Raw genomic sequence first — 63,872 nt, 5'->3', positions numbered from 1 at the left:
CCCTTTGTTCTCTAGGTGGGCTCCTGATTACCGACACTTGAATTGCTGCTTCCTTTTGTTCTCTAGGTGAGCTCCTGATTACCGACACTTGAATTGCTTTCCCTTTTTTCTCCATGTGGGCTCCTGATTACTAACACTTGAATTGCTTTTCCTTTGTTCTCTAGGTGGGCTCCTGATTACCAACACTTGAATTGCTTTCCCTTTGTTCTCCAAGCGGGCTCCTGATTACCAACACTTGAATTGCTTTCCCTTTGTTCTCCAGGCGGGCTCTTGATTTTCAACACTTGAACTGCTTTCCCTTGTTCTTCAAGTAGGCTCCTGATTTCCAACGCTTGAATTGCTTTCCCTTTATTCTCCATGTGAGCTCCTGATTTCTAACACTTGAATTGCTTTCCCTTTGTTCTCCAAGTGGTCTCCTGATTTCCAACACTTGAACTGTTTTCCCTTTGTTCTCCAGGTGGGCTCCTAATTTCCAATACTTGAACTGCTTTCTATTCTTGAAGCTCGTGTTGTCTTTCCTTGTTCTCTAGGTGGGCGCCTGATTACAACAAAACAGACAAAACAAAAGAAATTTTTCTGCCCCAGTTTGATATTGGGAACATTTGTGAGTGTTAAATCGAATCTTGTTATCAAAAGAGATATAAGAACTCAAAAGCTAAATCCCATTGTCCGGGAGGGTCCTGAAAATTTCAAATTAAATCTCATCTTAAGAGTGAAAACTTTAAAGCTAAACTATGTTTCCTAAAGGTAGAACTTACACTAAATCTTGTTAACTTTGAAGGTCTTAAAATTTAACTAAAGCCCATTATCTAGGAGGCCTGAGAATTTTAAATTAAATCTCATAATCCAGGAGGGTCCGGAAAAGCCGAGAATAAACTTACCTGAGCCATACTTCCTTCCTGGAGGATCTCTACAGAACGAACAAAATTCCTTGCCCCTGAACCATGCTTTTCCTCATGGAGGGTTCCTGTAGATCGAACAAATTTTTCTTTCCCCTTCTCAAACCGCCTTTGTGCTGACAAAATTTGGGCACGACACTTGAAAAAAAATTCAAACTTCCAGGCTTTGATTTGGACACAATTTTCGTCCCTATTTCAAACAAAGAAAACTTGTGAGTTTATAAATATGATGGTTTATTTGTGGCCTTGACTTTTTGGGCGATTGCTCCTTCACTTCCCATGATAACTTTGATTTTAACTCGAAAGACCTTGCTTGTATGTGACTAACCACTTTCTCTGCCACCCTTTTCACAGAAAATACCTCTGATCCGTTCAAACCCAACATCATCTATCTGTTGTATTTTGCTCATGAATTGACTTTTACCGAACCTTTGTATTCCACATGAATTCCAAAGCACGTTGATTGTTACCAACTCAGTACGTGTATTATTTTTCCCCAACGTATGCCACTGACCTTGGCCTTAAGGTCTATTGCTCCTCCACTTGCCCTGATAACTTTGATTTCCGCTTGGAGGACCTTGCTTGTCATTGGTTAACCACTTTCTTTGTCAACCTTATCACAGAAAATACCTTTGATCTGTTCACCCAACATTCTCGATCTGTTGCATTGTTCATGAATTGAGATATACCAAACCTTTGTATTTCACATGAATCCCAAAGCATGTTAATCATTGCCAACTCAGTGTGCATGCTGTTCTTTCTTGACTTATCTCACTTTGATGGGTTAGCTAGATCCTGTTTTGTGCAATTGGAAAGTTGGTGGAAAATTTTGAAGTCATTTCTCACTTGTTCTGACCAAACAGACTCAAGAAGAGGAAGTAAACAAAACAAAAGGAACAGAGTAAAGGACAATGGAAAGAGATGATTCCTAAAAAGAAAACTAAAAGTAGAAACTTATCAGATGCGGATACCAACTCTAATGACCATGACATGTACCTTTGGATTAAGTGGCCTAATCTGTCAAGCAAGTCTGATGTTTCAACTCTTGTTATACCCCTAAACCGTGAAACGGGGCTTCAATGCTCTGATTATCCTATCTGATTCACGATCCTTATTCGACTTGTAGTGCCCGAAGGGTTTTCACCATCAAGCCTCTCTCATTTTGTTCTCTATCTCAAATCACCATTGCCTTATAGTGCCTGTGAAGGTTTTCACCAATAAGACTCTCTCATTTTATTCTTTTCTTCTTATTTTCTCTGATTTTGCAGATGACAAGGCATTTACAATGGTAAAAACATCATATACTCTTGGCATGTCTAAACTCAGCACTCTCAAAGATTATCTATGAGGTCTTTTTTGGATTGTAATGTGGCTTTTGGACAGGGTTAGAAAGAAAGAATATCATAAAGGTTCAAAATAACTAAGCCAACGGGGTTAATTTATTTACAACTTTTGGAATCCATTCTAAAAACTTTGCCCCAATTTCTAAAACAGGGGAATTTGAATCTATTTTTCCCTTTTTTTTCTTTTTGATGGAGTTACTAAGAAAGACTGCCCCACTCTCGACTTCGTGGGATTATGAAATATTTTGTTTGGTATGACCGAGCCGTAAAGTTGTCTACGTATCTTATGGTGACAAGAATCAGGTCAAACGTAGTTCACAAGACTACTTTTTGTTACTATTTTCCTTTTCTCTTTTCTTTTTCTTTTTCCTTCCTTTTTTTCTTTTTCTCTTTTTTTCTTTATCTCTATTTTTTTGAATTTTCCTTTTGGAATGAACTTTCTAAAATAAACTTATAGGGTCATGAACTTTTTTTTTAGTACGACTTCAACTTGATTCCAAAAGAGGGGAAGTCAAAGAAATCAGTACAGGTTCAAAAGGGATACCAAAGGGTATAAAGTGTTTGGATAACTGAAAAAGGGCCTCCCAATCTCTAAGAATACCAAGTATAACACACGCAACTTGAAAATGAAAATGAAGATCATGCATAGCATTTCTTTAGCAGCATCGGCATTGGTATCACTGATATGCCTTCCACTTTTTTTAGTACCTTGTCAAGTACAGAACTCTCATTGGGTGATTTCTTCTTCACGATGGATACCCTCCGTCTGTTTGGAGCAAACTCCCTTGATTTTATCTTGTAAATTGAGGTGTACTTGAACTCAAAACTGCTCACTTCAAATCATTGGGATGCACTCTCTTATAACAAATTCTTGTCCTCCCATTAACTTTCCAAACTATCTGCCCCAGTTTCACACAATTTGGGCTTTAAGTAATCTCAAAAATCCCTTTACTTACTTCCCTCAAACATCCCTATCATCTTCAAAAGTGTTTCATTGCTTCATGATTAGACTAACTTTTAAGACCAGGCTGAGAATTACACGTGCATGTCATGTCGCTAGAGTCAGCAGGAAAAGAACTATAAAAGAAAAAGAGGACAAAACAAAAAATGACTAGAAATGACATAAAATAGGAAATTGCATTAGACAGCCGATGAAAGGGTTTGAACAACAAAACAAACAAAACACATTGGGGTTATGACCCTGGAAAAACTTAAATAACACTAAAAGGGGTACTACGACTAAATGAACTAGGCAAATAAAAGGATAGAAGGGTTTGAGTCACAAGACAATATCCGGATTACAACCCTGAAATAACCCGAACAACAAAAATGACAACAAAATAAACCACCAAGATTCCTCCCCGGCTAGCCAACAAATGAGCGTCTTTCCAATTACCAATTTCGGCATCTTAGCCACTGAGCTCCACATCAATATTATCAAGACCATTACCAACTTCAATCACATTGTCTTCACCAAGTGGCTCATTAACTCCTTTGACCAAACCTTCATCATTACAAACCATCCCAACAATCTATGCAACATTGTCACGTACCTGTAGAGGATTATGTGTGACACTTGGGGTATTGCTGTCTTGGACCACAATTATTCCTTCTTGAATCATTCTTTCTACTTCCCTTTTCAAAGCACGACAATCTTCAACATTGTGCCCCTAGGCATTAGAATGGTATTCACACCTTTTAGTAGGGTCAAAGCGTCTCGCACGCGGGTCTATATAATTTAGAGGAATAGGTGTAATCATGTCGCAATGCTTTATCTCTCAAACAAGCTTGTTGTCCTATTGGTGTAAAATTATCTTTCAGCCTTTGTTCCCTTCTATACCCTTGGCTTGAATGTGGATTATAGGGCACTTGAAAATTTTACGGAGGTTGGTAAAGCTTTTGCGGTGCTCGTGCTCGCCTTTTGGAGTGACCCAGTGGTTGGACAGATGGACGGATGTTGTTCGGAGGATAATACTGGGGTGGATTATGTGGAGTTTGAGGATGTTCATAGGGTCGATATTGAGGCTGAAAGCATTTAGCATGAATACCCACTGGATCCTGTCATTGGCGGGACTCATCAACATCTTTTCCATCAATGGGAGGACTGTCCCGAGCAATTTGTTCGTTCCATCTGAGCCAAAATTTCCTAAAACTTTTTTTCATCTGAGATAGGGAGGAACGGTCTGGGACGATATCTATATTGTACTGAAAGTGTCTCACAAAATCTTGAGCCATGTCATCCCATATATGTCACTTATCGACATCTTGACGAGTATGCCATTCCAAAGCTGCCCCAGTCAGGCTCTCACTGAAATACGCCATCAACAACTCATTTTTCCCGCCAACACTTCTCATTTCATGGCAATAACCCCTCAGATGGGCTACGGTATCTCCACGTCCGTCATACAAATCAAATTTTGGCATCTTAAACCCAGCAGGCAGTTGGATGTCAGAAACATACACAAGTCATTGTAAGACATGTTAATCTGATTTCCTATCCCTTGCATGTGTCTTAAACACTGCTTTAAGATTTTCACCTTCCTGGTTATCTCATCTTGCTCCACTGTCTTAACAGACTTTTCAGTTTCACCGGGAGGCTCAAAATGAGAAGCGTGAGAGTATGGAACCGAGACCTTGAAAGTTGGTTCTGGAGCACAGTGTTGGGCATCGGGGACTTTGAACACAGTCTCGTTAGAGAATCGAGGAAAAATAGCTGGTGGAGGAGCTACAAGAGCATGAGTGGCCAAAGGAGCGGATATGAGTGATTTTGACGGGTGGAGTGTGAAAAAGGTTGTGGGGAGATATCAGCAGTATGAAGCTGGATTTGTGACAGTGGCGGAATAGTTGCAAGGTTTTCAGTGTAGTTAGTGGGGAATGAAGGTGGAGGATGCCCCATGATCCAAGACTGATACATTTTTACCATCTACTATTTCAACATTTGGACCTCCCCTTTCAACTCAGATTTTGATTCAACAATTCCCTTAGACAGATCAATGACCATGGCTACCTTGCTCTTTGACCTTGTGTTAAGAACCACAAACCAACTACCCCTCTACTCAATGAAGATAACAAAAAGGAACAAAATGAGGTCATCCCATTAGCATTAGGGCATTTAACAGCTAAAAATATCACATCGCGTGCAATGCACCTAGTAACAATTAATGGTTCTAGAATGACTTCGAGGGTCACCAGGTCATTTGGCATCATCCCAATTTGTTCCCTTCAATCTTCCCTTTTTGTTTCTTTTCTAGCATTTGCTTGCTCATTTTCCTTCTCTTTTTTTTCTTCTAATTATCACTCTTTTCTTTCCATCTCATTTCTCACATCCCATAATTTCACCCTCCTTTTTTTGTTTTTTCTTCTTCTTTTTTTTTCTCTTTTTTCTCTTCTTTTTTTCCTTTTAATAAAAAAAATAATTCAATCGAACCCTATGTAGGTTGCCTACGTATCATGACGCCGCATGAATGAGTCTTTATGTAGTTTGGGAAGATCGGGGATAAAGTAAACAAACTAACATTCTCATTTTTTTTTTTACCTTTCTTTTTACCTTAATGAATATTCTGATGAGAAATTATTAAGGAAAAATTTCTAGAAGAGAAAAATATTTTTGATTCTTTTTTTTTTAGGAAGGAAATCTAAAGAATGACCAAAGAAAAATATTTTGAATTTTCACTTGATATCCCTGAAGAAAGATTTCGAAACAAGAAAAAAGATAAAAAAATATTTTTGGATTTCAATTTGATTACATAAGGGAGAAACTCAGAAGATAAACCAAAGATAAAGTATATTATTTTTTTCCAAAGATAAAGTATATTATTTTTTTCTTCTATGTACTATCCTAAAGTTCTAATGAAAATAAAAAGATTTTTTTTCATTTTTCATTAATTTCCCAAAGAAGAACGTCAAAAGAAAATCTTTTTGGATTTTTGGAATTAATACCTTAAAGAAAACTTTTTAATGAGGTACTAAAAGAAAATTCTTTTTTTTTTTTGAAGTTTTAGTCTTAATATACTAAAGGAAATATACAAGCAATTTTTATTTTGAGTTCTAGACATTAATTTCCTAAGGAAAACCACAAAAGATTTTTTTTTGAACTTGTAGAGTTAGTATTCTAAAAAAACTTCTAACGGAAATATAAAACGCAAAATCTCTTATTCTTTTTTTTTGGATTTTTGAGTTACAACACACTTTTTCATTAAAGTAGAAAGTACAATAACAAAAGACTCGACATTACTGTACAAAACTAGAAAGTAAAAGACGACATAAAATGGAGAATAGACTCAAAACATAAAAAAAAAAAACAAAAAACAAATCTCCTTAAGCAATTCCTGAATGAGCGATCCTGACTGGATGGTCACGAGGTGTTTGTTATGCTCAAACTCCGGTAAGTAGATCCACACCTGTATGAAAAAAACTGAAACCAACACTATGTGAGACAATAACACTCCCTACTGGACACATGCAAGACATGATTGTGACTGTTTCTCTAAAATAAACTTGTGTGGCTAAAAGTGGCTAAAATGCAATATTTGGCTAAGACCCCGCGAAGCTAAGAACCTAAGACTCACTAGGAAGACCGGACTCTATGTGGGTTGCCTACGTATCATGCCCCGAAAGACGAGAATCAGGTATGCGTAGTTCGGACAGATTGGATACGAGCGAGAAATAAAAATAACAACTAATTCAAAGAAAAAAATATTTTTGTCTTTTGTTTTGAAAAATGATGAAACAAGTAAACCTTTTTGAATTTTCTTTTCCCCTTTTTTGATTTTTTGATTTTCGGAAAATGATGAAAAAGTGCAAAATCTTTTTTTTTTGAATTTTTTTTCTTAACAAAAATGTGAAAGAAAACATAACTAGGCCATACTTGCTTTATTTTTCACACTTTACCCTCTTTTTTTCTTTTTTTTTTCTTTTTCATTTGCCCTCAACTATCATTGGTCCGCCAAATAACCCTTTTACCCTTGAAGAAATGCAACATGTAGCACGTAGGATGCATCAAGATGGGCTGTTATTTTAGGTACACCTGTCCTAGACGGACCCAACCCCTGTGTTGAGTCCCCAAAGTCAAATGCACGTGATGCAACAAACGTTCTTACTAGGGATCCGGCATGAGGTTATGTTATTCTAGGTTTTAAAACCTGAGTTTATTTGTTCTAGACCTGGCTTACCCAAGCGGACAGCTCGGGCCGGGGGGGCAACGTACCGGGAATACAAAAGCTTCACCGGCTTTGCAACTTGTCCGAACCTCGTTCTAAAATGGGAATATGATTCTAACAGAAGAGAAGTCACATGAAGTGTACACTTCCCAGATGATTTAGAAGACTCAGAAAGAGGAGGGTTTTGTAACAATTTATATACAGTCCAAACAATATCAAAGCGGTAAAAAGCAACATTTAGCATATTAGGCCCAAACATGTAATAAAACCAGATAATAAATAAAGGCAAATATAACAATTATTCCAAGCTCGAATTCTTGAACCCTAAACCAGAGATTCTGGGTTCGATCCCTAGCAGAGTCGCCAGAGCTGTCACACCTCATTTTTCTACCCCCGGAAGGGTATAAGGGAATTTTTTCCAATTTAAGTGACAATCGAAACGGGATTATTCATATAAAAATCAGAGTCGCCACTTGGGATAGTTTATTGGTGTCCCAAGTCACCAGTTTAATATCTCGAATCGAGGAAGGTTGGACTCTAATTATGGTCTGCGAACGCAGAAATCCGGGTAACGAATTCTGTTAATTGGGGAGAAGGTGTTAGGCATTCCCGGGTTCCGTGGTTCTAGCACGGTCGCTCAACTATTAATATTGGCTCGACTATCTGATTTTAAAATACTTTTAAACCTATGTGCATTTTTAACTTTATCACCGCATTTATTTGTTTAAAGAATTAATTCAAGGTTATTTAAAACACATCGTAAGCCACGCAACATGAAATGCACCCGTGATTCACGACGCGTTCTATTTAACCTTATTAGAGATTAGAATCGGGTCACATGAAATGTACACCCGGGTTGGAGATTACGTATCGTGACTATGCCACGGGAATCATACCCATAGTCACGATGTTTTATTATTCGTGTCTAAAGCAACTAGCGCATTTGAATTATTTTCCTAATCTTTGAAATTATTGTAAAGGTACTGTAAGCACGTGATTTTTGCCCTATATGAGAATTACTCCCAAAAATTCAAAAATAAAATGATTTTTCTTTGGTGTGCAATTTTGTGATATTTTGAATAATTATTTGTAGTTGTCTGTGCGTGTTTATTTGCTAAATTAATAAAAAATACAAAAATATGTCGCATTTTGCATGTAGGATTTAATTCTATAATTGATAATAATTAAATTTGTTTTACAAAAATAAAAAATTTACAAAAATAGGCATCGTTTGCATTTTTAGCATTTAATGTCCAAATATACAATTTTATGCTTAATTAATACTTAATTGTGCGTTAATTGTTATTGGGAGTTAATTTGCGCTTTTATAACTTAATTTAGTTCTTAATAATAGTTTAAGTATTTTTATAATTTAGTTTTAGATAAATAAAAGAAGAAAAGAGAGCGAAAATATAAAGAAAGTCGGAATTGGGCCTCTTCTTCAATTTCAAGCAACAGGCCCAAAAAATGGCCCAATCTTCCCTACGACCCAGTCCATTTCAAACTGGGTCAACCCGGTCCATAACCCAACACCCTATTATCTTGCATTTCAAAAAAATAAAACAAAGAAAAACAAAACAAAAAAATTAAGAAAACCCTAAGAAATGCCTAAAGCATCCCCCCCCCTATTCTCTTTCTTCTTCCTCAAAACTTCAAGCTCCAATGGCTGTCATAGCCAACCATGTCTACTCACCTTCACACCCGCGCACAACCCCTCCATCGACCACCCTTCGCTAGTAGTCGAATAACCCATCGTCAACGAGCAACCATGGCTGCCCAGCTTCCCGTCGATGACCCACCCCGCTGCCTTCGGCTTCACCATCACCAAAGTCGCAGCTACTTAGTCTTCGACCATGAGCAGCCCAGGCGACCACGCGACTTTTTCTTCTTCATCTTCGTCGTCCGGCGTCAAGCTCGAGCTTGAGCTCGACGTCAATGGCTGCTTTCCTCCTCCCCGCGTAGATGCTCCATTCTTATCTTCCTCCGAGCTGCTGCTGCGCTATTACTTCGCCATCAACCTACTGACCCATCTGCTTCCGTTGCTGCCTTCATCTTTTTCACGTGAACAAACCAAACGAACCCCCAGCTGCTTCGTCGTCGCTTCTGCTGCGCGTCCACCATTTACGCGGTCAGAATGCTGTTGCGTTCTTCTTCGCCATGGTTGTTGCTGGACGTTGTTGCCTCACCCTCATCTTCTTCCTTCTGCTTCGCGTACAAAACCAAACGCACCCCCCAGCTGCTTTTGTTTTGTTCGCTGCTGCCCGCACCCTTAAGTCGGCGTTGCATCAGCTTGCTTCTTAGATTCGTTCATCGTCGTGTGGTCGAGCTTTGGTCGAAGTTCGTCGAGTCAGTGCATACACTTTTCGTTTCAGTCCGGTTAGTAGTTTTTGAATTTTATTTTTGTCCGTATTTTGTTTTGATATTTCTTGAATCTAAAATCAACAAATGTTTGTTTTGTTTATCGTTTGAATTAATTTTTACTTTGTTCATGTGTTTTGTTAAATTAATTTTCAGATTTCAAATGGAAGTTAATTAGTTGTTTTTCATGTTTGTATTATTGTTTAGATAAATATTTGTTAGTTTTAATATTTGTTAGATTCAAATTGAAATTTAATTAATTATTTCTTCAATTTATTTCATGTATTTGATATATTTTCCGGAAATTGTTAATATTGTTAAGTTCAAGTTTAAATTCATAATTGTTTCTTCTTAGTTTTTGTTTTGTCATTTGCCTAAAAGAATTTAGTTGTAATAAGGAAAGTATGTTGGTTTTAGTCATTTGAATCCGTCGTTTTTATTTTTAGATTTAATTCATGTTCATATTATGTTTGTTTGATTTTGAATCCGTTTGATTTTGAATCCGAAATGTGTATAGTTTGATTCCTTGATTACCATTTATGATTATTTCTTGAATTGTTCTCATAATCTTGTTTAAAGTTTAATATAAGAATTGTTTGTTGTAATGTTGTTAGAGTTGATTTTAAGTTCAATATGATTGAATTTAGAAATCTTCATACTTTGTTTGTTGTTGGTGTTGAATCCGAAAATAGGATTGTTTGTTGCTAAAATATTGTTCAATCAAATTTTAGTTGTTCTTGGTTGTTCAATTTGTGTTCATGTGATTTGTTGTTGAAATGTTGTTAAAATCATGTTCATGTGATATTGTTGTTATGATGTTCATCCGTGTTCATATTGTTGTTTGAACATTGTTAGAAATTGATCATATTGTCTATATTTTGGTTAAGTTTGATTAATTGATGTGTTATAGCTGATGGGTAGTTTGGTAAATTTGTAATACGTTCAGGGGTAGTTTGGTAATTTCAGTAAGGTCGGAAGGGGTAGTTTAGGAATTGTACATTTTGTAATTGTTTATTTGAAGCATGGGGGACAAAATGAAATGGGGTGGGTTGTGATATGATTATTTAATATAAAGGGGGGACAAGATTTAATTTAAAGGGGAATCTTGCATTATTTTAAATGAAGCATGGGGGACAAAATGAAATGGGGTGGTGTGATATGTTTATTTAATGTAATGGGGATGAGTGGAAAGATAATGGGTTGGGTAGAGAAAGGGGTTGATTTTAATTGATTAAAGGGTGGGGATTATATATAGAGAGGTCTGAAAAATCAGAAGGGGAGACAGAGAAAAAAAAAAAGAGATTAAAAAAAAAAGAGCTGAACATTTATTCTGAAAAAAACATTGAAACTCTCAAGAAAAGAAAAACATACAAAGAAAAAAAAAAGTTGAAAATTAGAAGAGAAAGTAGTACACACCTGATAAATATTCTGGTATACAGGTGTAGAAATTAAGGGTTGAAGATTAACTAGCCTTTCAAAAATCTGAAAATTTCCCTTGGTTTCTGTCCATTATTTTCGGCATTCCTGGATTTTATTTTGAATTTTTCAAAGCTGTCACTGGGATTTTCGTTGACTGGTTATTGCTGGTTATTGTTGCTGTTGCTGTGTTACGTATTACGTTGCTGACTTTCTTCTTCTTATATTGACAATATCAGGTACACAACTGTAATTTTGGCATTTTGTAAGCTGAAATGAAGAATGAAGTGTTAAATTTTTAATTTAGTTTAATTTAATTTTTGTATTGTATTTAGGTTATTCATGTATTATTATTCTGTAAATCACTGTCATTGGCATAACTAGGCATATTATAGCGACATATTAAATAACGCCTTAACCAGATTATTAGGAAATATATTTAAGCCTGATTATTAATTAAAACTGTTTAATAAAAAAAATAGAAGAAATAACGTAAAAATGGCGTTATTGAATCAGTTTGGCAAAAATTAACTAAATTCCTTATTCATAAGGTTTTTCGTCAACGATAAGTTAATCGGAATCATGTAGTCAATTTCAGTTAAAACATGAATTAGTTTGCGAACAAGTATTAGGACATGATGTGAATTAAAACAAAGTTAGTTAAGGTTAAATTGTTTAAATTTTTTAGAAATATGGTTTAGTAATCAAGTTTTTTTTTCTTTCTTTTTCTTTCTTTCAATTTTCAGTATTTGTAAATAATTAGTTTCAATAAGCTTAAGTCTTACTAACAATTTGAATTTTAATCCAACTATAGGATAATTTTTTTATTTTATTTTTTATTTTATTTTTCGACAATTCCATGTTGTATTTATGATTATAATTTTATTACTTTCTGTTAATATTTGTTTTTCTCTTCTATTTAATATGTTATTTTCAAGAATGTAGATATTGATTTTATATTTATAGATAAACTTGGTAATAATAAAAAGGTAGTCATTAAGGGATATTCTTAAAATAAGGAAGGATTTCGCTAAAAATAAATAGATGTAAATAATACAAATTTACAGGATTCTCCAATCTCATTTATTTATTTAATTATTTAAAAAAAATTACTTAGAATTTGGGATGGATTGTTTAGTGAATTTCACTTCCTTCCCCAAAGATAATGACGCGCTAGACTCTTTAGGCGCGATTTAATTAATTTTACCTTCTTAAACTCGGATGCGCATTTCATGCGACCCAAATCTAAATCCTAAAACATCAAATAAAATATGTTTCGGATTGTGGGTGCATTTCATGTGACACAGTCCAAAGATATGTTTTAAGCGATGTTCACATTCCTAAAAAATAATGATAATAAAGCGGTAAAAGATAAAAATTGCACATGGTTCATAATTGTATTAAAAATCAGATAAATAAGCCGAATATAACAGTTGAGCGACCGTGCTAGAACCACGGAACTCGGGAATGCCTAACACCTTCTCCCGGGTTAACAGAATTCCTTATCCGGATTTTTGGTACGCAGACTGTAATATAGAGTCATTCTTTTCCTCGATTCGGGATTAAAATTGGTGACTTGGGACACCCTAAATCTCCCAAGTGACGACTCTGAAATAATTAAATCAATCCCGTTTCGACTGTCCTTTAATTGAAAAAAACTCCTTGTACCCTCGCGGAGGCGGAAAAAGGAGGTGTGACAGCTCTGGCGACTCCGCTGGGGATAAAAAACCCAGAACCAGTGGTTCAGGGTTAGAAATTCGAGCTCATATAAATTGTTATATTTGGTTTTATCTGATTTTTACATGTTTGAGCCTAATGTGCTAAATGCTGCTTTTACCGCTTTGATATTACGTGAACTGTGTATAAACTGTGCCGAAACCCATCTCCTCTCTGAGTCTTCTAAATCATGAAGAAGGGTGTACTTCGTACGACTTCTTTTCTGTATAGTGTAAAATCCCAATTTAGAACGAGGTTCGGACAAGTTGCTAAGCCGGTGAAGCTTCTGTATTCCCGGTACGCTACCCCCCCTCGGCTCGAGCTGTCCGCTCGGGTAAGCCAGGTCTAGAACAAACACCCAGGTTCTGAACCTAGTATAACAAAGCCACATGCCGGATCCCTAGTAGGAACGTTTGTTTGCATCACGTGCATCTGACTTTGGAGGCTCAACACAGGGGTTGGGTCTGTCTAGGACAGGTGCACCAAAAATGAAAATGACCATCCTGATGCATCTTATTTGTTTTATGTGCATTTATTTGCTCGGTCTTGCATGTTGACCAGCTTCTGAGTCTCGGGAGTGTAAAAAATAAAATAAAATAAAAATAGCAAGTGGAAAGTTAGATGATTAATTTAGAAAAATCAGTGTCCAAGTACTGTCAAAATGTTGCCGAAATTTTTTTAACATATATATTTTTACTTTAAGAATTGTTTGTTTGCCTAGAAAGCAGAAAGTGTGTAGGAATAAGTCTTTTATTTTAATTTGCTTTATTTTCAAAAAAAAAAAAGAAAAAAAAAATGAAAAAGGAAAATAGTTTTTTTTGCTATAAAAGAAAAAGGAAAAAATTTGTTTGTTTTCAAAAATTAGTTAGTTTATAGCCTGAACTACGCGGGTCTGATTCTCACCGGATGTGAGATCAGAGGCAAACCTCTTTGGTTTCGGCTCACCGTATTCAAAAAAAAATCCAAAAATATTTAACATTACTCACTTCTTTAGAAAGTTTTTCTTTTAGACCTCAATTTTTTTTAAAAAAAAAATATATTTCCTTTTAATCTCAAAATCCCAATTTGTTTAAAAGATATTCAAAATAAAATTCAAAAATATTTTTTTCTGTAGTATTTCTTTCATAAATTCAGAATATTAGTTCAAAAATATTTCCTTTCTCCTTAAAAGTTTTTTTCAAAAAAAAAAATAATAATTAAAATCCAAAAAATATTTCTTTAGAATATAGATAGTTTTTAAGTCAAATAAAAGTTTTTCCTTCTTTAATCACTATAATAAATGTGCAGGATGAGCACAAGTCAAAATGAATCATTCTCAGTGTGTAGCGAGGTCCCTTTGCAACTCCACATGTGGTGGAATGATATGGGAAAGGATAGTATAAAGATAGTGGAAAGAGTTTTGGGAGGTTTTGTCGATCTGTTGAATATCAAGCCAAGGACAGATATCATCGAGGCTCTAATACCGTTCTGGGACCCAACACGCAACGTGTTTCGTTTTGCTGACTTTGAACTTTCACCTACACTAGAGGAAGTCGCCGGATATGCGGGGTTGAATGGGAAACTAAGAGGGCAGTATTTACTTTCACCAAGACCAGTATCTCCGCACGCGTTCTTGGATTTGCTAAGCATTAGTCGGAAGGTGCAGAATGATGATTTGTCGAAGGGATGTTGTACTCTCCAATTCTTGTATCAACGGTACGGAATTCCTCAGGGTTTGGAAGAACCAAACCTCGGATTAATTCACACTGGGAACAGAATCAAGTGGGAAGCAAGACGTACTTTGGCATTTATCACAGCATTTCTGGGAGTTGTGGTCTGTCCCCGCAAAGATAAAAAAATAGAGATAGGCCTTGTAGGGATGGCCGATGTTGCAATCAAAAGAACCGACAGTACTGTGGTTCCTTTGATTTTGTCCGAAATCTACCGAGCTTTAACTATATGCCGAGAAGGAGGCAAGTTCTTTCAGGGATGCAATCTGTTACTCCAGCTGTGGATGCAAGAACACCTCCATCACCGAGTGGGATACATGAACCACGGGTTGACTGAGAGAAACTGCATTAGCGGCTTTGAGAAACGAATGACAGGCGTCATATTTCCCGAAGGCGTCGAAGCATGGCTTGCACAATTGAGGTCAACAACAGCCGACCAAGTTGAATGGGCATTTGGGTGGTTGAATGATACTGAGGTAATATACATGGCGGCCGAGGAATGTCATGTTCTTTTGATGGGACTTCGTAGCATCCAGCCATATGCTCCTCATCGGGTACTGCGCCAACTAGGAAGATTTCAGGTAATTCCCACTGATGAGGATCTAAGCAAGCACGCCATTGAGTTGAGTCCAGGAGTCGTGTTCCCCGAAGGAAAAATTAGAAAGCTGTGGCACGAATGTAGATTCCTTGAACCCAAGACTATGGTTCGAGAGCTGGCTAAGGGTGAGGTAGACCCAAAATACGATGTTTGGTTCGGGAAAAGGTTCCAGATTCGTCAGAGGCCTGCCAAAAGAGCTCACGTCCAACAATTTACGGATGATTCGCAGGAACAGTGGGGCTGGTTAGTGAGAGAGGAAGGCTACCGGGTTGAAATCGGGAAGCTGAAGCGACAAATTGAAAGGCTTATGTTTGAAAACAACGTTCAAGTAGCCTCAGAGCAGGGTGAGAAGAACAAATTAGCCAAAGAAAACCAGGCACTGAAAGCCCGAATTCGCCAAGTCGGTAAGAGTGATAGCGACCGACAGAAACGTCGCTCTGATGAAAGGTTGATAGCGGAATTGAGAAATCAAGTCAGCCAAAGCCGAGAAGACTTGGAGAGATCCCAGGCTTGTATAACAAGAATGCGGGTCAGGTGGGCCACAGTTACAACATCACGGAGAGAGCACCTATGGCAAGTAAAAAGGGACTACGAAATGAGTGTTGCGACATTGAGAGAGATAAACTCCATTCTCAATAATCGGGTCCTCAAACAAGCCCAGGATGCTAGAACAGATAGAGAACGCTGCTATGAGTCGATAGCCCGGATGGAAGAACAAATGGAGAGGTTCCAAGAGCAGCTCATTGACAATACTCGAATATTGGGACTAAAGAATCAACGGATAGAACAGCTGTGCATAGAGAGGGATAGAATCAGGGGTAGGATCAATGATATAGGGCGCTATATCACCACGAAGTGCCTAACATGTGAAGAGATGCCTCGTGATATCCTTTTTGCCTCAGTCATGGGTTATGTCCATCAGATCATGGAGGAACTAAAAAGCTTGCAAAGAAGCCTGGCCCCCAAGCCCGCGGAAAGGCCGAATGATGCCTCGCGGGCACCAAAATTCAAAGCTTTAATGTATCCCTAGTTCAATCTTGCACTTGTTTGTTTTTTTCGAGTCTGTTGTCTACCCATATGTTTTTTTTTCTTCAAACATTCTCAAATATATATATATATATATATATATATATATATATATATATATATATATATATATATATATATATATATATATATATATATAAAGTCTGTATTTTTGTTTTTTTGTGATGGCTTGTAATAGCATTATCTTGAGTAATAAAAAAAAAAATTGGTCTTATGGCACGAACTACGCTTGGTCTGATTCGTGTGGGGTCACGATACGTAGGCAATCTCTATAGGATTCGACCGTAATTAAAAAAAAAGAAAAAAAAAGGAAGAATATATATTTGTCAGAGCAAAAATAAGTCGGGATGATGCATGCGGTCAGAGCAAAAGCATGTTAGAAATGATTAACTGCCTAGGAGCATTGCATCCCCCTAACGTGCAATTACAATATCTGTTAAGACTTTAACACTGACAAGTTTGTTGTTTTTCCAATCAATATCAGTTAGTTGTTAGAGCGTACTGGCACTGTACCATTATCAAACAAGATCAAAAGGTCCTATACCAGAAAGCATGACTGGGTCAGACAACAACGTTAAGTCAGAAAAAACGGCCAATCAGATGCTGAAGGAAGCCCTGGAGAAAATGGAAAAAATGAGGCTAGAAATGAATGAAATGCAGATAGCCTTAGCTAGAGCCCAGAAGGGGCAAGAACTACCCGTTACTCCTACCCTCCAACCAGTACACACGCCGGAATACCCCTCTCCCGGTCCTTCAACAAGTTTCCCAAGCCATCACTATTATCAGGGAAGAGAGGCTTATGATTCCCAAGCTCCACCACCCACTCAAAACCCTCCTCCACCAAATGTTCCCGTCTTTGTGGCACCTCCCCCAGCCCCATTGCACAGATCATCTAGTGAGCCACTGTTTCAGGCTCACGATACACAATATTACCCCCCTGAACTCACATTCAAAGCACCCGAGCCACATACCTATAATCCCCACTTTGAGGTCCCGGCGGAGATTGAAAAGCCGGCTAAGAGCCCAGAGCAGGACGAGGTGATGCGGAAATTTAAAAGCCTGGAGCAATCCTTCAGGAACATACACGGGTTAGGTAACCAGGTCAGCGTGGCTTACAAGGATCTATGCCCTTTCCCTGACGTTCAATTACCAGCAGGGTTCAAGATGCCCAAGTTCGATTTATACGAAGGGCATGGTGATCCTATGGCACATCTACGGGGTTTTTGTAGCAAAATGAGGGGAGCAGGGGGCAAAGATGAGCTATTAATAGCTTACTTTGGCCAGAGTTTGAGCGGGTCGGCATTAGAGTGGTATACAAGACAAGATCCGAGCAGGTGGTACACCTGGGATGACTTGGCACAGGCTTTCGCAGGACATTTCCAATACAACCTTGAGATAGTCCCAGACCGTCTCACATTGCTAAAGCTCGAGAAGAAACCCGGAGAGAGCTTCCGGGAATTTGGGTTCCGATGGAGAGAACAGGCAGCCAGAGTTGATCCCCCAATGAGAGAAGGAGAAATGGTGGATTACTTCTTACAAACTCTCGAGCCAACTTACTTTGGTCACTTGGTGACGTCAGTTGGCAAATCATTTAATGAAGTGGTGAAAATGGGAGGTATGATAGAAGAGGGACTTAAGTCCAATAAGATCCTGAGTTATTCGGCAATTAAGGCAACAACTCAGGCCATTCAGAGCGGCACGGGAGGTGCGCTAGGGAAGAAAAGGAGAGAGGAGGTCACGACATTAGAGGCCGACAATTGGTCCAGATCTAGAGGTCCTTCCCCTCATTACCAACCCAGACCCCATCGTCTAAACTACCCACACATTCCAAATTACCCTCCACAACCCTACTACCAACCACAAGAACAACATTTCACCGTCCATCAAGCCCAGACATACACCCAACCTCCGGTTCGCCCACAATGGCGCGCGCCGGTTCCCCACAATACATACCCACCTCCACATAACACATACCCACCACCACAAAACACCTATCCACCACCAAGAGCCTACAGGAACCCTCCAGGGATGGGTTTCAGGGGAAATCCGGCCGCCAGAAATGAAAGATTGCAGAGGCAAAGAACTTTTACTGAGTTGGGGGAAACTTATATTGCCTTGTTCCACAAATTGAGGCAGTTGGGTTTATTAAATCCTGTTGAGCCTAGATTACCAAATCCCTTACCCCAAAATATGGATCACTCGGTAAGATGTGAATATTGTTCGGGAGCTCCCGGACATGATACCGAGAAATGTTGGAGGCTGAAACATGCAATACAAGATCTTATTGATACCAACAAGATCGAGGTACAGGCACCGGAGGCACCCAACATTAACCAGAACCCATTGCCAAAGCACCCTGAAGCCCACATGATCGAACTTGTGCACGAAGGAGGGGAGCCGAAGAAACCCTCACAGACAGTGATGATGATCCGTGCCACTCCGAAAGAAAAATCGATCAATGAGGAAGCAGGGGTACAGTTGAAGGGGGAAGATGTCAAGCCAGTGGTGATATTGGGGAAGAATCCATCTGCCGCTACAAGGAAACCAGAACCAGCCAAGTTGGTAATAACGGGAGCATCATCTGCACCCGTGGTTGTTGTGAAGGGGGTCTGCAGGGAACCGGTCATCATAAAACCAGTAGTCCAAACACCAGTGATTGATAGCAAGGCTGTGCCTTGGAAGTATGAGAAGGCAGTGGTGATGTACAAGGGACAACAAGTGGAGGAGAATAGTTGTGAGGCGCAGGGACTGACTCGATCAGGACGGTGTTTTGCTCCGGCGGAGTTGAGAAGACCCAATCCAGCTGCAACAAAGAAACCTGTGTCAGAAGAAGAAGCTGAGGATTTCTTAAAGAAGATGAAAGTGCAGGATTACTCCGTGGTCGAACAGTTGAAGAAAACACCGGCCCAGATCTCACTGCTATCATTATTAATCCATTCGGATGAACATCGTCGGGCCCTAATGAAGATACTGAATGAAGCTCATGTGCCCAATGAGATTTCTGTAAATCACCTGGAAACAATTGCCAACAAAATTTTCGAGGTGAACAGGGTAACATTTTCAGATGATGATCTGCCAGTGGAGGGCACGGAGCATAATAAAGCTCTCTACCTAACTGTCAAATGTGAAGATTCGGCAGTTACTCGGGCATTGGTGGATAACGGCTCAAGTGCCAATATTTGTCCATTATCCACCCTGAACCAATTGAAGATCGACCACGGAAGAATCCACAAGAATAGCATTTGCGTCCGAGGATTTGACGGAAATGGAACAGCCACCGTGGGGGATATTGTACTTGAGTTGACCATCGGTCCAGTCCAGTTTACCATGGAATTCCAGGTATTAGATGCTACGGTATCTTATAACCTTCTGTTGGGACGACCGTGGATCCATGCAGCCAAAGCAGTGCCATCCACCTTGCATCAGATGGTCAAGTTCGAGTGGGATAGACAAGAGGTCGTGTTGCACGGCGAGGACACTGCGTGCACCGTAGGAGGCGCCATTGTACCCTTCATAGAGACCAATGATGACAAAGGTCCCTGGGTCTACCAGATTTTTGATGCAGTGTCGGCAAACAAGATCCCCGAGGGTGAAATCATTCAGCATCCTAGGATAGCTTCCGCAACGGTTATGATGGTTTCAGAAATGCTGGGTAATGGGTTTATGCCAGGAAAAGGCTTGGGAGCTGAACTTCAGGGAATTGTTCAACCTGTTTCCTTGCCCAAGAATTTGGAGACCTTTGGGTTGGGGTTCAAACCGACTGTGGCAGATGTAAAACGAGCGCGGAAAATGAAGAAGAAAGTTTGGTTTCTTCCCAAACCTGTGCCATGTCTCTCAAGATCTTTTGTTAGAGCAAGCGCCAAGGGGTCACCGGTCCCGAAAGTTCTCGGGCCATTGATTGGGATTGACGGGGATCTGAATCAGAGCTTCGAAAGATTGTTCACTGATGTCAATATGGTAGAAGTCGGAGAGGGTTCCAGCGGAACAGACATACAGTTTATGGGGCCTAAGGCCAAAACCAACAATTGGACGGTTACTCCTCTTCCTACTCGGGGAGAGTCCTGGTAGTAGGCTTTGATTTTTGCTTTCTTATTTTTCGGATTATTCAGGGTGTAATCCAAATCTTATTTTGTCTTGTAAAAGTGTGAACCCTGTTACCCCGCATTTTAATAAAATTCTTTTCTTGTCTCATTTTAATTTTGTTTTATTCTTTTCTCTTTCTGAACAGTTCTCTTTTTACTGGTTCTAATGACATGGCATGCACGACGGATCTTCGACCTAGTCTAATAAATCAATCTGACTCTGATTTAATGATACAAGAGATCGATTATGACGATGAGTCTGAATATGATGAGGATAAAGCCTTCGAAGAAATAAACCGAGAACTATGCCAATTTGAAGAGAAACCCAAGCCTAATCTGAATGACACCGAGGCTGTAAATCTAGGGGATGCGGATAATGTCCGAGAAACCAAAATCAGCATCCACATTGAGCCTGGCATCAGGGAAGAATTAATCAAAGCACTCATTGAGTTTAAAGATATTTTTGCATGGTCATATGACGACATGCCGGGTTTAAGCACCAAGCTAGTGGTTCACAAATTGCCCATTGACCCGGCATGCCTTCCCGTCAAGCAGAAACTGAGGAAGTTCAAGACAGATATGAGTGTGAAGATTAAAGAAGAAGTAACCAAGCAGCTGCAAGCAAAGGTTATTCGGGTCTCTCGATATCCTGATTGGTTGGCTAATGTGGTGCCAGTACCAAAGAAAGATGGGAAGATCAGGGTATGCGTCGACTACCGTAATCTGAACAGGGCAAGCCCAAAGGATAACTTTCCATTGCCCAATATCCATATCTTGATCGACAATTGCGCCGGGCGAGAAATCGGCTCCTTTGTGGATTGCTACGCTGGGTATCATCAGATTTTGATGGATGAAGAAGATGCAGAGAAAACAGCTTTCATTACGCCATGGGGGACTTATTGTTATCGGGTAATGCCATTCGGTTTGAAGAACGCTGGGGCAACATACATGAGAGCAATGACTACTGTGTTCCATGATATGATACACAAAGAGATCGAAGTGTACGTAGATGATGTGATCATCAAATCCAAGCGTCAGGAAGACCACGTAGCAGACCTTAGGAAGTTTTTCCAAAGACTTCGAAGGTACGACATTAAGCTCAACCCAGCCAAATGTGCATTTGGTGTTCCATCTGGAAAGCTGTTAGGATTTATCGTCAGTCGGCGAGGCATTGAGTTGGATCCGTCAAAGATCAAATCCATCCAGGAATTGCCGCCACCGAGGAACAAAACAGAAGTAATGAGTCTGTTGGGAAGGTTGAACTATATCAGCAGATTCATCGCTCAGCTCACAACAACTTGTGAACCCATCTTTCGATTGCTGAGGAAAGATGCCGCGATAGAATGGACGGCAGAATGTCAGGAGGCATTTGACCAGATCAAAGGTTATTTATCCAATCCACCTGTATTGGTTCCACCTGAGTCGGGGAGGCCATTAATCCTTTATCTAACGGTCCTGGATCATTCGTTTGGTTGCGTGTTGGGTCAACACGACATCACAGGAAGAAAAGAGCAAGCCATCTATTATCTCAGCAAGAAGTTTACAGTCTATGAGAATAAGTACACTCAACTTGAGAAGACATGTTGTGCTCTAACTTGGGTAGCACAGAAGTTTAAGCATTATCTGTCGTCACATACTACATACCTTATTTCACGTCTGGATCCATTAAAGTATATTTTCCAGAAGCCTATGCCCACAGGAAGATTGGCAAAATGGCAGATATTACTCACAGAGTTCGACATTGTCTATGTGACGAGGACGGCCATGAAAGCCCAAGCATTGGCCGATCACTTGGCTGAGAATCCTATTGATGAAGAATACGAGCCTTTGAGGACGTATTTTCCAGATGAAGAAGTGATACATATAGAGGAGTTAGAACTGAATGAGGAACCAGGGTGGAAGCTTTTCTTTGACGGGGCTGCTAATGCAAAAGGAGTTGGAGTAGGAGCAGTACTTATTTCAGAAACAGGACATCACTATCCTGTTACAGCTCAGCTACGTTTCTATTGTACCAACAACATGGCTGAATATGAGGCATGTATTTTGGGCCTACGATTGGCTGCAGACATGGATGTTCAGGACGTCTTGGTCTTGGGAGACTCGGACCTCCTAGTACATCAGATCCAGGGTGAATGGGAAACACGGGATTTGAAGCTTATACCATATCGACAATGTTTGCACGATCTGAGCAAGCGATTTCGATCAGTGGAGTTCAGACACATCCCGAGAGTTCACAATGAGGTTGCCGATGCTTTGGCCACTTTAGCATCGATGTTGCACCATCCAGACAAAATCCATGTTGACCCATTGTATATTCAGGTTCGTGATCAGCATGCCTACTGCAACATAATAGAAGAAGAAATGGATGGCGAGCCATGGTTTTATGATATCAAGGAATACCTCAGGATGGGGATATACCCGGAGCAGGCAACCGGAGATCAAAAGAGAGCCATTCGACGACTGGCAAATGGATTTTTCCTCAGTGGAGGAATGTTGTACAAAAGAACCCCAGATCTGGGATTGCTGAGATGTATTGATGCAGGTCAAGCCACGATAGTGATGACAGAGGTACATGCTGGAGTCTGTGGGGCCCATATGAGCGGATATGTGTTGGCAAAGAAGATTCTGCGAGCGGGATATTATTGGCTCACTATGGAGCATGATTGTATCAGTTTCGTACGAAAATGCCATCAGTGTCAGATACACGGAGATCTGATTCATTCTCCACCAACGGAATTGCACACAATGTCCGCACCATGGCCATTTGTAGCATGGGGCATGGATGTCATTGGGCCTATCGAGCCGGCAGCTTCGAACGGTCACAGGTTCATTCTGGTAGCCATCGATTATTTCACTAAGTGGGTTGAAGCCAAAACTTTCAAGTCTGTAACCAAGAAGGCAGTGGTGGATTTCGTCCATTCCCATATCATTTGTAGATTTGGGATCCCAAAAATAATAATCACGGACAATGGTGCTAATCTTAACAGCAACTTGATGAGAGAAGTATGTGAACAGTTTAAGATTACACACCGTAATTCCACCCCGTATCGGCCCAAGGCGAATGGAGCAGTTGAGGCAGCCAACAAAAATATAAAGAAGATATTGAGGAAAATGATTGAAGGATCCAGACAATGGCATGAAAAGCTACCATTTGCGTTGTTAGGATACCGCACTACTGTTCGTACTTCAATAGGTGCGACTCCTTATTTGTTGGTATACGGAACCGAAGCAGTAATACCAGCAGAAGTTGAAATTCCTTCCCTTCGAATTATCGCTGAGGCCGGGATTGACGATGATGAATGGGTCAAAGCCCGACTAGAGCAGCTGAGTTTAATGGATGAAAAAAGATTGGCAGCAGTATGTCATGGCCAGTTGTATCAAAAGAGAATGGCAAGAGCATACAATAAGAAGGTGCGCCCCAGAAAATTTGAAGTAGGGCAACAAGTATTGAAACGGATCCTCCCACATCAGATTGAGGCAAAAGGCAAGTTCGCCCCGAATTGGCAAGGGCCGTATATTGTGACCAGAGTATTATCCAATGGCGCTTTACGTCTGACAGATGTTGAAGGAAGATGCGTCGACATGGCTATCAATTCTGATGCAGTCAAAAGATATTATGTGTAATTTCTTTTGTTGTTTATTTGTTTGTTTGTACTTAGTGCTTATCGGATAATGAAATGACGGAGGCAATTCTTTCTTCTATCCAAACACTTTTAACCTTTGCTTTACCCCTTTGAGCCATACTTATCTTTTTATACCCCTCTCTTGGAATCATTAATGAAAAATGTATGGAAAAAAAAAACTTTTTGAAGGTCGCAAGAAAACAAAGGAGTCAGTGAACTACGTTTGACCTAATTCCTCAAAGAGGATACGTAGGCGCCTCACGGCTCGGTCATAAGGTAACAAAAAAAAATCAAAAGAAAAATCCCCAAGTAAGAAAACTGGGGCAGAAATTATGTTTCTAAATTTTGAAAAAAAAAGAGTTTGATTCCAAGAGTTGTAATACTTTACCCATCAAAGTTATTTTGAATTTTATATCCTTTTCTTCTAAAACCTATATTGATATCCAAAAAAAAGACCTCCCAATCAGTGTCCGAGAGGTGTTAAGATAGGCAAATGAAAACCAAGAATAAAACGTCGGTCCCTGACTGAATGAGGATCATGAATTGAAAGAATTGATAGCCAAAAGAATTCCCGGCAGAGAAAAATCTTATCGGCAACACTCCAATCCCAAGCTGAGAAAATAAGATGAGAGAGTCTTATCGGCGAAAACCTTCACAGGCGCCATAAGGCGACGTAAGCTGAGAAATACAAAATGAGAGAGTCTTATCGGTGAAAACCTTCACAGGCACCATAAGGCGACGGGAGTTGTGAGAAATGAGAGAGCCTTGTTAGTGAAAACCCCGCGAAGGGCACTATAAGGCGACAAGATAGATTGACGGAAAAGATCCGTATTTTGCGAAGAATTGGGCACCTATTTATCCCCGACAAGTGAAGACATCAGAAAGTTTGATCGACACAAATAGACTGGGTTGATTAATCCGGAATGCACAACATGATCATTAGAATCGGTTGTATCACCCAGATAAGTTCATTTTTTTCCATCATTTGTTCAGAAAGATTTTCTCATTTTTCTATCTTTTCATTTCTTTGTTTAAAAGAATTTTTCTAGAAATTTATGTTTTAAGAAAGGTCTTTCAGAGCTTACTACCAGTTGCCAAAATGGTACAACATAAAAGGTGAAAAGGGCAATCCAGAGACAAGGCAATAAGACAAAAGACGTTGATTGCCAGGCCGAATAATACTGTCCTAAAATGGCAAGGAAAGTACGGGGAAGAGCCGGAAAAAAAACGAACAAGCAGAAAAACGATCCCCAAGACGATCCCCAACATGGCTTACATGTTGAGGAAATTGTAAGCCAAGTTCCAAGACGATCCCCAGAGTACTCCGACCGAATATCGACCAAGCTCCGAGGTGGTCGGACAACACAGAAGTGGAAGGGAAGAAAGGAAAATCCATCTTCGGCAAAATAACCTCCAGAAATTTTTGAGATACAAAATGGTGAAGGGATAAATGGAAAAACCATCCCCAGCAGAATGTTATCCCCAGCAAATAACATCATCCCCAACAAGTTTTGAGAACGCCGAACAGGAATAAGGGAAAGGGAACAATCATCCCCATCAGGAGTGACATGACCACTCGCCATATTTCAAAAAAAAAAAAAAACTAACTAAATTTTCTTTGATTTGAACAGGAAAATAAAGTGTTGATGATGGCCTAAAGATATGCCATAAGAAAGATCGCCAGAATTGGGGCAGAAAATTTTCTACCACAAGTGGAAATTTTCTCGGAGAATCGAGGAAACAAATTCAAATTATTCTTTACCAATTAGGCGCCCACCAGTATAATGCGGGAATGCATTTATGTTTTCATTTCATGTTCTAGGTCGCCCACCAGTATAATGCGGGCATGCATTTATCTTTTCATTTCATGTTCTAGGTCGCCCACCAGTATAATGCGGGTACGCATTTATGTTTTTATGTTCTAGGTCGCCCACCAGTATAATGCGGGCATGCATTTATCTTTTCATTTCATGTTCTAGGTCGCCCACCAGTATAATGCGGGTACGCATTTATGTTTTTATGTTCTAGGTCGCCCATCAGTATAATGCGGGCATGCATTTATCTTTTCATTTCATGTTCTAGGTCGCCCACCAGTATAATGCGGGTATGCATTTATGTTTTCATTTCATGTTCTAGGTCGCCCACCAGTATAATGCGGGAATACATTTCTGTCTTTTCATTTAAGTTCTAGGTCACCCACCAGTATAATGCGGGTATACATTTATGTTTTCATTTCATGTTCTAGGTCGCCCACCAGTATAATGCGGGTATGCATTTATGTTTTTATGTTCTAGGTCGCCCACCAGTATAATGCGGGTATGAATTTCTCTTTTCATTTCATGTTCTAGGTCGCCCACCAGTATAATGCGGGTATACATTTATGTTTTCATTTTAAGTTCTAGGTCGCCCACCAGTATAATGCGGGTATGCATTTATGTTTTTATGTTCTAGGTCGCCCACCAGTATAATGCGGGTATACATTTCAGTTTTCCATTTCTAGGTCGCCCACCAGTATAATGCGGGAATACATTTCAGTTCTAGGTCGCCCACCAGTAAAATGCGGGAATACATTTAAGTTCTAGGTCGCCCACCAGTATAATGCGGGAATACTTTTAAGTTCTAGGTCGCCCACCAGTAAAATGCGGGAATACATTTAAGTTCTAGGTCGCCCACCAGTATAATGCGGGAATACATTTCAGTTCTAGGTCGCCCACCAGTATAATGAGGGAATACATTTTGTCTGTTTCATTTCATGTTCTAGGTCGCCCACCAGTATAATGCGGGAATACATTTCTGTCTTTTCATTTCTGTTCTAGGTCGCCCACCAGTATAATGCGGGCATACATTTCAGTTTTTCATTTCCAGGTCGCCCACCAGTATAATGCGGGTATACATTTTCATTTCATGTCCAGGCGCCCACCTGTATAACGAGAGGAATACTTTTCAGTCTTATACTGCAGATTTTGAAGTCAGTAACCCCACCGGAAGGCAGAAGGTTACAACAAGAATCCCCAGCAGGAAACAATAAAAATCCCAACACCGGAAGGCAGAAGGTGGCAACAAGAAGTCCCAGCGCAAATTCAAGCGCATGAGTCAAAAGAAAGAAAAGACGCGTCTTGATGAATCTGATGAAGATAATTGTGTCCCAAGAGGAACAGCCAAAAAGCTTAATGAAGAAAGCCATGTCCCCAGCGGACCGAACAAAATGACGAAAACTGGTATTAAAAAAAAAAAAACCAAGGGCTAGAAGTCTTGGTAAAAAGGCACCAGAGGAAACACAAACCGACAAAAAGCAAGACAACCGGAGCAAGGGGGAAAACAGATAAGATTCTGTAATTTCTAGCTTAGTCTAGCTTCTTATTTTTTTAAGCATGGTGTAATAAGGAGGTCAGCAAACAGTAAAAGTAGCATGCAACAGCAGTAACATTGCAGTCCCATGGTAGTCCCAGCTACCAAGACTTCCCGAACTACATTGACCTGATTCCTGTTTAGCCCAGGATATGTAGGAAACCTTTGAAGCAAAGGTTCGGTCAAATCTTTTTCAAAAAATGCTTCAACAGAGTACTCGGATGGGCAAAAATCGCTCGCTTTATCTTTGCACGAAAACCCTTCGTGTCTCCGGGCAAAGAGGGGCAGCTGTAAGCACGTGATTTTTGCCCTATATGAGAATTACTCCCAAAAATTCAAAAATAAAATGATTTTTCTTTGGTGTGCAATTTTGTGATATTTTGAATAATTATTTGTAGTTGTCTGTGCGTGTTTATTTGCTAAATTAATAAAAAATACAAAAATATGTCGCATTTTGCATGTAGGATTTAATTCTATAATTGATAATAATTAAATTTGTTTTACAAAAATTAAAAAATTACAAAAATAGGCATCGTTTGCATTTTTAGCATTTAATGTCCAAATATACAATTTTATGCTTAATTAATACTTAATTGTGCGTTAATTGTTATTGGGAGTTAATTTGCGCTTTTATAACTTAATTTAGTTCTTAATAATAGTTTAAGTATTTTTATAATTTAGTTTTAGATAAATAAAAGAAGAAAAGAGAGCGAAAATATAAAGAAAGTCGGAATTGGGCCTCTTCTTCAATTTCAAGCAACAGGCCCAAAAAATGGCCCAATCTTCCCTACGACCCAGTCCATTTCAAACTGGGTCAACCCGGTCCATAACCCAACACCCTATTATCTTGCATTTCAAAAAAATAAAACAAAGAAAAACAAAACAAAAAATTAAGAAAACCCTAAGAAATGCCTAAAGCATCCGCCCCCCCCCTATTCTCTTTCTTCTTCCTCAAAACTTCAAGCTCCAATGGCTGCCATAGCCAACCATGGCTACTCACCTTCACACCCGTGCACAACCCCTCCATCGACCACCCTTCGCTAGTAGTCGAACAACCCATCGTCAACGAGCAACCATGGTTGCCCAGCTTCCCGTCGATGACCCACCCCGCTGCCTTCGGCTTCACCATCACCAAAGTCGCAGCTACTTAGTCTTCGACCATGAGCAGCCCAGGCGACCACGCGACTGTTTCTGCTTCATCTTCGTCGTCCGGCGTCAAGCTCGAGCTTGAGCTCGACGTCAATTGCTGCTTTCCTCCTCCCCGCGTAGATGCTCCATTCTTATCTTCCTCCGAGCTGCTGCTGCGCTATTGCTTCGCCATCAACCTACTGACCCATCTGCTTCCGTTGTTGCCTTCATCTTTTTCACGCGAACAAACCAAACGAACCCCCAGCTGCTTCGTCGTCGCTTCTGCTGCGCGTCCACCATTTACGCGGCCAGAATGCTGTTGCGTTCTTCTTCGCCATGGTTGTTGCTGGACGTTGTTGCCTCACCCTCATCTTCTTCCTTCTGCTTCGCGTACAAAACCAAACGCACCCCCCAGCTGCTTTTGTTTTGTTCGCTGCTGCCCGCACCCTTAAGTCGGCGTTGCATTAGCTTGCTTCTTAGATTCGTTCATCGTCGTGTGGTCGAGCTTTGGTCGAAGTTCGTCGACTCAGTGCATACACTCTTCGTTTCAGTCCGGTTAGTAGTTTTTGAATTTTATTTTTGTCCGTATTTTGTTTTGATATTTCTTGAATCTAAAATCAACAAATGTTTGTTTTGTTTATCGTTTGAATTAATTTTTACTTTGTTCATGTGTTTTGTTAAATTAATTTTCAGATTTCAAATGGAAGTTAATTAGTTGTTTTTCATGTTTATTTCATGTTTGTATTATTGTTTAGATAAATATTTGTTAGTTTTAATATTTGTTAGATTCAAATTGAAATTTAATTAATTGTTTCTTCAATTTATTTCATGTATTTGATATATTTTCCGGAAATTGTTAATATTGTTAAGTTCAAGTTTAAATTCATAATTGTTTCTTCTTAGTTTTTGTTTTGTCATTTGCCTAAAAGAATTTAGTTGTAATAAGGAAAGTATGTTGGTTTTAGTCATTTGAATCCGTCGTTTTTATTTTTAGATTTAATTCATGTTCATATTATGTTTGTTTGATTTTGAATCCGTTTGATTTTGAATCCGAAATGTGTATAGTTTGATTCCTTGATTACCATTTATGATTATTTCTTGAATTGTTCTCATAATCTTGTTTAAAGTTTAATATAAGAATTGTTTGTTGTAATGTTGTTAGAGTTGATTTTAAGTTCAATATGATTGAATTTAGAAATCTTCATACTTTGTTTGTTGTTGGTGTTGAATCCGAAAATAGGATTGTTTGTTGCTAAAATATTGTTCAATCAAATTTTAGTTGTTCTTGGTTGTTCAATTTGTGTTCATGTGATTTGTTGTTGAAATGTTGTTAAAATCATGTTCATGTGATATTGTTGTTATGATGTTCATCCGTGTTCATATTGTTGTTTGAACATTGTTAGAAATTGATCATATTGTCTATATTTTGGTTAAGTTTGATTAATTGATGTGTTATAGCTGATGGGTAGTTTGGTAAATTTGTAATACGTTCAGGGGTAGTTTGGTAATTTCAGTAAGGTCGGAAGGGGTAGTTTAGGAATTGTACATTTTGTAATTGTTTATTTGAAGCATGGGGGACAAAATGAAATGGGGTGGGTTGTGATATGATTATTTAATATAAAGGGGGGACAAGATTTAATTTAAAGGGGAATCTTGCATTATTTTAAATGAAGCATGGGGGACAAAATATAATGGGGTGGTGTGATATGTTTATTTAATGTAATGGGGATGAGTGGAAAGATAATGGGTTGGGTAGAGAAAAAGTATTGATTTAATTGATTAAAAGGTTTATGGGATGTGTTATATATATGTGAAGTCTTGAACACAAATAGGAAGAAGAAAAAAAAAGAGAGATTAAAAAAAAAAGAGCTGAACATTTATTCCGAAAAAAACATTGAAACTCTCAAGAAAAGAAAAACATACAAAGAAAAAATAAAAAAAAGTTGAAAATTAGAAGAGAAAGTAGTACACACCTGATAAATATTCTGGTATACAGGTGTAGAAATTAAGGGTTGAAGATTAACTAGCCTTTCAAAAATCTGAAAATTTCCCTTGGTTTCTGTCCATTATTTTCGGCATTCCTGGATTTTATTTTGAATTTTTCAAAGCTGTCACTGGGATTTTCGTTGACTGGTTATTGCTGGTTATTGTTGCTGTTGCTGTGTTACGTATTACGTTGCTGACTTTCTTCTTCTTATATTGACAATATCAGGTACACAACTGTAATTTTGGCATTTTGTAAGCTGAAATGAAGAATGGAGTGTTAAATTTTTAATTTAGTTTAATTTAATTTTTTGTATTGTATTTAGGTTATTCATGTATTATTATTCTGTAAATCACTGTCATTGGCATAACTAGGCATATTATAGCGACATATTAAATAACGCCTTAACCAGATTATTAGGAAATATATTTAAGCCTGATTATTAATTAAAACTGTTTAAATAAAAAAAATAGAAGAAATAACGTAAAAATGGCGTTATTGAATCAGTTTGGCAAAAATTAACTAAATTCCTTATTCATAAGGTTTTTCGTCAACGATAAGTTAATCGGAATCATGTAGTCAATTTCAGTTAAAACATGAATTAGTTTGCGAACAAGTATTAGGACATGATGTGAATTAAAACAAAGTTAGTTAAGGTTAAATTGTTTAAATTTTTTAGAAATATGGTTTAGTAATCAAGTTTTTTTTTCTTTCTTTTTCTTTCTTTCAATTTTCAGTATTTGTAAATAATTAGTTTCAATAAGCTTAAGTCTTACTAACAATTTGAATTTTAATCCAACTATAGGATAATTTTTTTATTTTATTTTTTATTTTATTTTTCGACAATTCCATGTTGTATTTATGATTATAATTTTATTACTTTCTGTTAATATTTGTTTTTCTCTTCTATTTAATATGTTATTTTCAAGAATGTAGATATTGATTTTATATTTATAGATAAACTTGGTAATAATAAAAAGGTAGTCATTAAGGGATATTCTTAAAATAAGGAAGGATTTCGCTAAAAATAAATAGATGTAAATAATACAAATTTACAGGATTCTCCAATCTCATTTATTTATTTAATTATTTAAAAAAAATTACTTAGAATTTGGGATGGATTGTTTAGTGAATTTCACTTCCTTCCCCAAAGATAATGACGCGCTAGACTCTTTAGGCGCGATTTAATTAATTTTACCTTCTTAAACTCGGATGCGCATTTCATGCGACCCAAATCTAAATCCTAAAACATCAAATAAAATATGTTTCGGATTGTGGGTGCATTTCATGTGACACAGTCCAAAGATATGTTTTAAGCGATGTTCACATTCCTAAAAAATAATGATAATAAAGCGGTAAAAGATAAAATTTGCACATGGTTCATAATTGTATTAAAAATCAGATAAATAAGCCGAATATAACAGTTAAGCGACCGTGCTAGAACCACGGAACTCGGGAATGCCTAACACCTTCTCCCGGGTTAACAGAATTCCTTATCCGGATTTCTGGTATGCAGACTGTAATATAGATTCATTCTTTTCCTCGATTCGGGATTAAAATTGGTGACTTGGGACACCCTAAATCTCCCAAGTGGCGACTCTGAAATAATTAAATCAATCCCGTTTCGACTGTCCTTTAATTGGAAAAAACTCCTTGTACCCTCGCGGAGGCGGAAAAAGGAGGTGTGACAGGTACGTGAGTTATGGAATTTATTTGAATAAATCGCGATGTCGCGAACTCGTTGCTTTGTACATATGGAAAATCGTGTCACATGAAACGCACCCGCGACTTACAACACGTTCATCATTGACTCAGGAACCACAACGAAAGATCGATAATGGAAACTAAGTAGTGGACTAATCTGAATATTGGCACAACCAAGAAACTTTATACTTAAATTATGTAAATCTAAATCACACATTTCAATGATAAAGAAACAAATACATCAAGATCTATTTGTCTTTATGGTAAGTCCTAAAATTCCAAGTAGCAAATTTCATTTGTACTGAAGTTTATTGCGTACTGTCGTTTGAGGATTTTTGGGATTCTACCACAATTTTGAGCATAATCTCCTAATTTGTAACATTTCAAAATGGAGAAGCGCAACAACTAGTAATATACATTGTAGTTTCAAAATATGCAAAGTATAATGACAATTTCGTTTACTTACATTACTTCAACATTCAGTCGATTACTCTAAGACACACATCTGAGCTTTAACCCAATGTACTGATATTTAGATGAGAAATTTTAACTTATAACTTTAATGGAACCTTGAGTTTTTCACTAGATGAACCACATAATATTTGTTCTGGCAATTCTAGCAAAATTTAAACCCAAACATGTTAGAAGCAGTAGGCCGGTATCTCAATATTCATCCAACACATGACACCAAAATCACAAGCAATAGAGAAATAGAGAAGAAATGAACCTGAAATTAGAAAAATAAGCCAACTGATTCAGATATTGACTTCAAAATTCAAGCGAAACAACATCGGCAAAGTCGAGCATGAATCACGAGCAAAATCGAAACCTCGAACGGAGACCTTAATCGACAACTTTAATTCAACATCAACTCCATCCAATTCTTTTTGTATTTTTGGATTCGAACTCAAATCAGGCTAGCAGAAGCTATTTTCTTTAGATTAACCAAACGGGTTTTTTTAAAGAGAAATGAGAGCTCCTTCTCTTTTGTTTTAGGTGTATCGTTCTTCTTTTAGGGAATTTGTGGGGCTGCTGACTTCTAGCTTAGGGAATTTTCTTGGTTGTAGGTCTTTTTTGGTTTTTTGCTAAGTCTCCAAAATGAAGAAGAACGGCGGATCTCAGTTCTTTAGCTAGGGCATCGTTAGTCTAGGGTCTGATTTTCAGGTCTTAGGATATTAGAGTGTAATTGTTTTATAGGATTTTTTTTAGGTTAGGGGGTATGGGTCTAGGAATAATGGGCTTAGGAATTATGGGCTAGGTCCAAAAATTAGACCCAAAAATGGGATGTTTAAGCCCAAATTTTATTCTTTCACCGTAAACAAGACTAAAAATACGACCTTATTTACTAATTAATCCTACTTAAGTAAAATAGCTATTAAAATAAGACTGACCGTTAAAATAATACTATTTTTGGTATTTTTATAGATTAAAAATGACTACAAAACATTAATGAAACTATTTTTTTGTACTTTTCATTTTCTTATAATAAAATAAAGTAAAAGAGTCAAAATTAATTAAAATAATGATATTAGGCCTAAATTAAATATTTACATGCTAAAATATAAAAAATCTTAGGGAGGGTCAAAAATCACATGTCTACAACGCTAGGATAGAAATGGGCTGAGTGCCCGGAGCCAAATCAATGCAGAAGTCAATATCCCTGTTAGGCGGCATACCCAGCAGGTCTGAAGAAAATATCTCGGGAAACTCACGAACATATGCCATATAGGCCAAACACCCCTTCTCGACCATACGTTGAGCCTTCATATATGAGATAACACTACGGGTAGAATGACCAGGAGTCCATCTCCACTCTAAACGAGGAAAACCCGGCAAGGCTAAGGTCACAGTCTTGGCATGACAGTCCAAGATCGCGTGGTAAGGTGATAACCAGTCCATCCCCAATATGACATCAAAATCAGCCATATCCAGAAGTAATAAGTCTACTCGGGTCTCAAGACCCCCAATCACAACTATACAAGAACGATGGACACGATCTACTATAATAGAATCACCCACCGATATAGACACATATACAGGAACACTCAAAGAATCACTAGGCATGATCAAATGCGGTGCAAAATAAGATGACATATATGAGTATGTAGACCCTGGATCAAATAGCACTGAAGCATCCCTACTACAAACCAGAACAGTACCTGTGATAACTGAATCGGAAGCCTCAACCTCGGGTCTGGCTGAAAGAGCATAACATCAGGGCTGGGGCCCACCACCTTGAACTACATCTCTGGGATGGCCTCCTGCTAGCTGGCCTCCACCTCTAGCGGCCTGAGCTCCACCTCTAATACCTCTACCTCCACCTCTAGCGCCTCTGCCTCCACCTCTAGCTGGATGTGTGGGCGGTGGAACACTCGGTACCTGAACCATGGTACGGGAACCTTGGTGCTGAGAACTGCTCGGTGCTCGAGGGCAAAATCTAGCAATATGCCTCGTGTCGCCACAAGTAAAATAAACCCTCGGCTGCTGGGACTGACGACCCTGGAAACTCTGAAGCGGAGGTGCACTGATAGGAGCTGGCGATGCACTATAAGACTGTTGATCGGAATACTACATGTGAGAACCACGGCCACCTAGGGCACCGTGAGAAGCCTAAAGTGCTGACTGAAAAGGCCTAGGAGGATGGCCTTTACCATATGAATCCCTGCCTCCAGACGAGGCACCACTGAATCTTCCTGAATGACGAGGCCTCTTGTCAGACCCCTGACCACCTCCTTGTGAAAGAACCATCTCGACTCTCCTAGCCACATTAGCCGCCTCCTAAAAGGAAATCTCACTCACAATCTCCTTTGCCATCTGAAGTCGAATAGGATGAATGAGTCCCTCAATGAACCTCCTCACTCACTCTCTCTCTCTCTCTCTCTCTCTCAGTGGGAAGTATAAGAAGAGCATGACGGACCAAGTCAATAAATCTGGTCTCATACTGAGTAACAGTCATAGAACCTTGCTGGAGATGCTCAATTTGCCTCCAATAGATCTCTCTCTGAGTAATAGGGAGAAACTTCTCCAGAAAGAGCTGAGAAAACTGAGCCCAAGTCAAAGCTGGTGACCCAACTGGTCTAGCCAAATAATAATCTCTCCACCAAGTCTTGGCGAATTCAGATAAGCGAAAAGTTAGCAAAGTCGACCCCATTGGTCTCCACTATCCCCATGTTCCTGAGAACCTCATGACAACTGTCTAAATAATCCTGGGGATCCTCAGAAGATGCACCGCTGAAAGTGGTAGTGAAGATCTTGGTAAACCTATCCAATCTCCACAAGGCATCAGCAGACATAGCTGCTCCATCACCGGTATGAGCTACCACACCCGACTGAACTGCTGCAACTAGTTGAGCTGCCGGAGTCTGAAACTGGGGAGCCATCTGCTCTGGAGTGCGAGTAGCAGGAGTCTAGGCTCCTCCCCCAGCTTGAGAGACGGTTGCTGCTACAGGAAGCAAGCCTGCCTAGGTGACACTCTCCATAAGGCCCACTAGACGGACCAGAGCATCCTGGAGCATTGGGGTAGCAATAAACCCCTCTAGGACCTGAGCTGGGCCCACCGGAACTACCTGGCCAGAACCTCATCATCATACTCAACCTGAGGCTCTGCTGTTGGTGCTGCTGCTCTGGGCTGAGCTCTTCCATGCTCGACCTCGCCCTCTGCCCCTCATGGGAGCTGCTACTGCTGGGGGCTCAGGCTGTTGATCAGTAGATGAGGAAGCGCGTGTTCTTGCCATCTGCGAAATAATAGAGTAGAAATTCAATTAGCATTGAGAAACTAAATTTCACGACAGAAAAGAATAGATGTGAAGTTTTTCCTAACTCTGTAGCCTCTGGGGGATAAATTCAGACGTCTCCGTCCCGATCCCTCAGACTCTACTAAACTTTTTTGTGAATTGTGAGACCTATGTAACCTAGAGATCTGATACCAACTTGTCACGGCCCGGATTTTCCACCCTCGAGAGTCGTGATGGGCCCTACTAGTGAAAGCTAGGCAAGCCAGCCATTTGAATTATTTACCTTTTTCCCATTTTATCCATTAACAATTAATAGCCAACATTAAATAAAACGGCGAAATTTAATAAGCGGAAGACTGGAATGTACTACTTTAATAAAGATGCCAACGCCAATCCATACATAAACTACCCAAGACTGGTGTCATAATTCCATAGACTATCTAGGAATACTACAGATAAAGGTTCGAAAAATTTATTACAACACTGCCTCTGAAATACATAATAGAAACAGAATAAAAGGGATAAGAGAAGACGCCAAGGCCTGCGGACGCCTGCAGGACTACCTCGGAATCTCCGAATGGACTGAAGGCAGCAACCCAAAGCTACGGTCCGTATGCTTCAGTACCGGGATCTGCACACAGTGCATAGTGTAGTATCAGCACAACCGACCCTATGTGATGGTAAGTGCCTAGCCTAACCTCGGTGAAGTAGTGACGAGGCTAGGACCAGACTACCAAATAAACCTATACAATTAAATCATATACAACGGAAAATAAAAGCAGGATTGTATAGTTAAGGTTGGGCGGGGGAAGCATGCTGCAGGGAGTAGCAGATAAAAATAGAATACCAATAGAGAAATGTAAGGAACGCTGTAAATCAATTACCAGCAAAAGATAAGGAAATAAGAAACAAGTACACATGTAATACCTTTGCAGGCGTGCAACCCGATCCCATTTCATATAATACCATTGTAGGTGTGCAACCCGCTCCCATTTCATATAGTACCGTTGCAGGCGTACAACCCGCTCCCATTTTATATAGTACCATTGTAGGCGTGCAACCCGCTCCCATTTCATATAGTATCGTTGCATGAGTGCAACCCGCTCCCATTTTATATAATACCGTTGCATGTGTGCAACCCGCTCCCAGTTCATATATTACCGTTGCAGGCGTGCAACCCACTCCCATTTTATATATTAACATTGCAGGCGTGCAACCCGCTCCCATTTCATATATTATCGTTGCAGGCGTGCAACCCGCTCCCATTTCATATATTATCGTTGCAGGTGTGCAACCCGCTCCCATTTCATATGTTACCGTTGCAGGCGTGCAACCCGCTCCCATTTAATTTATCAACACCAATCATAAAAAAAATCCCGGCAAGAAAACAATAATATAACAACAACATCCCGGCAAGGGAACAATAATGTAACAACAACGTCCCAGCAAGGAAACAATAATATCACAACAACATCCCGGCAATGGAACAATAATATAATTCTCATATGAAGCACGAATAAACCACAACGGAGTCATAAAATTACAATACAAGACTCACGTGCATGCTTGACACTGATGTATAGATACTCATCACCATGCCTATACGTCGTACTCCACAGTTAACACGTAGCAAATAAGACATAACTCCTAATCCATCAAGCTAAGGTTAGACCAAACACTTACCTCAAACTTCCACGGCTAACTCAAGCCTCAAACACCACTTTTCCTTTAGAATTCACCTCCAAATTACTTGTATCTAGTCCAAATTAATTTAACAACATCAATAAATGCTAAAGAATTTGTACCCAATGCTTAATTATAGGTCTTCTATCATTTTCCCCAAAAAGCTAAAAATCGACCCCGAGCCTGCTTGGTCGAAACTCGAGGTTCGGACCAGAACCCGATAACCCATTCACCCAAAAGCCCGAATATGCAATTAGTTTCGAAATCTGACCCCAAAACGAGGTCTAAATTCCAATTATTCAAAAAGCCCTAACTCTACCCAGATCCCCAATTTTCTACCTTTAAGAACATGATTTAGGCCTAGAATCTAATGGGTGTTAATGAAAATTGAGGAAAACAAGTCTAAGAACACATACCTATGGTTTTGTGGTGAAATCCCCGTTCAAAAATCGCCCAAGTTTGAGTTTAAGTGAAAAAGTTATGAAGTTTTGAAGAAATCCCGTTTTGCTACTGTTTTTAAAAGACTGGGCATTTATTCACTGCGTTCGCATGTCTTTGGCCGCGTTAGCATAGGGTTGACTAACTAGACCTACACGTTCGCGAGCTAAGGGCTGCGTTCGCATAGGGTTACAACTACCCAGCCCCTCTCCTATTCTATGTGTTCGCGACAGCCCGGGTGCGTTCGCGTAGAGTGAACTCCTAAGGCTCCGCGTTCGCACCTAGTTCTATGTGATCGCATAGTGCAACCTGCCCCCCTCCCAATTTGTTCAGTGCGTTGGCGTGGGTTACCACGCGTTCGCATAGAGTAAAAACTCAGACACAACCAAACAGCAAAAACACCAGATTTCTAAGTCCAAAAACACTTCGACGCCTATCCAAAACTCACCCGAGCCCTTGGGGCTCCAAACCAAACATGTACACAACCTCAAAAGCATCCTACGGACTTACTCGTGCAATCAAATCGCCAAAATAACATCTTAAACAACAAATTTAACATAGAAATCTAAGAAAAATCTCAAAACTTTCAAAGTTTCAAACTTCACAAATACGGGTCCGAATCACATCAAACGACCTCCGTTTCTTACCAAATTTTACAAGCACAACTCAAACATCATATTAAACCTATACCGGGCTCCGGAACCAAAATATGGGCCCAATACCATAAAGTTCAAATATAATCAAATTTCCAAAAACTCTTATATTTTCAGTAAAACAATTTCTTTCAAAAATTCATTTCTCGGGCTTGGGACCTCGGAATTCAATTCCGGGCATACGCCCAAGTCCCATATTTTCCTATGGACCCTCCGGGACCGTCAAATCATGGTTCTGGGTCCATTTACCAAAAATGTTGTCCGAAGTTAACCTAACTTCATTTTAAAAGCAAAATTCATCATTTTTCACAGATTTTCACATAATGGCTTTCCGGATACACGCCCGGACTGCACACGCAAATTGAGGTAAGATAAAAAGGAGGTTTTTAGGCCTCGAAACACATAATTTGTTTCTAAAACAAGAAGGTCATCATAAATACACACCCAATACCAACTCTCGAAGCATTACAATACATGGTATATGAACCTGAAGCTGATGGCAAAACTAATACTGGAGCTGTGGTCAAGGAAGTCTTGAGCTTTTGAAAGCTTTCTTCACACTCATCCAACCACCTGAATAGAGCACCCTTTTGAATCAACTTGGTCAAGGGCGATGCGATATATGAGAATCCCTGAACAAACCGGCGGTAATAACCCGCCAAATCAAGAAAGCTGCAAATCTCTATGGCTGAGGACGGTCTGGGCCAACTCTGAACCGCCTCTATCTTCTTCGGATCAACCTGAATACCCTCGTTGGACACCACGTGCCCCAAGAAAACCACTGAACTGATCCAAAACTCACACTTGGAGAACTTTGCATAAAGCTTCTCCTCCCTCATCTCTGCAACACAAATCTCAAATGCTCCACATGCTCCTCCTGACTATGCGAATACACCAGAATATCATCAATGAAGACTATGACAAATGAGTCGAGATAAGGACAAAACACGTTGTTCATCAAATGCATGAATGCTGCTGGAGCATTGGTCAGCCCAAAAAACATCACCAAAAACTCATAATGACCATATCGGGTCCTGAAAGTCGTCTTAAGAATATCCGAGTCCCTGATCTTCAACTGGTGATAACTTGAACGGAGATCAATCTTGGAGAACACCCTCGCTCCCTGAAGCTGATCAAACAAATCATCAATGCGAGGTAGAGGATACTTGTTCTTGATTATTACTTTGTTCAACTGCCTATAATCAATACACATCCTCATAGTGCCATCCTTCTTCTTCACAAATAGAACAGGCGCACCCTAAGGCTCTAGGCCGAATGAACCCCTTATCAAGGAGTTCGTAAAGTTGCTCCTTTAACTTCTTCAACTCCGCTGGTGCCATACGATATAGTGGAACAGAGATGGGCTGAGTGCCCGACACCATATCAATGCCAAAATCAATATCCCTGTCTGGTGGCATGCCTGATAGGTCTGCAGGAAACATATTGGGAAAATCCCACACAACTGGAACAGAATCAATACTAGGAGTCTTTGCACCGACGTCCCTCACAAATGCTAGATATGAAAGACAACCCTTCCTAACCATACGCTAGGCCTTCAAGAATGAAATTACCCTACTGGGAACATAATTAGTCAAACATCGGCACTCAATCCGTGGCACATCCGGCATAGCTAATGTCTTTGTCTTAACGTGACAATCCAAAATAGCACGACACAGAGATAGCCAATCCATGCCCAATATAACATCGAAATCCACCATACATAACAACAAAAGATCCACTCGGGTCTCCAGACCCCCAATAGTCACCACACACAATCGGTACACACGGTCTACAACAACAATATCGCTTACCGGAGTAGATACACGAACAGATGAAACAAGAGACTCACGGGGTGTATCCAAATAATGAGCAAAGTATGATGACACATAAGAATAAGTGGAACCAGGATCAAATAATACAGAGGCATCTCTGTGGCAGACTGAGATAATACATGTGATCACGGCGTCTGAAGAATAGCATCGGGTCTAGCTGGAAGTGCATAGAAACGGGCCTAACCGCTACCAGATCGACCTCCCTCTCTAGGGCGACCCCTAGTTGATTGACCTCCACCCCTAGCTAGGTGGGTGGGTAGTGGTGAAGTAACTGGCGCTGAAGCCGATGGCTGACTCCTCTGCTAAGTTGAACCCCCAAGATGACGAGGACACTGCCTCCACATATGACCCATATCTCCACACTCATAGCAACTCCCGGGTGTTGGAGACGGGGACTGAAGGGAACCCCTAGCACCAGAATGACTAGCACATGCACCTGGCATAGAAGAGCCCTAAACTGATGGAGCACGGGATGAACTCTAAGCTGGAAGGGCACTAAGTGATGACTGGCCCTGATGAGAACTGTAAGAACCATAACCGGATGACGCCCCACGATAACTTGGGCGAGCTAGCTAAGCATGCCTGAATGGACGGCCTCTGCCGTGCTGAAACTGACCTCTCGAAATAGCACCACCATAACTACTAGATCCCCGAGGCCTCTTGGCCTCCCTCTCATCTCGCTCCTAGCGACGAACTGACTCAATCTCACGAGCAATGTCTACAACCTCCTCAAAAGTAGCACCAAACAAACCTCCTAATCCTCTCTCTATCTGTCGGAACCAACCAAATAGCATGACAAGCTAACTCGGAGAACCTCATCTCATACTGCGTCACAGTCATCTCTCCCTGACGCAACCACTCGAACTGCCTGTGCAGCTCCTCTCTACGAGACTACAACATATACTTCTCCAAAAAGAGAACGATGAATTGCTGCCAAGTAAGGGGTGCTGCACCAATAGGCCTACGCCTCTCATAAGCCTCCCGCCAAGTGAAGGCAGCTCCAAAAAACTGAAAAGTAGTGAAAGCGACCCCGCTGGTCTCCAGAATACCCGCTGTACGAAGAATCCTCTAACACTTGTCCAAGAAATCTTAGGCATCCTTGCCCTTTGCACCACTGAAAGTTGGAGGCTGAAGTCTACCAAACCTCTCCAACCTACGTTTCTCGTCCTCTAGCATGGCAGGAGCTACATAGTCCTGAGCAGCTGCAACCGGCTGGGCTAAATATGCCCCTGACGTCTGAAGTGCCTACACGACCTGCTCAGGTGTGCGAGCGGCGGGAGTCTGAATGTCTCCCCCAGCCTGAGAAGTAGCTGCGACTGTAGTAACTGAGACTGCCTGAGCTAGGCCAGTGCATACCGACAAAATCTGAGCCAGGGCCTCTTGAAGACCCAGAATCATAATGGGCACAACTGGTGTTATTGGAGCGTCCACAACTGGGACCTGATCTTGAACTGGGGCGGCTTGTGGATCTGCAGGTGCTGTCCTAGCTGCTGTGCGAGCCACACCCCTACCCCTATCGCGACCATGACCGCGTCTTCGGCCTTTGGTGACCACAGCTGGTAGTACCGGTGGTCGTCCATCCTGACTGGTCGCTCGTGTCCTCACCATCTGTGAGAGAATAGAATAACAGAAGTTTAGCACTCGGATCAACATATTCGCACGACAAGAATTTCAAGAATATGAAGTTTTTCCTAAAGGTTCTGCAGCCTCTCAAGGATAAATACAGACGTCTCTGTACCGATCCACGAGACTCTACTAAACCTGCTCATGACTCGTGAGACCTATGTAACCTAGGCTCTAATACCAACTTGTCACGACCCTAAACCCAGACCCGGTCGTGATGGTGTCTCTCGTGAAGACAAGGCCAGCCGACACAACACCCAATTCATTTTAAACAATTAAAATAACACAATTTAAGTCATTAACATGATTAAATCCCAAAAGAAACAGTGAAACAGTACAATTTGCGAAACAAACACAACCCGACATCAGGGTGTCACCAGCCATGAGCATCTAAACATGTGTCTAAGAGTCTGAAAGATTTTATACACTCTGTTACAGAACTAGAAACAGAAAGTAAGATAGGAGGGAGAAACACTGGGCTGTGAACGCCGATCAGCTACCTAGTGGACTCCAAATGGCCTGCTGGGAGAAATCAACCCTTACTGGCGGGACCTGAAGCCCTGATCTGCACGCAGGGTGCAGGGAGTAAAGTGAGTACTCCAACCCAGTTAAGAAATCATGTAAAGCACAACAACATGCTATAATAAGGCAGTGTAAAACCAATAAAAGGCAACAAATAGTGAAATCTTATAATAACGCCTTGGTTCAGTATAAGCTTCTTTAAAACACCTTTTAACAGTTAAACAAGTAAAGGAAAAACAACTAGAAAATATAAACACATAAATTCTGCCCCTCGGGCACAATGTCAACAAAATCAGCCCCTCGAGCAATAACATGGAACAACACCAGTCCCTCGGAATATATCGCATATCACACTGGGTACCCGCACTCACTAGGGGTGTACAGACTCTGGGAGGGGGCCCTTACGGCCCAAGAGTAATTATCAAGCCATCTCGTGGCATAATAGATAGGCTTTCAGCCTCATATCAAGCCACCTTGTGGCATACAACTCAGGCCATCAGCCTCATAATCATAACCAGTACAACACTCCTGCGGCGTGCAGCCGATCCCATAATAATCCTCACAACACAAGCCATCGGCCTTACTCAGTCAGAAATCTCTAAAAGCTACTAGGGCACAGTAAAATATGATGCTCAACCCAAAATATCATTTAAAGTGTTAAAACAGAGTAAACATGGCTGAGTTATGAAAACAATAAAATATAGAATGACTAACTACATATATAAAAGCAAAACAGTGAGGAAAGAGCATTAAAAATCCCCTAAGGGTCCAAGACAGTTGGCACAAGGCCCAAATATGGCATTCAGCCCAAAACATGATGATAGCAAATAATTTTCAATCAAATACGTGGTAAAATAGTCATTCGGGATGGACTAAGTCACAATCCCCCAACGGTGCACGACCCCACGCTCGTCATCTAGCGTGTGCATATATAGCACAACGATATGAAATTCGGGGTTTCATACCCTCAAGACAACATTTACAATCATTACTCACCTCTATCCGGTCCAAACTCTAGCCCGCGATGCCCTTGCCTCTCGAACTGGCCATTAGATGCTCCAAATCTAACCAAAATCAGTGCAAAACCATCAAAATATGCTAAGGGAAAAAAGCTCACTCGAAAGAAATCAAATTACAACACAAATCCCGAAATTGGCCAACCCGACCCCCGGGCCCACATCTCAGAATCCGATAAAAATTACATCAATAGACTCCTTATCACTCCCCGAGTTCATTCATATAAAAATCACCAAAATCCAACCACAAATGATCCCTCAAATCCCTAATTTTTGGTCTACAATTACAAGTCCTAGTTTCTTCAATATTTAGGCTTAAATTCAACAATTTTCATGATTAATTAGGTAGAAATCACATTAGGATTGAGTATTAAGTCCATAAATCTTACCTCCAAGTGTTCCCCCTTGATTCCCTCTTCAATCCCCTTCAAAAAGCTTCATAATCGCCTAAAAATGGAGGATCTTAGATCCAAAATCGCAGAAATGAGTCTTTTAAACATTCTGCCCAGGCATTCAAATCCTTCTTCACGAATGCGGTCAAAGCCTCGCGTTCGCGAAGCACAACCTGACATTGACCATATTTTCCTCCTTCGCAAACGTGTCTGCTCTCTCACGAACGCGATGCTTCCTGACTCCAACTCTTCGCGAACGCGGCTCCCCTCTCGCGAATGCATAGCTCAATGACCCCAGCCCTTCGCGAACGCAGGACCTCCCTCGCGAATGCGAAGGCCAAATCTTCATCCTCACATGCTAACCCTTCACGAACGAGAGGGCCCACTCGCGAAGGCCAGCTGGTCTGCAACACACACAACAACTTTCTGCAATTTTCTACAACTTGAAATGATCCGTTTAACCATCCGAAACTCACCCGAGGCCCTCGGAACCTCAACCAAACATGCCAACATATCCCATAACATCATTCAAACTTGTTCCAACCTTCGGAACGCTCAAAATAACATCAAAACACCAAATTTGCATTGGATTCAAGTATAAGAATTCCAAAATCTTCTAAATTCCGCTTTCGATCAAAAAGTCTACCAAACCACGTTCGAATGACCTAAAATTTTGCACACACATCCCAAATGACACAAAGGACCTACTGCAACTTCTGAAATTCCATTCCGACCCCTATATCAAAATTTCACCTATCAACCGAAAAACGTCAAAATTCCAATTTCGCCAATTCAAGCCTAAATCTACTCCAGACCTCCAAAACACATTCTGATCACGCTCCTAAGTCCCAAATCACCTTCCGAAGCTATACGAACTATCAGAACTCACATCCGAGTCCTTTAACACATAAATCAATATCCGATTGATTTTTCCAACTTAAGCTTCCTCAAAAGTGACTAAGTGTCTCAAACCTTACCAAAACCTCTCCGAACCCGAGCCAACCAACCCAATAACACAAAATATATCTGAACAAGGTAATAAGAAGCAGAAATGAGGGAAACGGAGCGGTAACTCATGAAACGACTGGTCGGGTCGTTACACTTTGTATGCTCAGAACTTGGCAATCAACAATACACACACAAAAGACTTAATATGGCAGCTACATAAACTGTATTAAAACACATATTTGGTCTTATTGACCTAAAAGAAACATACATAATAAACAGTCACAAAATAAGATAACAAAACATCTATTTGTAGCAGCAAAACAGACACCATAAGATAACAAAATGCGAAATGCAGTCTATAGCCACCTAAAAATCCTTATCATAATACAGAATTGCAGTCTATAGTTGCTTAAAATTTTAGCATAATGCAGCCTATTGCAATACAATCATCAACAAAATAATATCTTGATCAATTGGGTTGTTTTGCAGTGGTGCTTTCCTGGCTCAACTTAGCAGCCATGAACCTTGTTTGAATGAGTTTCTTGCCTCTCAATTGTTGAAGCTGCCTTGATGTCATAGCTTCTTTACCTTTGATGGCCTAGATCTCAAGTTACTTTTGCTGAAGACCTCGCATTCTTAAAGTTTATATAGGACATTCCAGGCTACCAAAATCCAACAGAAAATCAGACAATAAATTCACCTCAATAAGAGAGGTTGTGTTAGAACTTGCATTTTGAATTTTGAAGACACTCTGAGTGTGTAAAACTCCCATCCCAACCATCCTTGGCTTGTTATATTGTGTTGTTACATCAGTGCTAGTACCAACATCCTAAATCAACCAATTAAAAGTAACAATCTGGTAGAAGACATTAAAGGGAAGAACTTCTCCTTTTCTTTAGAACCTTTTGGCCTACCCCTTCCTCTTCTAGTACTTTGCTTTGGTGGCTTTGAACTACCAATACTTGCAGGCATAGAACTTGCTGAAGTAGCAACAATATTACTTCCAGCAGTATTGCTATTGAGCTCTTTATTACACCAAAGTCAAAATGAAGAATAGGGCTGTTGAGCTCCTTATTCAGTATGGGCAATTGGTTGGGTATTAAAAATGTTTAGACCATGTATCCCTTCAGCCAAATGAGGGCAAATATGTTTAATAGTAAGACGGTAGGGGCAATTTTGATTGATTAGTATAACGGAGGGCTATTTTAAATAATATTTAATAGTAGAGGGATATATCTGACCCTTCTCTGTTGATTAAAACGAAAAAAGAATTGAAATGCCCTGACTAGTTCATTCCAAGCTAATGTGAATATTATTTGGAACATTAAACTCGTAGAATGTTTCTAATATTCGTTTGTTAATTTCTTAATTAATTAGAATGTTTACTTTTTCAATATAACTGACACATTTCTACTTAACTACTGGCTATAAGCACCAAGTTTTTGACCTGAAAACTTGTAAGCCGGACTTGAATATAAGCTAATGGACGCTGTAATTTATTGAGATTACGTTGTCATAGAAATCCAGATAACTATTATGACAAGGAGAGGAAAATAATCATGATACAAAGATATAATTATTTTTCAAATCAATCAGTTTGATAAATCAACAAAAATCGGAGTAACGAAACACCTATGCCCCTTATTACACTTTGGATCTAAATATGCTTTTTTCATTATATTATTGGTTTAAATATACCCATTTTCTGTTAATTTTGTCCAAGCCGAACATCGAATCTATATTTGATGAGGTGGATGCCACAACGCCCTAATCCATTTTACCCATTCCTATTTTTTTTTCACTGCTAAAATTTTCTTCTCGTCCACCACCATTATTGCCACCATGAACAATATCTCTTTAAGCACTGCTAGCATGCGTGATATTGGGGGTGACTAATTGAAATATTTTTTTGCAGGCCCAGGTGCTCAAAGCATTTACAAATGGGCAAAATTCAATCTCGCACTGTTTAGATACTTCAATTTTATCTGAGTTGACTATCTGAAAATTCAATATTGTTCATGGTGGTGGTTATGCTTGCAATAATGGGGGAGGAAAAAATTTTAGTGGTGGAAATATAATTAGAGGAGAGGGTAAAATGGGTTAAGAGCACTAAGGTTGTATGCCACACGACATCCACCCCCATCAAATGTCAGTATCACGTATGATTAGATATCCATCTTGGACAAACTTGGAAGAGGATATATTTGATACAATAAAATTACAACAAGAATATATTTGGACCCAAAGTATAACAAAGGTATATTTAAACTTTTTTTCATAATACATAGATATATTTGACCTTTTGCCGATAAACTATAAAAAAATTTGAAAACTGAAGGATTGAAATACTCCAAAGAACAATTTAGGCACAAACAAAAATTCAACAAAGACTATATACAAAAAATTTATTAAACTAGGGAGAGAACTTGGTAGGAGACTTTTTCACAACTCATAAACTCTTGAATCTCTCTCTACATCAGAGTTACCTCTCTACAATAGAAAATATGTAGTAGCACCCCTATTTATAGTACTACAATCTAAAATTGACTAGACTAACAAAACCTATTCCAATATGAACTTGGTAAATAAAATCTAACTAGACATGGATTAAATAAATTAGTAAATACTAAATCCTAGACAACTTAGGAATACTAATTAATCCTGGTTTAATTTCCAACAGCCTCCCTTACACCAAGATCTTCAAACTTGACCATGCCATGAGTTATATTAAGCCTTGTAGAAAAGTACTTTAGATTCTCCACCAATTCCCTAAAATATGTTGCATCAAACAAGTCGCGAGTATCGTCTTAAGTTAACATCAGTTTCCCTTCAATATTGGCCATATATGATTTATCTTTAACCATGGTAAATTCCTTCAAAATATCATCATCATCTTTTTCCTTTACTTTGATATCATCTACTTCTCCAGTTGCCTTATAGTTGGACTTGTACAACCATTCAACTCCAATTTGTCATTCTATAGGTTGCAGGGTAATGCCGCTAATAAATATTTTGTCATGCTCCTTGAAACATGCAATCTCGAACAATGGCATGTAATTGTTTGTATCTTCAATATCTATAATCATGTGTTGTAGTTCTGGATCCCAAGCTATTTTTGCCTCAATCTTGTGCAGATCATCAGAGACTTTCTCTTGATGAATCATCTTGCTTCTTTCATTACTCGGTTCATCTCCAGTACCATCAAATAATTTTTCTTGTGAAATACTAACCTCTTTTGGACTGGCATCCCTTGCAACTAAATCATCCTTTTAATCATCGAATAAATTTTTGAAAGATCAATTTGAATATTATTTGACTTTCCTTTGCATTCAATATAATCTCTATCACAACAAAAATTGCATGTACCTTCTCTTCTTTTCTCCTATATTTTTGAATTTTGGCCATCTTAATTTATCTCCGCCGGATTTGATGTGTCTTCCTTTTCTTTTGGTTGATCATCTTTTTATTGCAATGCATCCTCCATTGTCTCATCTTTCTGTTGATTCAATGATCTCTCGCATGTCACCAATCCCACTTGTAAATCATCAAGTCTGAGAGTGCTAAGATCTTTGGTAGCTTCAAGAATAATTTTTTTGTTGTTAAACTTTAAACTTAGAGACTGCAATATTTTTTCAACAAATTTAACTTTTTCCAATACTTCTCCATTGGCCCTTAGACCATTGACTATTTCTTCAATTCTTGTAAAAATTTCTTTGATAGACTCTGTTGGTCTCATACGAGTTAACTCAAATTGACTCCTAAACTCTTGCAGTTTCTCTTTCTTATGTTAGCAACTTTTTGATATGACTTCACCAAGATTGTCCAAGCCTCCTTTGATGACTTTGCATGCAAATATCTCTTAGATACATGCAATTCGACCTTAATGACGAGATAGTAGCGTGCCTTATAATCTAAAAGTTTCTTCTTCTCCAATTGCGTAGCTGCATCACCCATCAACGTTATGCCTTCTAGGGGTTCCTCAAATTCTTCATCAATAGTAGACCATAATCCAATAGCCTTAAAAAAATTCTTCATCTGTTGATACCAAGTTTGAAATTACTTTTGCCATCAAACATAAAAACAGGACAATTAGGTAATAGAGTGTATATATATATATATATATATATATTGGATCTCCTACCGGCTCTGACAGAATCTCACCCAGGCTTTGATACCAATTTGAAGGATTAAAATACTCCGAAGAACAATTTAGGCACAAGCAAAAATTTAACAAAGACTATACAATTTTTTTTTATTAAACTAGGGAGAGAACTTGGTAGGAGGCTTTTCCACAACTCATAAACTCTTGAATCTCTCTCTATATCGTAGTTACCTCTCTACAATAGAAAATATGTAGTAGCACCCCTATTTATAATACTACAATCTAAAATTGACTAGACTAATAAAACCTATTCCAATATGAACTTGGTAAATCAAACCTAACTAGACATGGATTAAATAAACTAATAAATACTAAATCCTAGACAACTTAGGAATACTAATTAATCTTGATTTAATTTCCAACAAAAACTGCTAAAACAAAAACCAGCTAGAACTTGTTTTATGCCTAATTTGATTTTGGTTGATATTCATGCTAACTTGCACTATTTAAATGTACAGACTCAATCTCATGGTAAAAGCTTACTACATAATTTATTTTACATATATATATATATCCCTAATTTACTACTTCATACTTTAATATTTAATCGAAAAAATTAAATTATTTGTATAGAGTTGTATTCTTGAATTGTAGCTACGTTTGGATATAAATTTAGTTGAAACTTGAAAAAATTGAGTATTTAAAAATGAGATAAAAATGGTTTTCAAAAGTTAAAATTGTGTTTGGATATATATATTTACTTGAAAAGAATTTAAAGTTTTGTGAGTAAAAAACTTTAAAAATTACTCTAGAGCTATGTTTGAGATTTGAAGATTTTATTATCAAAATCTACTAAAAAATAGTACAAAAAAATATTTTTTTTTTAAAAAATTATGATTAAAGCGGGAGCTTAATTTTAATTTGACTAATCTTGAAAAAGAAAAAGTGGTTAATTCCCATTGGCATTCTCACTTATCGATAGTGATGAAGTCCTTGATTTGACGTCGCCTTAAAAGAAAAGAGAGAGAGGGAGACACAGCTGTAATCTACTCTCCTCTATTCTCTTCCCTTTGCGGCTTTGCCCTAATCGCCTAAACCCTTTACCCTTTCAAATGGCTAAGAAGCATACCGAAGAGGAAGAAGAATCCGGCGACGAAATGGAAGTTTCTTCCCCGGGAAACGCAGATTCTGAATCTGAATCTGAATCAGAGTCAGAACCCGAACCCGAACCCGAAAAACAACAACCACCCATGAAAAAACCACCATTTGCCGCTCCAAAAAAACCTCAACCACCTGAAGATTCCTCTTCTTCTGCAGAGGAATCCGGGTCCGAGTCTGAGTTTGAATCAGAATCCGAACCTGGAACTCAGAAACCAAACTCGGTTACAGTAGAACCCTTAGCATCCAAACCCATGGATGGCCCAAAAAAATCTGCTCCCAAGCCTAGATCCAAACCAAATGCTACTGCCAAACCCACTTCTCCTCCTCCGGCGAAGCCATCCGCCGGTGCCGGAGCTAAACGGCCGGTGGCGGTGGACGATGGTAAAACAAAGGAATCTAAGAGGTCTAAGAAGACACCAAAAAAAGAGATTGAAACTCCAGTGAAGCAAAAAACACCCACTGAGGATGTAAAGAGGCAGCTTTTTCAGAGATTATGGAGTGAAGATGACGAAATTGTTATTTTAAAGGGCATGGTTGATTACAGGTTAAAGAAAAAATCCGACCCGGTTGCTGATTTGAGCGCATTTCATGATTTTATTAAAAAATCTTTGCATGTTGATGTGAGTAAGACACAGTTGCAAGATAAGATTAGGAGGTTGAAAAAGAAGTATGAGAACAATGCTGGGAAAGAGAAAAAAGGAAAAAAGGAGAGAACGTTTTCAAAACCCCATGAGCAAAAAACTTATGAATTGTCCAAAAAGATTTGGGGTAAAGAGAAAACTGATAATAAGGGTGAGAAAGTTGAAGAAGTTGATAGAGTAGTGGAGAATGGAACAACTTCAAAAAAGGGGCAAAGTAAGAGTGAGGCCAATGATAATGTTGTTATGGAGAATGGAGTGGAGGAAGGTGAGGAACAGAGTGCTGAGGTGGTGAAGAGGGAGAAAAATATCGAGGTAGCTGCGCAGAATTTGAGTTTGGTTTCGTGTGAGAGAAGTGTTGCTGAATTGGAGAAGTGGCTTGAAGAGAATTCTGGGTTGATTAGTATTGAAACGAGGAATGAGATGAAGGAAAAGTTGATGTCTTTGAAGTTAGCTGAGTTTGACTTGTGCTTCAGGAGGGTGGAACTGATCACTGAGCAGGGGAAGCTGGTGCGCGAAGCTATGGGAGCTTCTGGGATTAACATCTTGCAAAAGTAAACTAATTTAGGGTGAACCTGTTTTTCTAGTTTTGTTTCTGTTTGTAGTTCTGTTAATTGCTAACTTTGTGTAGTTTAGCTCTCTGCATTGACAAGTGGCATATTTCTTTATAAAAAATAGGAGCTTGTTATGTGTGATTTGCTATTGGGTATAAACCATATGTTGTCCAGTCTCGCTGTCTGTAGTTGTCACAACAGCTTATTTAACATATGAATGTTTGCTTTAAGGGAATTTCTTGGATGTGAAATTTATAGGGTTTCATGTTGTTGATTTTGCTGATTCATGGGTTAACCAAATCATAGTTAGTGTTACTCAAGGGCTTCTACTTTGTCGCAGTCATTTATGTTGGTGTATGAGGAGATGTGAATTAGCTTTGGTAAACTTCCTTCTGGGATCAGCTTGTGTGCAGAAGTTCTAAACTTTAGTTCTGGTATGCATCTTTGTATGATGCAATATGGCCACAAACATATTGGTTTCCTTGTATGACTAGGGATGTCAAAAATGAAATGCTGTTAACAACAACCATTTTGATGTAGTTCTTTTCTCAGCCTCTCAGGTGATACTTTAGGTGGATGTGGTTCTTTTCTCTTTACATCAATTTCCTCGAATAATACTTTCTTAAAGGATTTTAACTGCTTCTAGATCCTGACAGTTTGAAAATAGTGTCTTTTACATGAGGAAGTCTGTACAAATATGTACTTTTGTCAAGACACTTAATAGTAATAATATGTTGGGAATTTAAAATGGTCTCTTTATATGGTTTTGGACAATCCTCACCTCATGAGCTAGCTTGTGAGGTTGAGTAATAATATGACTCTGAACATAGGTACATTTTGCTAGTTAAGGGGATAGGACTGCTCCTGCTTTGTTAATGTGAAGTTCTTTTATTTTGGTTGTTTTTCTGAGACAATGATATGGATAAGTAGATCTTGATGAATGTCAGGTTCTGGAAATTTGATGCTGTGTCATCAGACATTGTTGGTATTTCTCATTTCAACGCCTTTCTCCATTTGATTGGTTGTTATTACTGATGCTGCTAGTGCAAGGTCTTTGGTCTGTTCCTTAGACTTGTAGCTTAAAACCAAGCATTTGGTGGATTTGAGTTTAGGTGACATAGTCTATCATTTCTTCAGGATTACTATTATTAGGATATCGACCCCACCACTTAAGTTGTCATTCAAGAATACTTGGTGTCCTTTAGGAAATTGATTTAAAATTTAAGGATGTTGCCTTGAGTTTGACTGACCCCTTTTGTTGTTCTACTTGGTTTTTAAATTTGCAAGTGTAGTGCCTTCATAAAGGCCTGGTATCTTGAGTTCCTTCTGTTTGCACTCTTAATGTAGTTATCTATCTATCTACCTGCTAGTTGCGTCTCCACGTAGACGCCTATCTCTCTGGTGGTACTATCCAGTCTATTCTCTTTCCACCAATTTTGATTAGGAGTTATGTTTTTGGCTTTTGGTAACATATCATTTCAGCTACCCTCTAAAGTTTCTCTGGTTCTAGTTATCCCCAAAAATATTTGAGAGACTTAGGCATACCGATGTATTGCTATTGCATGGACCAGATTGCCGCCCTAGAGGCGAAGCTTAGGGGCGATCAGCTCATCTCGAAAGGAAATTATCCTATGCACATGGTCAAGCAAAATTGTTGCTTTTCCTATGCTATGTTTATAGTTCGATGAGATAATACAATCCCTTTGGTGCATGCCTAGCCAGAATCGTTCATGATTCTTTTTCTATTTGTTAGCCACAATAGTTTTTTGTTTAGTGCATGCATAAGGGGTGCAAGATGCAAAACTGTAGAATCTCCCATACACATTAAGGGAGCAAAATTCCAGATGGAGAACTGACCATTTTAATAACCCATTAATAAAGATTTTCAGAGCCTAAGGGCACTCAATCGTGCAATTCTCATAGTTCTCTAAACTCACGAGCAAGCAGCACAGAATAATGGCGATAATTGCTAGTTTCGTCAATAAATTATTGTTTATTCAAGCATAGAGGTGTATCTTATTTAGGCTGGTGCATGACAAGATAACCTTAGACAAGTCCTACCACTGAGGCAAACTCACAGTTTGAAACCAGCTTTCCCTGGAAGGAAAGACAGGTTTTCCTTGTTTCTATCGTAAAAATCTTTAAACCAGATTATTGAGATCTTATATTTCTACTACTCGCTAGATTAAAACTATAATCTTCTTCGTATAATGAGAACAATGGCTAGAAATCCCATGAGCAGATATTTGGCATGAGGTATGAGGTGGCACATGCCATGTGAGAGGATCTAAATATAGGGATGGAAAAATAAGCATTATTTGTGTGATATTAGCCATCAGTTCGAATCGTTTATAAAATGTGAACAATAGATGATTCATCACAAGTAAACTACAAGAGACTGATGCGTGAAAATTGTATTTAGGAAGATGATAACTCAGTAAGAGATGATCCAAAACAACTTTTTTGTAGCTGCGAACTCATTGAAGGCTTGAACTAGTTCCAATAAGCACGGCAAAATTTATTGATAACAAAAATGGAGTCCCCATTCATTTGGGAATTCAGATGCAGCAAGGACGAGAACAATTGGGCACCACAACTTACAATGGTCCGGGAAAGGTGCCATTCTCTCTCTGCTCATTCCATCTGTCAATCTGCAGCCATTATCAAAAGCAACGAAGAACACATGAAGCTGACAACATGAGATTGTAAGGGCACATAAAATAGAATTACCACCAGAGCCAAAAGTTTACGATTTAAGAAGATATCACGTGTTAGCCAGAAAAACTGCCTGTGTGTTAGCCAGAAAAACTATCTAACAAATGACAAGGTCTTTATTTGGTAATTTTTGTTTTTTGATAAGGCCTATTTGGTAATATTTTAGTTTAATCTTGTTTTAGGCTGTGCTCCACAAAAAGATATCCTCACTCAAGCATTTGATACTACTGGCTACATCTGACTAACACAATTAGTATTAGGGATCATAGCTGTAACCGCTCAATAGTGCACATCTCAGCCATGTCCACCACAATCACTACCCGCAGAATACTTAAATTGCTAACTTCACTCACGGTAACTCCACCAGGAAACTGTGTCACTACATTGCTACGCTTGAACCCTCAACCGAGCTAGCATCAAGGGCATATCAAGATCAATACCAAGTTCTCCTAGTAATTTCATGACTGCCACATTGCTGACAACAATGCTCCAGCCATACACACCAGAAAGTCACTACTTCATTTAATTCCAAACTTTCACCGCCACCTTCCAGAGTGTATATACAATCAAGACAATTTTACATGAAAGCGCGTTACGAAGAAAGTCCTGTAAAAACCTATATATTGGAATGTGGGGCTCGGGTTAGGATGTCATCCTGGTGGTTACTACCTGATTGGGTCTCCTAGGATGGCCCTAGGGATTTAAATCCACAAGCACAAGTCTTTTCCTGCAGTTTCAGCAAAAAGATTGAAAGACCAAACTCAAATGTCAATGGATGTGTTTTCCCATTTCAGCTGATATGAAATACTGCCCAAGAAATCATGCCCCCAGATTTTGCACAGCTCGGCTCTCCTATATATCAAAGACAGAAAAGTATCCATCTTCCTCTTTACTGCAGGATATTGAGAGCAGCTGAGCAGATCTCTAACTCCCTCCCCATCCCTCCTTCCCTCCCATATTTGGATTTTTCCAACTGCCCGTGACAAGTGTCAACCAATCCCTCCTTTCTTCCCTAGACTCACTTGTTTTGTTGTCTATAATTCACGAGATCTCAATCAAAGCCTCACCATGCCTCCCCTCCTCCCATCCCGAAATTATGATAACAAAGTTCTGCATTACAATTCCAACATTACATGTTCATGAACCATAGGACCACCTTAGTGATTTAAAGTTCTAACAGTTTCGACTCATAGTGTCAAATCCACATTAAAATTCAACCTGTCCATCCACTGCTCAATGGGAATTCCGTCTCGTTAGCAGACACCTAGTACATAATTTATCCCATATTTGCCAAAAGATTAGTTAAACACGGGAATCAAGACAATTTAGCATTCTTCCAAAAGCATATAACTATGAAGATCCAAAGCTATAAAACAAACATACCCATTCACCAGGGCAAAGGGAACGGTAGTACTTGGCAAATTTGTCACACTCAGGTGCACCTTCACCCTTTGCAGCTACACAACTGAAAGACAAACCAATTGTACATAAATGAAACTTTATTACTCCAATAGATTTAGAATACAAGATACACAGAAAGAAACACAAGAGGAATGGCTAGTATAGCTGCGTTTACTGACCGATGATATTCGACATATCTGGTAAAGCAGTGCCTTGTCTGATTTGTAGTAGGGAAGCGGAAGTCAGCAGGCGCTGTCTCAAGCTGATTGCCGATCATAACATAAACAACAGAATACCGTCAATGCATATCAGCACTAGTAAAAGGAGTCAACATTAATGGTTAACATATCTAACCTTAATCTCAGGGGTTTCAACAGCAGATCCCTCATTTCCCGAGGTCTCATCTTCAGTACTTTCGCTGCTTTCATCACTGGAAGCCTCGACAGGTGGAGAGGCTTCAGCTGCAGCTTCACTGTTTTCCTCAGGTGCAGGGGAAACTTCAGTGCTCTCAACCACTGGATCTTCCTCAGTTTTGGAAATAACTTCTTCAGTTGGGGCAGCTGAAGGGGTCTTAACCTCAGTTTCTTCCACTGGTTTTGCTGCCTCAGGGGATTTCTCTTCCTGCGCTTTCAGCAAGTATTGCTGCAAATCCAGGAACAGGACAAAGTTTGTCATTTGCAACAAAAAACTCTATCAGTAGCGAAGAAAATCTCAATGCAAAATAATAAAGCCAAAGACTATTATTATGCGCTGAAATTTTTTGATAACAAAGTAAATGACAGTTATTATAATATTAAATTCTAGAGAAACATGTCAAAGTGGAAGAGTTAAATAAGTTACAAGCTCACAACTAGGTGAAGAAAAGATGTTAGAACACATTTCACTACTCGATGATCAATTCGAAAGTGACTGCTCCAGCAAAACAATGACGCGAGGGGGAGCAATTTCAAGAAGGTGCCCACTTCGGAGGGAGAGGCACTAAGGTAACCATGCGAGAAGTAGTTGCTTCTTTGAATCTAAGTTAAACGATGAAGAAAAAGGAGAAATTATTGACAGAAGATATTTTTTTTTTTTTTTTTTGGCTATTTGTGTACTGGGACTCTTCTCTAGCACACTTCAGTTCTCCTAGTTGTCCTTTCTTCTCCTCTCTTGGTACACTTGGGTTCTTCTTCCCCTCCTCTCTTGGTATACTTCGGTAGTGCTTCGTGTTCTTCTATTACTTTAGCTTTTGGGCTTATCTTAGCCTTTTTCTTCTCCCTTTCTTCTCCATTCCTATCGTGTTCTCTATTCTTCAAATTCTTGATTTATAGATAGATTGTTAGGAAAATAATAAAAATAACTCAAATAAAGCTAAATTATCCATAAATCGTCTTAAACAACTAAATATACAACTGAACGTTGCAAATTAAATATTTTTATAGCTTATTAATAATAAATGAAATCCATTTTTGTGATTGAAGTTATTGATCAAAAAATTGAATGTTGCGTATGATTTATTCTATTACTTGGATATATCACTGCAAATTAGTCATTTTATGGCTCATTAATAAGATTGAATATCAATTTTGTGCTTGAAGTAATCCTTCCATGGGCTTGTTGAAATTACTTTGGAATAGTATCTAATTTCAGTTATTGGATTTCTTTGTTTAAATTATAGGGGGAGGGGAAAGTGGGGAGGGGAAAGGGGAGAGGGTATTACTCCTTGCATGCGGAATCGAACCCTCACCAACAAGGTGAAAGGTCAGGTAGTCAACCAACTCACGACTAAGATTCCCTATTGTCGGAATTAAACTTTTTGTTTTTGGATAAGTGCCGGGATCAATATAAATGTTGTATATTGGATGTTGCAATCAATAATAGCAATTATGATGTTATAATTACAATATTAAATTGTCTAGGTGTACGTTGAACGTTTTCAAGACGAATACGCCTCCCTTCTTCCTACTCACTTAAGGCCCAGAAGGCTTTTTTTTCCCTTGCTTTTTTGCTTTTATTTTATATTGATAAATGCATTTTCAAGAAGCTCTATTCCGGAATAAATGTTGATCTAGGTTATCCAACTGATATGCAGGAGAATCTAGAGGAACTCTTGAGTCTTGACAAAATAAAGCTGGATTATTCATGTAAATGCTCGACGAATTTTCATTCTTCTAAAAAGCAAATTATGGTGTCATTTATTTACTTTAAAAGTGAAACATTCTTGCAGTATATATTATGTATGAGAGAATTACACATACATAGCAACTAAATGGCCTATATATAACTTTGCAAAGTTGCAGCCCAAAAACAATAGGCCAAGGTTCAACATCCAACTCCAAATAGGTTCTCGAATCGCTTTTCAGTTTTTTTTTGGTTAAAATCTCAAGCTTCTAATCCAATCTTCGAATCAGTAATTGCGACTCAAACTTTAGTTCAACAAACCAAATCCATTTGGGTGGTGAAATTTAGATTTTTAAGATAATTCACCATTATTGAACAAGCTTAAATAAGCAGTTTTAAATTTCGAATTTGATTTTGTGAGAAATTTGGAGTGAATATTGTTTAGACTAGTTAGAAATAGTCTAAGGAGGTTGTTTATAAAGTTTAAGTTATTTAATGGAGATTTGGACTGATTTTAAACAATAATTGCACTTTTATACAAGGCAAGTACATTGTGTATATAGGTGTATAAAAATGTATAACAGTATATAAAAGGTGTTTATATTGTTATACAAGGTGTTTATACACCCATATACAACATTATACAAAAATTGACTTCGTCTCCTTCCTTACGCCTCTTCTAAAATTTAACTCAAATCTAGCTCAAATCTATTCCAAATCACTTCAAACTTAAGTTTTGAACTTCTCTTGACGTTCCCAATCCAATCAACTAACAAACTCGAAAAACTCAATTTTCGAAATTGAAGTTTCGAATAGTCTTCAATGGTGGAATTCTAGTCATCAAGTCTTCAATTAAACACAATAAAGAGAAGACCGACTTCACCACCACATACAAAAACCATATATGGTATTGAATTAACGAACAAGGTAAATTATGAATGAAAGCAAGAAACTTTATCTTGATTTGAAATTCTTCTTCCATGGTGTAGGACCATGATGACCTCTGCAATTTGGACTATAAAACTTTCCACCTAATTGGCTCATCCAAAGACTGAATACACTACCTCAAACAAACAAGGCAATTTCATCAGCTCAAAATCATTTCGAAGGCACCGAAGAGAATGTAAAAGGCAAACCAACTTTGAGGATGGAGAGCTCGTTCTTGATGTTGCCCATATTTTGGCATCATTTAGTGACGCTTCCATTCATGAGACTGTCTTTAATGTGGGGCTACTAAGGAATGAAATATTTTTTCAAGTTATATACAAAGTGGGCCAAACTAGTTAAAACACTGGCCAATTTTGGTAGCATCATCGGGCCCCAACTGATAAAGGGAGTAATCTTTTCTTATGTTTATGATAGCACCAAGCAACGCATACCTCTTTATAAAACTAGATCGAGCAAGACCAACCCAGCCAAGGACTAGGGGCTGATAAGGTTGAACTTCCCTTAAATTAAGCATAATAGTATATATTCAGTAATGCTTTACTTCAGGATGACTTTAACAATTCAGTTGCTTTTGAAACTTTTTTCCTTTTGTGAAGAAATTGTAAGAAAAAGTAAACACATTCACATTTCAGTAAAGATTTGTTACAAAGTTTCTTTATTAATAGTAAATTTAACTTGTGATATGCTCAAATAAATTGGTTACGGACAGATCTTAACTCCTTACAGCTTTCTAATTGACAACCATTTTATGGAAATTCATTTTTCGTTGCATTTCTTTACATGTTCACTTGGCTATTCTCTCTAGAAATGAACAAAGCATATAGTTTTCCCATAAACCCCACACACTTAGGATATAAACTACTTGGCTTTCCTCGCTTTGCCTTCGCTTTCTCGATCACTAGATGCACCTCAAATGCCATCAACTGACTATGTAAATACCCAAGAAAGCGTCAATCTTTTGCCATAAAAACTAACATTCATCTTTGATCTTGTTATTCACTCACTATATACTCAAAACACATTTCTTCACTCTCAAAAACACATTCTTCATTCTGCAAGAAAGATGGAGAACTTTCCGATTATCAACTTGGAAAAGCTAAATGGAGTGATAGAGCTTCCACCCAGGGAATGATTAGAGATACACTCAAAAACTTCATTCTACATAACTCAGAATACTCTTTCGAAGAACCTCGAAAAAAGTCCTCCATCTCTCCTGCTCTTCATCTCTACCTTTTGTCAGTAAGTGCAGGAGAAAAGAACCTTTTCGCTCAAAACAGTGTCCCCCTTTTCAAACTATGCTTTATGAACGAGTATCTTGACAATTAGATTTATTTTCTAAGTTTTCTCAACTTATGCAAGTTAAATTAATAAAGTCTATTGTTGCCATCGTTGTCTTTTTAATACAAGCTACAAAAATGGAGAAATGCATAACTCTAGCATTAATGTTTGCTTGCATATATACCTGAAGTTGATAATACCAGTTAACCAATTCAGACTATGCAAATCCGATATTAAGTTTCGTAAAAATCTGGATGTTTTAGGATGAGATTTGGTATAATCGGACCCACTATGCAAAGTCTTTGGACATAGGATTTTTTGTAATAGGAGCTAATCCAACTTCTTTTGTATTCTTTTGCATCTTCTTGATGCGAATAATATTAACACCTTACTTCATCAAAAAGAAAATGGAGACACTGTATCGAGTGAAAAGGTACTTTTCTGCTGCAGTAACTAACGGACAAAAGGGTAGAGGGAAGAGCGGGAGAACTTTTTTTTTTGAGGTTCTTTGAAAGAGTATTGTGAGTTATGCAGAATGAAGTTTTTGAGTGTATCTGTAATCATTCCCATGGTGGAAGCTCTCTCACCACCATTCAGTTTTTCCAAGTTGATAACTGGGAAGTTCTCCATCAACTGCTCGTGTAAATCAAAATCAAGATAAGAAAAGACTCTAGCAAATCACTATAAATGAATTTCTTTAAAATCAGAACTAGTTCATATTTTCTCTTTCTAAAACTAAATGCCAATATTCATTAAATTAAGAAACAAATAAATTCTCAGTCTCAGAACTGGAACAAAATTACAGATCAAGCTTATATCCAGATCGAAACTTCAACTGGATCACGAGTATTTCAAAAAAATAAAAATTTATGAACAAAGATAGAATAAAATTGAACATAATATGATCACAAAGCGCAAACGAAACAGAAAACTGAAAATTGGAGTAGCATTTTGCTAATTACCTCAGATAAGGATGGAGCATTTGAGGTATCAACTTCGGCCATTGCTGGATTCAGCTGCGACGGCGGCCGATAGGCCAAGCTTTGACCAATAAAATAGCAAAGCGCTTAGGTTTTTGGTGGAATGTTCAGTTCGGTCAGTATTGAGTCGATGGGAAAGTGATGGCGAGAGAAATTGGAGACGCCATCTCTTCTGCCGTTAGGAAAGGCTCACGTATCGAGGACTGGCCCATGGGCCTCCAAGTCTCTGTGGTTACTGGACTTGATCTGATTTGACTCAGTCCAAAGTTGTAAAAATAGCAGGGTATAGCCAGTTTTCAGATTGATCATTCAGAAATAGCTAGCGTTTACGAATTCAATAAAAAATAGCCACTATTTTGTTGCAGCAGAGATCGATCCAGCATAATATACTGGAGTTCGGTGCATTTGTATATGAACTCCAGCATATTATGTTGGACCGGTATACTTTGCTGACTCCAGTATATTATACTGGACAATTATACTTGCTGGAACTCCAGTATATTATGCTGGAGTTCTAGAGTACTTATGCTGAAACTCCATCATATTATGCTGGAGTTCCAGCATACTTATCCTGGAACTCCAGTATAATATGCTGGAGTTCAAGCATACTTATGCCAATATAATAATATACTGGCATATTTTCTGGGTTTTGAACAGTATTTTCGCCCAGATTTATCTTTACATGAAAAGTGGCTAAATTTCGATTACTTTTGAAACTGCGCTATTTTTGAACGTTCAGTTGTAAATCTGGCTATTTTTGAATTTCTCCCTCCAAAGTTGGGGATAGACAGGATAGCCCTATCAGGGGCTCGTCTTTAAGACGTGAAAATAGCACAGGCTAATCAGTTTTGGGATTGATAATTGAAAAATAGTACTTATTTGTAAAGTCATTTTAAATAGTTACTATTTTGTTGAAACATAAAAAATTACAGCATAATATGCGGGATTATGAAATAGAATAACTTTAAGCATATTATGTTGGAACTCCGGCACATGGAAAGTTCTAGCATAATATGCTGGATTATGGAGCTACTGCATATAAACTTCCCGCATATTATATTAGAACTCCAACACATTAATGTAATTCCAACACATTATGCTGGAAATTCATGTAAATAAATTTAAATTCTAGCATATTATGCTGGAATTTTTTCGAATTTTTAAGGATATTTTTGTTCAGATTTTATCTTTCACGTAAAAGTGGCTAAACTTTGATTATTTTTGAAACTATGACTATTTTTCAATTATCATTATAAATCTGGCTATTTTTGATTATTTTTTTTTCTCGCTGATTCTTGGACCAGTGAGAATTGCTTTCAATGATTTACCTGTTTAGATCAAGAGAATGGGAGGGGAAATGTGAAGAAAAATATCAGTTGACAATAGAACATTTAACGTTTTTAGAATAAGAGAGGCTTGCAGCTTAACAGCAATTGAATCAAAGCCCGATTGCTATACAGTTTAATCCTCTTTAGCCTTTACCCCATGTTATAGCAAGGAAATATTTTGGTGTTGTGATCTGAAACAACCTCTTTATCCTTCTAAGGTAGGGGTAAGATTGCGTACATCTTATCATCCCTAGACCCACTTCTGAGAAAATATTGGGTTTGTTGTTGTTTATGTCCCTCTTATTCATTGAAACTCACTTTTGGGTAATTACAGAATCTTTTTTCTTTTTTAATTAATATTTTGGATACTAAACTCCTTTTACTTACCCTGAGTTGGGAACACATTAATCGTAGAAAAAATATTAAAATCTTTCTTTTCATAAGCTTTAAGCGTTCAAAGGATGCATATGATTTTTGAGAAGCTTCATTTTCTTCTGTTTCATGCCGTATTAATTAGTAGTAATATTTTTGCTCGGAATTAACAAAAACCTGTAAATAAAGGTATTTTAATTGTCTCTGATGATCAGATGAAGGGGCAGGGTGTGTCAATTGACATGAAAAGGTTCAGGTTTGGTCGTGGAAATTTTAAAAGGAAGATTTTATTTTTACAACGTTAACAGTAAGGCAGCTTTGTGGAAGGCAACTTTAGGAGAGGTTCATGTTAGAGGTACCATATGACATTCAATATAAATTTATCACTATTCAATATAAATTTATCACTGTTCATAAAGATTGGTACGAGGGCCTATGTTAATATTTGACTATTTCTTAAAGACATTTAAAAGTATATATGGAGTTTTTGTCAAAGTTTCGGGGTGCCCGTGACCCTGCGTCCGCCTTTGGTTCATGTGATTGGCCAAAATAAAATAGTAGTAATAATGTAATATCAATCATGTGACACACGTGCCCAATAATTTGGAAAGTATTTCTAATCAATGAATGGATGTGTTATTTTTTAAACAAGCCAAAACATATATTAGGAGTATTATTCATAATCGTGATTAGTTTGGAGATAATGGTTTACTACAGTAAGAGGTAATTCAAGTATAACTTTGCTTTTTCTTCCTTTTGCTTTATTTAATCATATTTCCAAACTTAATGTTCAAGCATGCATTCGTACGTGGACTAAGTTTAAGTTATTGGACCACATCTTATGGTGATACGTAGTGTAGCTAGCGTAGTATTTGGTTAGCTTAACATTTGAGCTATTAATCCGTATGCTTCTGTTTTAGCTTATAAAACTCTGGTCAATAATTATATTCGAGCATTACTATTAATCCATATGAGCCTTTAAAGTATCCCGAAGGTTGAAGTTAGAAAATCAATAATAAGTCCTTTTAACGGATCACTATTTTTAGTTATTTCTTTTTTAAAGAGTAAGAATAGGATTTGCTTTCTGAAACTTCAAAGGAAGATTGAGAAGAAATATTTTATTATAAAGCAAAGAAATGGTTCATTTTTTCACTCATATAATGATCTATCTTGTATTAATTTTTTTATTTATTATTGTTTACCGTGAAAATGGTAGTAACAATTAATTTATTGATGTGACTCTACAAATACGTGATCTATTTTTATGCTAGTTGTTAAAGCACTTGATGCTAGATATGTGGAGATAAAAGATGAAATGCGATCTAAAATAGAGTTATAAT

General features: G+C 38.7%; 2 protein-coding genes and 1 long non-coding RNA gene across 3 annotated transcripts; 1 reads left to right on the top strand and 2 right to left on the bottom strand.

Annotated features, from left to right (window-relative positions):
- Positions 1-6,375: 6,375 nt before the first annotated feature.
- Positions 6,376-33,259, bottom strand: LOC138889056 (uncharacterized). Its single transcript, XR_011406618.1, has 2 exons — positions 32,842-33,259; positions 6,376-6,656 (listed from the first exon to the last, which is right to left on the bottom strand). It is a non-coding gene; the product is annotated as an uncharacterized lncRNA (long non-coding RNA).
- Positions 33,260-50,027: 16,768 nt separating this feature from the next.
- On the top strand, positions 50,028-51,661 carry LOC104245929 (probable transcription factor At1g61730). Its single transcript, XM_009801637.2, has one exon. It carries the CDS (start codon positions 50,170-50,172, stop codon positions 51,412-51,414), a length of 1,245 nt encoding a protein of 414 aa, XP_009799939.1. The 5' UTR covers positions 50,028-50,169; the 3' UTR covers positions 51,415-51,661.
- Positions 51,662-53,704: 2,043 nt separating this feature from the next.
- On the bottom strand, positions 53,705-61,000 carry LOC104245930 (cytochrome c oxidase subunit 6b-1-like). The gene is made up of 5 exons (XM_009801638.2): positions 60,815-61,000; positions 55,881-56,168; positions 55,706-55,788; positions 55,509-55,590; positions 53,705-54,061 (listed from the first exon to the last, which is right to left on the bottom strand). The coding sequence occupies exons 1-5, from the start codon at positions 60,854-60,856 to the stop codon at positions 54,008-54,010; spliced, it is 549 nt and encodes a 182-aa protein (XP_009799940.1). The 5' UTR covers positions 60,857-61,000; the 3' UTR covers positions 53,705-54,007.
- Between the last annotated feature and the right edge of the window lie 2,872 nt (positions 61,001-63,872).

The sequence above is a fragment of the Nicotiana sylvestris genome, chromosome 4 (assembly GCF_000393655.2).
Source record: "Nicotiana sylvestris chromosome 4, ASM39365v2, whole genome shotgun sequence".
NCBI classification, from domain to species: domain Eukaryota; kingdom Viridiplantae; phylum Streptophyta; class Magnoliopsida; order Solanales; family Solanaceae; genus Nicotiana; species Nicotiana sylvestris.
The sequence above is the reverse complement of the archived record's forward strand: the minus strand, read 5'-3'. Positions and strand labels throughout refer to the sequence as shown.

What these genes read in the sequence shown, in the direction of transcription:
- LOC104245929 (XM_009801637.2), top strand. Translation starts at nt 50,170, where the DNA reads ATGGCTAAGAAGCATACCGAAGAGGAAGAAGAATCCGGCGACGAAATG.
- LOC104245930 (XM_009801638.2), bottom strand. Translation starts at nt 60,856, where the DNA reads ATGGCCGAAGTTGATACCTCAAATGCTCCATCCTTATCTGAG. An exon ending in TTGAAACCCCTGAGATTAAG is followed by an intron (nt 55,789 to 55,880) that starts GTTAGATATGTT and finishes ATCGGCAATCAG; the next exon opens with CTTGAGACAGCGCCTGCTGA. An exon ending in CCCTTTGCCCTGGTGAATGG is followed by an intron (nt 54,062 to 55,508) that starts GTATGTTTGTTT and finishes TAATGGCTGCAG; the next exon opens with ATTGACAGATGGAATGAGCA.